Source organism: Spinacia oleracea, chromosome 4 (assembly GCF_020520425.1).
Source record: "Spinacia oleracea cultivar Varoflay chromosome 4, BTI_SOV_V1, whole genome shotgun sequence".
Classification (NCBI taxonomy): Eukaryota; Viridiplantae; Streptophyta; class Magnoliopsida; order Caryophyllales; family Amaranthaceae; genus Spinacia; species Spinacia oleracea.
Genome location: NC_079490.1, coordinates 57,517,260 through 57,589,348, shown reverse-complemented (window position 1 = coordinate 57,589,348; position 72,089 = coordinate 57,517,260). Strand labels below are relative to the sequence as shown.

Sequence of the window (72,089 nt, the reverse complement as noted above, 5' to 3'; positions counted from 1 at the left end):
GCCAAAACTTCAAAAATTTCCAAACAAATTCAAGTTCCAAACCATACAAATTCAACCCAGGTAAGCTGGAACTCGCTATCATGTAGGGTCAGTCTAAGTCATCATCAGCTGTGACGTCCACCACAGGCTCATTGTCCCTGTTTCGCCACCTAAGGCGCTCCAGATCCTGATCCAGCTCTGTTCCAGGGGTATTAGGATCCTGCTCCGAGATACCAAGAGTGTTAGGAGAGGGATGAACTCCCTGCTGAGGAGAAGGATGCTGATAAGGCGGCGGCATCGTCATGAACTGGTACGGCGCAAACATCTGAGCATGACGCATCCTCTCCATGTCCGCATAGTAAGCCCATGAATCTACACCCCAAGGCTGTGGACCACTCCCTCCGAAGTTTTAACCGGGAGGAGAAACAAAGGGCCTCGAACTGCTTGCACCTCCAAACGAATGCCTGGTAGGATCAACATGCACAAAAGAGGCAGCTCTCTGATCAGCATCCGAATGCCTCTGGCGAACGCCAGCACTGAACCCCTGTCTTAGGTCCAAGCTCGGTCCCTCCTGCCTCGAGAAAGTCTCTCCCTGGGGCTCCTCATCAACGAAACCTCTACGGCCTCGACGGCGCTCCTATACAAAATACAAATTTCAAGAATCAACATCCAAGTTCGAGTTTCCAGAATACAAATTTCAAAATCAAGAAATGCACCTCTCTGTCCCGGCCAGAAAGCTTCTGGGTCAGCTTGGCACAATACCTCTTCCAGGAATCAATCAAGAGCATCCAGCGACGCACTCTCACCCGAGTCGCCTGCATACAAAATTCAAGATCAATTCCTAAATACAAGATTACAATCAGTTTCAAGAAAATGCAACAGTACTTACAGCGGCATAATGCTCTGGTACAGCATCATACGATCTCCGGTGCGGAGGAGAAGCTACAGGAATGGCCACCTCCACCTGTTCCCCGTCCGAGTTCTCATAGCGGAGGATCCTATCAGCATGGGGAATGTCCTCAGGATCAACCTCCTCCTCCTACATACAATCATCCAATCATACAACAATACAAGAATACAATCACACAAGAATACAATAATACAAGATACAAAGTTCAAAAGCTCACCAGCAGTACGAAGCGTACTGGTGGAGCCATCCTCCTCAGGAAGTCGTCATAGCTACCCTTCCTTTGTACAAAATCCCTCCAAGAGCGGCAAACAGCATCGCCCCTAGCGTTCACATAGAGCTGGGTAAGATCTTAATCCGGCGCCAGCAATGACTCCGGTGGGTCCTTGGAGACAAACATGTTCCCCGAATGGTGCTGAAGGGACACTCGCTCCCCCAAATACCACATGTGGCGGTACACCCCTGGAAGCAAAACCCGCCGTCCAGACAAGAAATGGGCACGAGCGGCCGAGGCAGGTACAGGCGCGTTGGCAAAAGGACGCCACACCACCTGCAAAGTAGACAACTCAGGAAACTATACAAATACAAATACAAGAGAGCAAACAGTACAAAAAGATTACCTCATCAGCAAGTAGAACTCTCCAAGCTCTGCGGGAGGCCGCGAGGTGCACTCTCCTGCGCACCGCTCCTATTCAAGAGGCAACATACGGGTTAGCCACAACTCCAGTACGATCCGGCGCCAAAGTCGGAAAGTGGTCATATATCCAAATCTTTCAAAAAAGCAAGAAAAACGGCAGTCAAGTTCAGATACAAACATACAAGTACAAGGCACAAAGTACAAGGAGCTTCAATACCTCCAGCACACTCCACAGAGCAGCCATGCTCGGCTCGCTCTCCGGCGCAGTCCGGGAGGCCCACTTCATCTCGTACAAGAGGTGGCTATAGGCCAAACCACCCCAGTTGTAGCTCGAAACAGCCCTCAAATCCCGCAAAGCTGACAAGAAGCTAATGTGCACCCGACTGTTCCTGCTCGGGGCCACAACCCTACTCGCTAGAGCCAAAAGGAACAGCCTAACCCTCTGCTCTGCAGACACACCCGCACCACGGGTAGCATCTACAATCACCGTCATAGATGCATGGGTGTCGTCCTCTGACAAGTCAACAACAGGGCCGAGCAAGGCCCTGGCAGCGGCCGAGCGCCACGTCAGCTCCGAATCAAGGTCACATTCCTCTCAGAAAAAGGAAGACCCGTAATCATAGCAAACTCAAAAGGCCGGGGTGATGGTGATCTCCCCCATGCCACGTTCTCCTCGAAGTGCCTCCCATGGCACGCCAGAAGTCAACCAGACCCGTGTGTGACCAGATCTCCATGGCCTCCTCGTCAGCACGAATGGCTGCAAAAGCCTTCTGAAGCTCCGCCAAGGACCAGAAGCTGCGAAACGGTTCTCCATTAACCTGCAGATGAACGAATCATCAAAACCTATACAAGTACAAAATACAAATTCAAAGCACAGTACAAGACTCACCAAGCCAGCGCGAGGCCGCTGAGACAAGTGAAACTCCAGTCGAAACACCAGATCGGAAGGGCTCCAACCCGTACCAACAAAAGTGGGTGCTCTCCGGGGAATCATACCCCCATCCGGCACGTTTATCGCAGCCGCTTCACCATCCGAAGCATCCTCTCCAACAGCTCGAACCACCGAAGATTCGGCGAGCTTTCTCCGAGTGTGACGAGGCATACTCAATCAAGCAGAGTACAAAGTGTCAAAATTCTAAACTGGGGGCTATCCTATACTAGCCCATGCAAAAATCAAAATTCAAAAGGCTATCCTATACTAGCCGGTACAAAATCGATAATCCAAAAAATCCCCAGCGGCAGTACTAATCCAGCCTGGGACCTCTAGTTCAAAATTCAAGTTCTACACCAACGCCTAGGCTATCCACGCCGAAGCAGGTATACAAGTTCTACACCAACGCCTAGGCTATCCACGCTGAAGCAGGTATACAAGTTCTACACCAACGCCTAGGCTATCCACGCCAAAGCAGGTATACAAGTTCTACACCAACGCCTAGGCTATCCACGCCGAAGCAGGTATACCAGTTCTACACCAACACCTAGGCTATCAACGCCGAAGCAGGTATACAAGTTCTACGCCAACGCCTAGGCTATCCACGCCGAAGCAGGTATTCAAGTTCTAATCCAACGCGTAAGCTATCCACGCCGAAGCAGGTATAAAAGTTCAACACCAACGCCTAGGCTACCCATGCCAAAGACGGCATTTCCAAAACTCTACAAACAACATCTAGGCAGCCTAGCCTATGCACTCTTGAGACCCCGCAAGGTCATCAGTGAGACTACTATCTACAAACACCAGGTAAAACATTCAAAGAAGTTTTTTTCAAATTTTTTTTTCGAATCTACAAGTTCCAACAGTTCAAGTTCGAGTGGCTATCAAACAATTCTCAACAAAATTCAAGAAGCTTGAGCATACAAGCATCATTCCAAAGTACGAGAAAATCAAAACTACATGCAATCCTAGAGTTATTTCATAAGCAAAAACATGAAATAATTACATGGACAAGGCAAGAACAAGACCAAGGGAAGAGCTTAATCGACCTTTGAGAGAAAGAGCAAAAAATTTCAAGAGAATGTGCCTCAAAATGGCACGGCAAGGGGAGCTTTTATAGCTCCACCCCGCGCCAGACGCCGAGGCCCGCGCTAGGCGCAGCCTGCTGCATGCGCAGAATATGTCGCGCACGGTCTCTCGTGCTGATTGCATGTCCTTTACTGCTACGGTCTTCCGCACCAAGCATCAAGTGTCGCATCAGGGCGTCTTTCGAAAATGCGGGTATACAACCATATCTCCAAGTACAAACAGATGAATATTTCAAGAATACAAAGTCAAAAAAATACAACGACTCAGGCGTTCGACTCCCAACGGACCCAAGCTCCAGGAAAGTCAGCCGAAATTTCAAAATCTTAAGGGCCAGTAAAAAGCTCTTATCCCCAGCAAAGCACATCCCCAACAGATGAACTCCGGGTATTCAAAATTCAAAAATTCAAGATTCGAAAATTCAAAATGCAAGATTCAAAAATTCAAGATTCAAAATTTTCGATGCCAAGCTCCGTCCGAACCGTTGGCGGAAGAACAATACAAGTACAAACCGGAGTCGTCACAACCGAATAGAGGTAGACTCTATCCTTTTTTTCTATCGCCTGTTTTGTGCAGGTACTGGCATACAAAGAATGGTCTTGATTGCAGAACATCTTGATCATTCTCCGTCCCTTTCGAAATACTTTGACTTGCGCTTTCCTAACCGAACGCTCAGTCAAAGTGGGGGCTTCTGTAGACACCTAATTTGTGTCTCCCCTCTGGGATGATGACGATACCATTATCCTTACTAGGCGGTCGGAGAAACTCCGTACAGAAATCCCAATTGCTAAGAACATCTCCAAAATACAAGATCCAAAATCCAATCCCCGAGGCCGTTCCCCTTCCGGAACTCGGTACAAAATACAATTTTCAAAACCCAATCCAAGTAAAATCTCATCTAGTAGACCATACCATTGGTTTTACTAAGCCTTTTCCACTCAAAATCATATAAGGCAAGTCAAATTTGGGCGCCGACCCACAAAATCGAGCAAGCCGGGCCCCATCCCGTACAACCGGAATTCAAAACCCGAAACGGCTTGTTTTTTTACGCAAATTCAAGTCATAACCTCCAAGAAAGCACTATGTGCCAAGCATCGTACTATTCGTACGAAGGTACATGAATACAAGACAAATAAAGGACGGAGCCCGCGTCCTTCATTTTGGCAGCACGCATGCCACGTCACCAGCGCTGGTTTGGCGTGATGCGCTGGCAATGGCTGGCAGTTTCCAGCCATTTTTCCTATAAATACCCCCTAATTTTCAGCATTTGGGGAGGGAGCTTCAATATACAACGTCGTAATACAAAAATTACGCCTCAATTTCAAGTCCAAAAATCCTTCAGAAACACATACAAACTTCAAGTTCTAAGCAATTGGGAGCTCTAAAACGAATTCTTGCCTAAACCTAAATAGGTAATTCCGAATCCCACAATATTCAATCATGTTTCTTTGATTTTCCTATTTCAAAAATGATTAGCAAGTTGGCATTTTTACTACTAAAAATGTCACTTGCAACAATCATACATCTTTTCAAAATCCAAACTTTTCAAAATACAAAAATGCAAACATTCAAGATTCAAGGATGTTCAAAGTTGTTTGCAATCACTTCTTTGAACTAGAATCACTTTCAAGTATGGAGTAATCAAAGATGACACCTTTTTAGCTTCTAAAGGTTTAATGTTTTGAGATTCAAGACTCCATTTTTCAATATACAAGTTCAAGTTTTCAAATTTCAAGATCCCACAATGTTTAGGGTTGCTCATGACTACTTCCCTAAACTAGGATCCTTTCAAAATAAGAGTACATCAAAGATCTAACCTTTTCAACATTAAAAGGCCCGATCTTTGAGATTCAAGTATCTTAAGTTTCAATATTTCAAGTACAAGTTCAATATTTCAAGTTCAAGTTCAATCATTTCAAGTTCAATATTTCAATATTCAAACTTTCAAGTTCAAGTTCTATATGCAAAATTACGATACTTTGGGATGAGCAACTTCTCCCAAGTTGAGATTTATGGCTTTGAATTCGTGTCGGGCGCACTTATTTTTAAGGAGCCGCTTGGCGTTCGAATCTCATGTGCCAAAGTACAAATTTCGATATCGCAATTTCAATTACGCACCTTTCAATATTGTAATATCAATTATGCACCTTTCAATACCGTAATTTCAATATCGCACTTTCAATTCCGCAATTTCAATATCGCACTTTCAATTCCGCATTTCAATTTCGCATCTTTACTTGCCTAGTCCTTAATTCTAGGCAATGTGGACCTATTCCCTAGTCCGTTTCTAGGGGGTCTTGTATTTACTAATTCCGCACTTATTTACAATTGCGATGTTGCTTTATTTGTTTTATTGATTTCATCACCATACATGCTAAATACAAAAAAATGCAAGGTTACATCACGCTTAACAAAGATAATTTCTTGGACAAACCGATCTTAGGTTCCCTTAAATTACCTTTAAAGCAAAGTGACCACCATACAATTAGAGATTCTATTTGCTCTAAAATTCAAAAACACATAGTCAAATCTAGGGTATATTTTTGAATATGCTATGTCACGTACTCGAATAATTTCTAAAGCTCGCGGAATAAGCATCTCGTTCCCGTGCCCGGATCTCACCCATCCGTTTCGTGGATTCAAAGCCTTATCCAAAATAGAGTCACTTGCGGTCTTTCCAAACGAGACTTTGAATAATGTTTGTTGGCAACTCCTTCGAGGTACAAAAATACAATGGTTTTCTAAAAAAAACCGCCCCCTTGTAGGGAAAGAGCATACTTGCGATGCGACCAAAAAACACCCCCTACAGGGTAGCCCAAATAAGTGGTATGAGTTTGTTTTGGTTCGATTTGCTTGAGTTGAGTTCATTCATCGCGCTTCACTTTAGGTATGAGCATCAATTACAAAATTTGTTCCACACCTTACCCCTAGCCTACGTTACACCCTAAAAAGTCCTCATGACCCTTTTGAGTTGAGTCTATGTCGGTGGAGGGAGGATTTGGTCAAATTTATGGAATGAGATTTTCGTGCTAAGATGTCGAGTAACCTTCTCTTCTCCCTTGCAATTCTTGTTTTCCGGCGCCTTTGCGGCGTCTTGAGAAACTATTCTTAAGGGTGGATGGGATCTAGAGATTTGACGTGGTATGCTCGGTTGAAGGGGAATTGATAAGTGCTTTCCCTTAGTTCTCTTTGCTTGGCATTTGAATCTTTCACTCGACTTAGGACATTGGTTAGCATGCATTCGTCTATTTAGTTAGTAATATTAGCATTCTTTTGTGCTCGTTCCATAATAAACGCCCATTTCTTGAGTTTTGTAGTTTTATTTTTCGTTTTTCTTTCTTTTCTTTTCCTTTTCTTTTCTTTTCTTTTCTTTTCTTGGTTTGTTTTTTTCATTTTAGGTCTTGCCTTGATTCAAATTTTTGGAAGAGTTATGGGTGATTCTCTTTGGAAACCCTTGCAATATCCCACTCGCCCTCATGAGCGATTGTGGGGTTTAAAGAGCTTGTTGCATGCGCCTAAATGCAACCGTGATTCCTACGAAAGTTAGTTAGGATGTATATTCTTGTAGTTCTTGTTTTTGTAGTTTTTATAACTTGAATAATTGCTCATTCTTCCCTATTTAGTGCTTGGTTTGCTAGAGACAAGCAAACGCCTAGCTTGGGGGAGTTTGATGAGCCACATTTATGTCGCTCTTAGCTTAGGATTTCATGTTAGTTTATTATTCTTTTTCATAGTTCTTATAGATTTTCTTGTGATTTTTATAAGTGTCTTTCCATCTTGTGATCTATAGGTGATTATGGTGAAAAGTGATGGAAAACAAGTAGAATTGAGCAAAAACAGGGCTTGTGCGACCGAACAGATCTTTGTGCGCCCGTACAGAGGAGAGCCGATGACACTAAGGAAGATGGAGCTTTGTGCGACCAAACAACGCTTTTTGTTCGATCGCACAAAAGCCCCTTTTGTTAGGTTATGATACATATGACATTTACATAGATCATGCGGAAACAACCATTAACCCAGGAAACATATTATTTACACATAATCATTTAGCATAGTTTAGATGCATACTCTTTGTTGCGTGCCTTCCCTAGCTGCGCCCGAACCGAACAAGAACAAGTCTTTTAGGACTCCAAGTGTCGTCCCTCCGTAGAAAGTCCACAGCACGTCCGGATCCGCCTTAAGATTGACCAACTAGAATCGCCCTTAAGGTACTCAGAAAATTCGGCACTTTTGGGGCAAGATGGGTGTTTGAATTTTCTCTCAAAAAACTCACTTTTGAATACTTTGAAACTTGTATATAAATTATGACCCCTAGGCCTTTATTTATAGAGTTATGGAAAAGGAATCGTAATCCTAGTAGGATGCGAATTAATTGGAATTAGAATTCTACATGAATTCTACTTAATCAATTTATCCAATAGGAATAGACATTTAATCATACACTGACTCTTGCAGATTCAGGAATCTCGCATGAGCTCAAACTCACACACACACGGCAGCCACAAGGGCTGCCCACGCATGCGAGCAGCAGCCCACGCAGCGCGGCCCACGCATGCGTGGCCTTGTGCGCGCTGGGCTGTGGCGTGCGTGCTTGCTGGGCGATGGCCTGGCTTCGTGCTGGGCCTTCGTCCGGCAGGCCTCGTCCGATGCTAATTCGTACGATACGCTTCCGATTAAAATTCCATTTCCGGAATCTATTTCCGATACGAACAATATTCAATATTTCCGATTCCGGAATTAATTTCCGTTTCGAACAAATATTTAATATTTCCGTTTCCGGAATTATTTTCCGATTCCGGTAATATTTCCGATTCTGACAATATTTCCGTTTCCGGCAATATTTCCGATTCTGGTAATATTTCCATTTCCAACAATATTTTCCGATACGTACCATGTTTCCGTTTCCGGCAACATCTACGACTTGGATAATATTCATATTTCCGATACGATCCATATTTCCGTTTCCGGCAATATCATCGTTTCCGGAGTATTCATTTCTTGCCTGTGACGATCTTAGCTCCCACTGAAAACAAGATCCGTCGGTTCCGAATATTCATAGATGGAGTATTTAATGCCATTAAATACTTGATCCGTTTACGTACTATTTGTGTGACCCTACGGGTTCAGTCAAGAGTAAGCTGTGGATTAATATCATTAATTCCACTTGAACTGAAGCGGCCTCTAGCTAGGCATTCAGCTCACTTGATCTCACTGAATTATTAACTTGTTAATTAATACTGAACCGCATTTATTAGACTTAACATAGAATGCATACTTGGACCAAGGGCATTATTTCCTTCAGTCTCCCACTTGTCCTTAGGGACAAGTGTGCATTTCCTAATTCCTTTGTCGCTCGATGCTTGCTCTTGAACATAAGGTAAGAGTTGTCATCCTTATTATGTCCAGAGGTGTTCCTCGGTTTCAGAGTTCAACTGATCAAATAAACAGATAATCATAGCCTATGATTCATCCGAGCACGGCCATGCATTTCACAGTTTCTAGCTCTCCGAGTGGCCTTGTACAACTTTTAAGCATCTCATCCCGATTTATGGGAGGACAATCCCAATCTTGCGATCTTGAGATTAGACTTCGTTTGATAGGTGATTACCTGAGCGTTGCCTTTATAGCCTCCTTTTACGGTGCGACGGTTGGTCAACGTCAAAGCAACCAGTTCTCAAACAAGTAATCTCAAATCACTCAGGTATTGAGGATTTAGTGTCTAACAATTTAATGAAATTTACTTATGACAGACTTTCATCTCTTACAGTAAAGTTTCATAGGTCTTGTCCGATACTAGTCTTCCCAAAGTAAGTATCTATGCAAATGATTATGACATTGCCATGTCCACATAGTTCAAGAAACAGAACTACTAGTCATCTTGCATTCTAATCGTCTAACGTTTTCTATGCGTCCAATTTTATAGAAAACTCCGACTAGGGACCATTTTCAACCTTTGACATTCAAGTTCACTTGATAGACATTTCTTAGTCACAGGACTGGTCCTGACAGTCTATCTTGAATATATCGTCAAGTTGAAGGGACTCATCATTTAATAAACCACAAATTAAATGGAAAAATGAATTCCTTTCATTTATTGTGAATGATTAACCAATAATGTTTTACAAAGATTTAAACTCTAAAACTTTAAAACATTAAACAGAGACATCAAAGCCATTCTCCAATATGCTTGATTCCCATAGCTGCAGTGTGCGAGTTGTGCTTCGCTTGCGGCAGAGGTTTAGTTAATGGATCTGATATGTTGTCATCAGTTCCAATTTTGCTTATCTCGACTTCTTTTCTTTCAACGAACTCTCGTAGAAGGTGAAATCTACGAAGTACATGCTTGACTCTCTGGTGGTGTCTAGGCTCTTTTGCCTGTGCAATAGCTCCGTTATTATCACAATACAGGGCTATTGGTCCTTTAATGGAGGGGACTACACCAAGTTCTCCTATGAACTTCCTTAGCCATGTAGCTTCCTTTGCTGCTTCATGTGCAGCAATGTACTCCGCTTCAGTTGTAGAATCCGCAATGGTGCTTTGCTTAGCACTTTTCCAGCTTACTGCTCCTCCGTTGAGGCAGAAGACAAACCCAGACTGTGATCTGAAATCATCTTTGTCGGTTTGGAAACTTGCGTCCGTATAGCCTTTAACAATTAATTCATCATCTCCACCATAGACCAGGAAGTCATCTTTGTGCCTTTTCAGGTACTTCAGAATGGTCTTGGCAGCAGTCCAATGCGCCTCTCCTGGGTCTGACTGGTATCTGCTCGTAGCACTGAGTGCGTACGCAACATCCGGGCGTGTACATATCATAGCATACATTATTGAACCAATCAATGATGCATATGGAATCCCATTCATTCGTCTACGCTCATCAAGTGTTTTTGGGCACTGAGTCTTGCTTAGAGTCATTCCATGAGACATGGGTAGGTAGCCTCGCTTGGAGTCCGCCATCTTGAACCTATCAAGCACCTTATTGATATAAGTGCTTTGACTAAGTCCAATCATCCTTTTAGATCTATCTCTGTAAATCTTGATGCCCAATATGTACTGTGCTTCTCCTAGATCCTTCATCGAAAAACATTTCCCAAGCCAAATCTTGACAGAGTTCAACATAGGAATGTCATTTCCGATAAGCAATATGTCGTCGACATATAATATTAGGAAAGCAATTTTGCTCCCACTGACCTTCTTGTATACACAAGATTCGTCTGCGTTCTTGATGAAACCAAAGTCACTGACTGCTTCATCAAAACGTATATTCCAGCTCCTGGATGCCTGCTTCAATCCGTAGATTGATTTCTTTAGCTTGCATACCTTTTTAGCATTCTTTGGATCCTCAAAACCTTCAGGCTGTGTCATAAACACAGTTTCTGTTAAAACGCCGTTTAAGAAAGCAGTTTTGACATCCATCTGCCATATTTCGTAATCGTAATATGCAGCGATTGCTAACATTATTCGAATAGACTTTAGCATTGCAACCGGTGAAAAGGTTTCATCGTAATCCACACCGTGGACTTGCCTGTAACCTTTTGCAACCAATCTAGCTTTGAAAACTTCAAGTTTCCCATCCTTGTCCTTTTTCAGTTTGAAAACCCATTTGCTTCCAATGGCTTGGTAGCCATCTGGCAAATCGACCAAATCCCATACTTGGTTTTCAGACATGGAGTCTAATTCAGATTGCATGGCTTCTTGCCATTGCTTGGAGCTAGGGCTCGTCATAGCTTGCTTGTAAGTCGCAGGTTCATCACTTTCAAGTAATAGAACGTCATAGCTCTCGTTCGTCAAAATACCTAAGTACCTTTCCGGTTGAGATCTATATCTTTGCGATCTACGCGGGGTAACATTTCTAGATTGACCATGATTCTCACCAGATTCTTCTAAAGATCTCTGAGTTTCATCCTGAATGTCATCTTGAGCATTCTCTAGAGTTTGTTGTTCGACTCGAATTTCTTCGAGGTCTACTTTTCTCCCACTTGTCATTTTGGAAATGTGATCCTTCTCCAAAAAGACACCATCTCGAGCAACAAACACTTTGTTCTCAGATGTATTGTAGAAGTAATACCCCTTTGTTTCCTTTGGATAGCCCACAAGGATACATTTGTCAGATTTTGGATGAAGTTTGTCTGAAATTAATCGTTTGACGTATACTTCACATCCCCAAATCTTAAGAAAAGACACATTTGGAGGCTTTCCAAACCATAATTCGTATGGAGTCTTTTCGACAGCTTTAGACGGAGCTCTATTTATAGTGAGTGCAGCTGTATTTAGTGCATGTCCCCAAAATTCTAATGGAAGTTCGGCCTGACCCATCATTGACCTGACCATGTCTAGCAAGGTTCTGTTCCTCCGTTCTGACACACCGTTCCATTGTGGTGTTCTAGGAGGAGTCAATTCTGATAGAATTCCACATTCTTTCAGATGGTCATCAAATTCATAGCTCAGATATTCACCGCCTCTATCAGACCGCAGTGCCTTAATCTTCTTGCCTAATTGATTCTCTACTTCACTCTGAAATTCCTTGAATTTGTCAAAGGATTCAGACTTATGCTTCATTAGGTAGACATAACCATACCTACTGAAGTCATCAGTGAAAGTGATAAAGTAGCTGAAACCACCTCTAGCATTTGTACTCATTGGTCCACATACATCTGTATGGATTAAACCCAATAGTTCATTTGCTCTTTCTCCAACTTTAGAGAAAGGTTGCTTTGTCATTTTGCCAAGTAAACATGATTCGCATTTACCATAATCCTCTAAGTCAAATGGTTCTAGAATTCCTTCCCTTTGAAGTCTTTCTAAGCGTTTCAAGTTTATATGGCCTAATCGACAATGCCACAGATAGGTGAGATCTGAATCATCCTTTTTGGCCTTTTTGGTATTTATGTTATATACTTGTTTGTCGTGATCTAATAAATAAAGTCCATTGACTAATCTAGCAGATCCATAAAACATCTCTTTAAAATAAAACGAACAACTATTGTCTTTTATTATAAAGGAAAATCCCTTAGCATCTAAGCAAGAAACTGAAATGATGTTTTTAGTAAGACTTGGAACATGGAAACATTCTTCCAGTTCCAAAACTAGCCCGGAGGGCAACGACAAATAGTATGTTCCTACAGCTAATGCAGCAATCCGTGCTCCATTTCCCACTCGTAGGTCGACTTCACCCTTGCTTAACTTTCTACTTCTTCTTAGTCCCTGTGGATTGGAACATAAGTGTGAGCCACAACCTGTATCTAATACCCAAGAAGTTGAATTAGCAAGTATACAGTCTATAACGAAAATACCTGAAGATGGAACGACCGTTCCGTTCTTCTGATCTTCCTTTAGCTTCAAGCAATCTCTCTTCCAATGCCCCTTCTTCTTGCAGTAGAAGCATTCGGATTCAGAAGTGGGTTGACTGACCTTCCTCTTTGCAGATTTGGCGCCAGTTTGCTTAGTTGGGCTGGCCTTGTTGCCACCTTTCTTAGCATTCCTCTTCTTTCCAGATTTCTTGAACTTGCCCCCACGCACCATAAGCACATCCTGCTTATCACTTTTGAGCGTCTTTTCAGCGGTCTTCAGCATACCGTGAAGCTCAGTGAGCGTTTTGTCCAGACTATTCATACTGTAGTTCAGTTTGAACTGATCATACCCGCTATGAAGAGAATGGAGGATGGTGTCTATAGCCATTTCCTGAGAAAATTGCTGATCCAGCCGACTCATATTCTCAATGAGTCCAATCATTTTGAGAACATGTGGACTTACGGGCTCGCCTTTCTTAAGCTTGGTCTCAAGAATTTGCCTATGAGTCTCGAATCTTTCGACTCGAGCCAGATCTTGGAACATGTTCTTTAACTCACTGATGATTGTGAAAGCATCTGAGTTGATGAACGTTTTCTGCAGATCCGCACTCATAGTGGCGAGCATTAGACATTTCACATCCTTGTTGGCATCAATCCAACGATTGAGGGCTGCCTGAGTGATCCCGTCGCCTGGAGCTTCGGGCATCGCCTCATCTAGGACATACTCCTTTTCTTCCTGCATAAGAACTATTTGCAAGTTCCTTTGCCAGTCAAGGAAGTTTTTCCCGTTCAACTTCTCCTTTTCGAGAATTGATCGAATGTTGAATGAATTGTTGTTTGCCATATTAAAAACTACAATTGAAAAGAATAAACAAATAAATAACCATTCACAGTTTCTCTTAATAAACTTAAATTCTAGCATACATGCATAATTCAATGTTTATTAAGCATTTTATTCAAGTTATGTGTTCCGGCAGGTGTGAATAAAATGATTCCAAGATCCTAAAATCATTGAAGAACTAAGCACAGTTTGTCGACTTAATCCTAGAACATCTTAGGTAAGCAAAAGCCTTTTGCTAATAGTCTAGAAACTATTCTTGGTTGATAGGTACGTCTAAGAACTTATTAGGTAAACCTATCGAATTTTCCACGACATAAAAGGACTCCTTACTTATATCGTTGAGTTTCACCAAAACTAACATGTACTCACAATTATTTGTGTACCTTGCCCCTTTAGGACCAATAAGTAACACCTCGCTGAGCGAAAACTATTACTAGATTGATGTAAAGGATATCCAAGCAAGTGTATATTTTGGCATGGCACCTTTTAACTCAATTTTTTTAAGTTTGGAACTTAAGGCTCTTACTATGTTGGTTAGATTTTAAGTGAACTAAAATCCTTAATCATGCAACATAATCAAGCTTTTGATCTCATGCATTTTAAGACATATTTAAAGCAATAAATAACTTAAAACATGCATAAGATATTTGTGATCTAGTATGGCCCGACTTCATCTTGAAGCTTTGACTTCAAAGTCCGTCTTGAAAATCTCCGTGGGAGGCACCATTTTCTTCAAATAGGATAAGTTATAACTAATTACAACTATTTGATGGTACGCAGACCATATTTGAATTGAAAAACAACTTTGGTACTTTAGACCAATTACATTCAAATTAATGGTACGCAGACCATATTTTCTATCCTATTTGGGCCATACTAGTCACTTCATAACCTGCAAAACAGTACATATACAATATATACCATTCACCCATTCATTATCATGAATGGCCCACATAGCTGGTTAGTTAAACACATTATGCATCACGTAAACATTTGCAGCAATTAATCAAGGGCACCAATAATCTACCAATTATTCAGTCCTTATTAATTCTAATCGAGTTGTTTTAACCTTAAGGATTTGTAGACCTAATCAAGAGTTTATGACTAAAAGCACTCCCACTCAAACCAATAAATTCATATGCTTTACTAATTTTAAACATAAAATTGTATTTCTAGTCTAACCGGAAACATACAAATTTAATTAAAATTTAAAGCTCATATAAATTTATAATTGAATCCAAAAATTTAATTTTAATTTCAGTCACATTTAAATTAATTTATGATTTTAATTTTAGTAAAATAATTAGAATAAATGCCATTTATTATAATTATAATATTCAAAATTAAAATCCAAGAAATTAATTCAAATTATTAATTTTAAAATCAATTAAAAATTACGTGAACTGAAATTTTCAAATTAAACATTCAAAACGATCTAATCGTAACGCAAACACCCTACGCGTTGCACGCCCATGGGCTGTACGCACACAGCCATTGCTGGCCATGTGCGCGCAGCCCATGCGCTCGTTGCATAGCTGCTGCTGTCCCATACGCAAGCCTCCGCACAGCGCCCACCGCACGCGAGCTATCGCTCGCAGCGCGCGCGCGTTACCGCGCTCGCTGGTGCGCGAGATCGCTCGCTGGTGCGCGCGAGCCATCGCTCGCTGGGGCGCTGCATCGCTCGCTGGCGCGCGAGATCGCGCGCTGGCGCGCGAGATCGCTCGCTGGTGCGCGCGAGCCATCGCTCGCTGGGGCGCTGCATCGCTCGCTGGCGCGCGAGATCGCGCGCTGGCGCGCGAGATCGCTCGCTGGTGCGCGCGAGTGATGCTGGGCGCAGCGCTCGTGGCACGCGAGCTTGCGCTCGCTGCGCACGAGGCTGCGCGCTGTTGTGCGAGGCAGCGCGCGCTGTGGCGCAGCTCGCTTGCTGCCCACACGCGACTGCCTTGGCTCGCCCCTCGCCCATGCCCATACGTTCATTGCTCGTGGCACACGACACAAGGCAGGGCTGCTGCCTTGTGCTCGTGCACTACGGCCTTGCTCATTGCATTCGTGCCGCACGGGCGACGAGCTCCCTTGCTCGTCGTCGCATGCCCGCATTATACAACACCCCTTAAGGGTAACACGAAGCGTCCATTGCTTCGCGCGTGCAAGTTATTTGAACGAATCGCATAAAATTTAAAATTTATATTTAAAATTAATGACAAATTAATAAATAATATTAATTTCATAATTTTAGGGCGAAAAATCGAAAATTTATTATCCAATTGATTTTCGATTGATATGGATTCAAGTCTAGGTCATAAAAATTTAAAATTTATCGTAAATTTACAATTTTTATGGTGGTTTTTAATCATAGGTTTCTAATTAAATTACAATTAATTATGAAAATCAAATTAATTCTAAATTATTCTAATTTTCAACAAATTAATCATAATTACAAATTAGATTGCATAATTAACAAGACTAGGCATTCAAACTTGTTAAACATATGCAATAGGTCAATCAAAAATTCAAGATTTATCAACAAGAATCGCAAATATTTAATTTAACATCTTAAATTTACGAAATTTTGCATTCGAAAAACTAAAACCTTCGAAAAGTCATAGTTAGGCTTCGAATTTGAGAATTCTGGGTTCGGCAGAAAAATACTATTTTTGTCAAAATTTTAGAATGCCTTTTACATGCGGAATTGACACAAAAATCACTCAATTCGGATGAGTAATGAAGAAACTGCCGAAAAACTGCGTACGTATAATTAAATAAACGCAATTTGCAACTAATTAACAATTACGAAAATTAATCACCCCTTTTAATTCTTGCAAATTTGTAATATTTAACCATGTTCATGCAATTTAGATTATGAAAATAATAAGGGGCTCGTGATACCACTGTTAGGTTATGATACATATGACATTTACATAGATCATGCGGAAACAACCATTAACCCAGGAAACATATTATTTACACATAATCATTTAGCATAGTTTAGATGCATACTCTTTGTTGCGTGCCTTCCCTAGCTGCGCCCGAACCGAACAAGAACAAGTCTTTTAGGACTCCAAGTGTCGTCCCTCCGTAGAAAGTCCACAGCACGTCCGGATCCGCCTTAAGATTGACCAACTAGAATCGCCCTTAAGGTACTCAGAAAATTCGGCACTTTTGGGGCAAGATGGGTGTTTGAATTTTCTCTCAAAAAACTCACTTTTGAATACTTTGAAACTTGTATATAAATTATGACCCCTAGGCCTTTATTTATAGAGTTATGGAAAAGGAATCGTAATCCTAGTAGGATGCGAATTAATTGGAATTAGAATTCTACATGAATTCTACTTAATCAATTTATCCAATAGGAATAGACATTTAATCATACACTGACTCTTGCAGATTCAGGAATCTCGCATGAGCTCAAACTCACACACACACGGCAGCCACAAGGGCTGCCCACGCATGCGAGCAGCAGCCCACGCAGCGCGGCCCACGCATGCGTGGCCTTGTGCGCGCTGGGCTGTGGCGTGCGTGCTTGCTGGGCGATGGCCTGGCTTCGTGCTGGGCCTTCGTCCGGCAGGCCTCGTCCGATGCTAATTCGTACGATACGCTTCCGATTAAAATTCCATTTCCGGAATCTATTTCCGATACGAACAATATTCAATATTTCCGATTCCGGAATTAATTTCCGTTTCGAACAAATATTTAATATTTCCGTTTCCGGAATTATTTTCCGATTCCGGTAATATTTCCGATTCTGACAATATTTCCGTTTCCGGCAATATTTCCGATTCTGGTAATATTTCCATTTCCAACAATATTTTCCGATACGTACCATGTTTCCGTTTCCGGCAACATCTACGACTTGGATAATATTCATATTTCCGATACGATCCATATTTCCGTTTCCGGCAATATCATCGTTTCCGGAGTATTCATTTCTTGCCTGTGACGATCTTAGCTCCCACTGAAAACAAGATCCGTCGGTTCCGAATATTCATAGATGGAGTATTTAATGCCATTAAATACTTGATCCGTTTACGTACTATTTGTGTGACCCTACGGGTTCAGTCAAGAGTAAGCTGTGGATTAATATCATTAATTCCACTTGAACTGAAGCGGCCTCTAGCTAGGCATTCAGCTCACTTGATCTCACTGAATTATTAACTTGTTAATTAATACTGAACCGCATTTATTAGACTTAACATAGAATGCATACTTGGACCAAGGGCATTATTTCCTTCACCTTTGTGCGATGGGGTTCTGTTAAACGGTCGTACACAATTAGATTTTGGAGGCAAAATTCCCCAAATTTGGTAAACGACCGCACAGACTTTTGTTCGACCCCACAGGAATTCGTGCGCCCACACATGTTCAGCTGTTTGACCAAATCAAGTGTTCAAGGAAGTCATGGCCAAGAAAAGACCATTCGACCGAACATGATTTCTTGTTCGGTCGCACATGACGAAGGAATTGGTATTCTCTTCGTTTGCTCGCACAGGACATAATGGTTGCTCGAATGGGTTTTCTGTGTTCGGTCGCACAGAGGGTATGTGAGACCGAATGGCTGCGCGGGCTGCATATTTTTGAATTTCAGCTTCTATTTGGGGAAACTTATAAATAGAATTTTCATTTTTAATTTTAATATTCAGTTTTAGATTAACATTTTTTTAGAATTCCAAAATTAGATTTTCAGCATTTCTAGAGAGAGAAACTCTTCTACTTTGAAGCTTCAAGTTGTAATTTCTTCAACTCTTCTCTTAATTTCTTGCAATTCAATTCAATTCCTTAGTTCCTTGTTCTTTCTATTTTGCTTTTAATTGCTCTTAATTCTTGAATTCCTCTTTGCTTGGGTTTTAGTTGAACTGTTTCTTAATTCTTGAATTGATTTTGCAATTGAATGCTCTACTCTTTGATTCCTTCTTTCTAATCCTTCAATCTCATGTTTGCTTGCTTAGAATCCATGAACTTCCTAGTTTCTATCATGTGTAGTGAGTAGTCTTAGGTTAGGGAAAGGGGAGAATCTAGGGGTTTAATTAGGGGAAATTGATGATTGAATTGATGATTGATTGTTGTAATTAAACATGATTTGGTGATAGGATATCCATGCCTAATTGAGTGGTAGTTGCAAATGCTATTTGATTAGATTTAATTGGATTGCATAGGTTAGGTTTGGCAAGAAATTGTGAGCCTAACTTTTGTAAGTGAATAGTGGTGCCTATTATATGCAAGTTTGTTTAGTCTAGGATTAGGCGAAAGCTCTTCCGTAGATTAGACGCTTCGCGTTTCCCATCCGAGAGGTGGCGGGTTCGGCATTCGATGTTATTTGCCTATACACCAAGTCGTTGCATGATCATGATTACTTAAGTGCTTAGTTCGTTTCCCCCGATTTCCCTAGGCTATCCTCGACTCCCTAGCATTCCCCTTTATTGATTCAATTTCGTTTAATTGTTAGCTTAGTTTCCTAGTTATAATTCAAACAAACTCTTGTTCAAACTAGCTTAATATCTAAACTTGATGACCACCGTTTCTATGGGACGATCCCTATACTAGCCGCTATAGCAATATAGCCGGTTAGTTTAATGGTTTATAAATTTTGTTTGGTTTGGCGATTTTCTTATCAACGACGGAAAAAAGCCTTATCAGTTAGATTGACGCAATGGCTCTTTCCAGGCCAATTTTATAGTGAATTTCGCATGTAAACGGCGTTTTAAAATTTTGATTAAAGTCAAAGATTTGATGCCGAGCCCAGAATTCCCAAATTCGAAGCCTAACTATGACTTTTCAGAGGTTTTAGTTTTTCGAACGCAAAATTTGTAATTTTTAAGATGTTAAATTAAATATTTGTGTTTCTTGTTTATAAATCTTGAATTTTTTATTGACCTACTGTATATGTTTAACAAATTTAAATGCCTAAGCTTGTTAATTATACAACCTAATTTGTAATTGTAGTTAATTTGTTGAAATTCGAATAATTTAGAATTTGATTTGTTTTTCATAATTAATTGACAATTTAATTAGGAATCCATGATTAAAAACCACCATAATTTTTTTAAATTTAGTAAATTTTTAAATTTTATGACCTAGATTTGAATCCATGATAATTGGAAATTAATTTGAATAATAAATTTTTGATTTTTCGCCCTAAATTTATGAAATTAATATGATTTATTAATTTGTCTATAAATTTAAATTAAAAAGTTTTAATTTTTATATAATCCGCACATGAATCTTGCACGCACAAAGCAATGAATGCTACGTGTTACCCTTAAGGGGTGTTGTATAGTGCGGGCATGCGACGACGAGCAAGGGAGCTCGTCGCCCATGCGGTACGAATGCAGCGAGCAAGACGAGTGGCACGCGAGCACAAGGCAGTAGCCCTACGTTGCGTCGAGTACTGCGATGGGCATGGGCGGATGAGCGAAGGAGCAAGGCAAGCGAGCAAGGCAGGCGCGCGCGCGGGCAGCGAGTGATGGCTCGCGCACAACGAGCGCTGCCTCGCCAAGCAGCTGCTGCGCTACGAAGCCAGCGAGCAATGCTGCGCGCAAGCGTGGCTTGGCTTGCTGCGTTTGCTGTGCGGTCACTCGTGTGGGGCAATGCTGTCTCGTGGACTCGACGGGGCCTGGGCGCAAGTCCGTGGCCTCGTCTTGTCCAGATTCATGCGCTTTGCATTAATTCTAATTTTCAGTTGGAAAAAAGATTTTAATTAAATTTAAAATTCGTAATTTCATTTTTTCTCGGAATTTAATTTTGAATAATTTAATTATTATAAATTTTATTTATACTAATTATTTTACTAAAATTAAAACCTTGATTAAATTTAAATTAATTAATTTAATAAACTGAAAATAAATTAAAAGCTTCAAATAATTATTTATATGAGCTTTAAATTTTAATTAAATTTGTATGTTTCCGGTTAGACTAGAAATACATTTTTATGTTTAAAATTAGTAAAGCATATGAATTTATTGGTTTAAGTGGGAGCCCTTTTAGTCATAAAACTCTTGATTAGGTCTACAAATCCTTAAGGTTAAAACAACTTGATTAGAATTAATAAGGATTGAATAATTGGTAGATTATTGGAACCCTTGATTGATTGCTGCAAATATTTATGTGATGCATAATATGTTCTACTAACCAGCTATGTGGGCCATTCATTGATAAATGAATGGGTGAATGGTATATTGTAAATGTACTGTTTTGCAGGTTATGGAAAGTGACTTGTATGGCCCAAATAGGATAGAAAATATGGTATGCGTACCATTAATTTGAATGTAAAATTGGTCTAATGCACCAAAGTTTTAATTTAAATATGGTATGCGTACCATCAAATAGTTGTAATTAGTTTAAATTATAGCTTATCCTATTTGAAGAAAATGGCGCCTCCCACGGTGAAATTCAAGACGGATCGAGTTTCCAATCCATTTTCAAGACAGAGTTTGAAGTTGAAGCTTCAAGATGAAGTCGGGCCATACTAGATCACAATTAAATCTTCTGCATGCTTTAAGTTATTTATTGCTTTAAATATGTCTTAATTATGCATGAGATTATGGCTTGATTATGTTGCATAATTAAGGATTTTTAGTTCACTTAAAATCTAACCAACATAGTAAGAGCCTTAAGTTTCAAACTTTAAAAATTGAGTTAAAAGGTGCCATGCCAAAATAAAACTTATTTGGGTAACCTTAACATTAATCTTAGTAATAGTTTTCCGCGTAAGCGAGGTGTTAGTTATTGATCCTAAAGGGGTAAGGTACACAAATAATTGTGAGTACATATTAGTTTTGGTAAAACTCAACAATATAAGTAAGGAATCCTTTTATGTCGTGGCAAATGAGATAGGTTTACCTAATAAGTTCTTAGACGTACCTATCAACCAAGAGTAGTTTCTAGACTATTAGCAAAGGCATTGCTTACCTAAAATATTTTAGAATTGAGTCTAAATACATAATGTGCTTAATTCTTCAATGATTTAAGGATATTGGAATCATTTTATTCACACCTGCCGGAACACATAACTTGAATAAAATGCTTAATAAATGATAAATTATGCATGTATGCTAGAATTTAAGTTTATTAAGAGAACTGTGAATGGTTATTTATTTGTTTATTCTTTTTTCAATTGTAGTTGTAACTATGGCAAACAACAATTCATTCAACATCCGATCAATTCTAGAAAAGGAGAAGTTGAACGGGAAAAACTTCCTTTACTGACAAAGGAACTTGCAAATAGTTCTTATGTAGGAAGAAAAGGAGTATGTCCTGGAAGAGGCGATGCCCGAAGCCGCAGGCGACGGGGTCACTCAGGCAGCCCTCAATCGTTGGATTGATGCCAACAAGGATGTAAAATTTCTAATTCTTGCAACCATGAGTGCAGATCTACAGAAAACGTTCATCAACTCAGATGCTTTCACGATCATCAGTGAGTTAAAGAACATGTTCCAAGATCTGGCTCGAGTCAAAAGATTCGATACTCATAGGCAAATTCTTGAGACCAAGCTTAAGAAAGGCAAGCCCGTAAGTCCACATGTTCTCAAAATGATTGGACTCATTGAGAATATGAGTCTTGGGATCCAGATCACCATGTTTTCCTCTTTGGAAACAACGAGGTATGTCCCCTCCCCGAAGAGTTCAGTGCTATATTGGGGTGGCCCTTTATGATGGAGCCATGCATGCCTAGTGTTGAAGAATACTTTTTCTTGGCCTTTGACAGGTATTTGGGCTTGAAGCCCCCACTTTTGAGTGATGTTGTATATGGCCTAGGGGTGAATTTGTCCCTTCTTGTCACTTACTTTGCTAGGCTTGATGTCCCCAAGGTTTTCCGCTTGAGGGCCTTGAGTTTTTGTATCTTTGCTCGCTTCCTCTTTTCGAATCAGGGGTTTGGCAAAGGCGATACCTCCCAAATAGAGATTGTGGATCAATTTGCTAGTGGCAGGGACCGAATGTCGCTCGTGATTGGCGAAACATTGATGGGCCTTGATATGCTGAAGTCGGACCTCTCTTCTTTGGCATCGGGAAGTCCGGTATTACTCCAAGTAAGGATCTGAAGCTTTCTTGTATATTGAAATTGTACTTGCATTTTGAATGTTGAATTTTGAATTACTTTTCTTGTACTTTCACCAAGGTCTGGCTTATGGAGAGACTCATGCTCGTGGCACCACCGGAGAACATGGAAAACTATAATAGGAAAGGGTTCACTGTGCGGCCCATGGTGTATGGCCGGCTTTCGTTGGATGAGTGGCGTTGTGCACTCTCGGGGGTTGAATCTTGTATCAGGTGGGTAGTTCCTTGGTGGGGAATTGCTGCTATGAGACATGCACCTGGATCTACTGCTTTGAGGGTGCCTAGCCTCACAATGTTAGTCTTATGTTCTCCTGCTCGAGTGATGAGACAATATGGCTTGAAACAAGAAATCCCGGATTGTGCTGAGGAGCATCTGAAACCTGTTGCACTGAATGTTAATCGACTTGAAGTTTGGAGGCGGTATTGGGTTGCCAAACCATTCTTGAATATTCAATTCCCACCAGAGCCTGCTACTCTGTCAACGGGGTTTATTGTATAGATGAAAGGCCCAAGCCAAAGGGATATTGCTCTCTCCGGACCAGCGAGAGTACGAGGTTCTAGAGCTAGATGCCCTGCATCAATTGATTATGAAGAAGGTGATGGCAGTGTGGCCCGTCCGGTGCTTGACCGTTCTGGGTCCAAAGGAGGTTCGTTATCCTCCCGTTTTAGAAGACTAGCAAGTTCCTTCTCCCGCTGCTTGGGCAAGGGGAAGATTGATGAATGATTGCGGGAAAGAGCAAGAGGATAGTACTCAAGGTGCTAAGAATCAAGAGCATAGTCGCGCGACTCCAGATCTTTCTAGGCTTAATGTGTTTGAAGTTGTACTAGCAAGAAGTGTGTTTAAGAGTGTATTCGTAAGGTGTGTTTAGGAATTCTGTTTGGTGGAAGTGAAAAGGCTTTGAACTTTGCTTCACTTGATACCAACCTTGTACCTTGAATTAGATTTGAAGGCTTTGGGGCCAAATAAAAGTTATTGTGTTAAATTCCGCTTGAACATGCTTTGCTTTTAAATTTGCACATTTGGAATAAAGACAACAACAACTGAATTTTGAATTTTGATTTGATTTTTAGGATGCCCTTAATTGAGGAAATTTTGAATTTTTTTTTGTATCAAAGTGGTCGGGCCTCGGAATGAGGTTGCCTACGTGTCCTGTTAAGGAATCAGGCCGTACGTAATTCTAACTTACAAAACTTTTTGAATCTTGACTTCGAATCTTGAATCTATAACTTAGACATAGAACTTTTTGAGCTGATCGAGGTTCGTCAAGGAACTGGGTTTGAATTTTCCCCTTGGGTCCTTGACTCTCTTGCGAAGGGCCTTCAGGACAAGCTCGCCTTCGCTGATGTTTCGGGTTCTGTCCCTCATGTTGAATGTCTGGCCCCTCGGCGCTGATAGACTTGTACATTGTGAGCGGCTTGAAGCCGACGCTCCTCGAGCATGATTAGCTCGTCATAGCTTGTTTGTACCCATGGAGCCTCTGGGATTTTGCTTTCGAGGACTATCCTTAGAGAAGGTATCTCTAGCTCAATAGGTTATACTGTTTCCATTCCATAGACCAATGAAAATTGGGTTGCGCCCGTTGAAGTCCGGATTGAAGTTCGATACCCCCACAATGCAAAGTGCAGTTTCTGGGGCCAGACTTTGTAATTGGTTGTCATTTTCATGATGATGGCTTTGACATTCTTGTTGGCTGCTTCGACTGCCCCTTTAGTTTGCAGGCGATAAGGCGAAGAACGGTGATGCTAAATTTTGTACTCGGTGAATAGGTCTTCACACTCTCCTTGGAAATGGGTTCCCTGGTTACTAATGAACTCGTGAGGAACTCCATATCTGCATATGATGTTTTCTTGTATGAACTGGGCCGCTTGCTTCGAACCCAACACTTTGAATGACCTGGCTTCGACCCACTTAGTGAAATAGTTGATTGCGACCAGTATGAATTCATGACCCCCGGTGCCTGTTGGAGTGACTTTACCGATGACGTCGATACCCCAAGCCGAGAATGGCCATGGTGATGATTGAGAATATAGCAATGATGGGGGAATGTGATTCAGATTCGCACACTTTTGGCAGGTAGGACATTTCTTGACAAAGAAGTAACAATCTCGTTCGAGGGTGGTCCAGTAATATCGAGCCCTGATGACTTTGAGGGCCAACATCTTCCCATTCATATGGGTACCACAGACTCCAGCATGTAAGGTTTCCATGAATCTTTGTGCTTCGCACTTGTCGACACATCGGAGATCGGGGCCGGTAGGGGACCTCTTGTATAGAACGCGCCTTCTATGACAAAATTGGCTGATTGTAGGAGTAAAGGTTTTTGACTTTTGCTTGAAAAATGCGGGGGATACTCAGAATTTTGCAGACACCTTTGAATGTCTGTAAACCAGGGATCATCTCTGTCAGGCTCGACGTCGTCAATAGCATAGACATATGCTGCTTCTTGACGCGTTTCAATTGTAAGTGGCATTTTCGCCATGCCATTTGGAATGTTGATCATTGATGCCAGTTTTTCCAGTGCGTTGGCGAATTGATTCTCCTATCTTGGGAGGTATGTGTAGCAAAGCTCTTCTACTTGCTCAGACAGCTTCTCAAGATAGGATTGGTATGGGACCAAGGTTTCTCACCTTACTTTCCACTTGTCGGAAATTTTATTGATGATTAGGGAAGAATCCCCGTACACTCGAAGTTTCTGGACACCCAATGCTAAGGCAGCTTCCAGGCGTATAATGCATGCTTCATATTCTGCCGCATTGTTTGTGACGTTGAATTGCAATTTTGCTGACATAGGAATGTGTGTGCCGTCTGGGGCTACTAGAATCACTCCAACACCACATCCATTCTGATTTGAGGCACCGTCAAAGTGCAGCGACCAACTGTCATCGCTTGTCATTAGAATTTTCTCATCGGGTAAGTCATAATCCTCATCTTTTGCCTCGATGAGACAGTCGGCTAGGAAGTCTGAGATTGCCGAACCCTTGATAGACTTTTGTGGAATGTACTTGAGATCGAATTCCGCTAACATGACCAACCATTGGAAAACCGTCCGTTGAGAGCTGGTTTTTCAAATTGTTACTTGAGAGGATCCGCTTTGCTGATTACATACACTGTATGGGAGAGCATGTAGTGCCGTAGTTATAGGGGAATACACTTAAATATACATAACATGTGCGGAACATCCCCAAAGCCAGGAAACATGTATAAAGCACAGATTAAGCATACTTACATTTGAAGTGTGTTTTCCCGAGTATAGTATCAATGAACACGAACAAAGAACTCCAATTGTCGTTCCTCTATTTGGTTCACCAACACGTTCAGATCCGTCTTGAATATTGTAGCTTAAACAATGTACAAGAGAGTTTTCTTTTCGGGATGAACAGTTTTTGGGTAGAGAGAAAAACTGAACAACAAAATTTTGAATTAGGTTTAGGTTACTGGAAAAATTGATTGTGTTGTGTGGAAAATAATATAACCTAATGTTATATTAAGTGTAACCGGCCAAGACCAAAGGCCTTGACCGGCCACACACCACACACGCACGCACATCCCATGCGCACAACACAAACCGCAAGCCGAAGCCCACAGCGCAGCCGAGCAGCATGGGTCGTGGGCCTTTGCTTTGCTCGCTGCTGTGTTGCTGCACCTTTGTGGGCGCTGCTGTGGCCAAGAGGGCTGGCCTGCTGATATGTTCATATTTTATAGTGTTTTTACCCCCGTCCCTTAGTTCTTTTTGATCTCAAATGAGCTCTTCGGAGCGATTTTTAGTACTAATGTGCTCCTTGTAGTGTACTTGTAGTTTCAGGTTCATCATTGTAGGAATTAGCATATTTTTGTGCATTTCCTATTCATTTGAATAAATACAAGAGATTATGTACTTTCGAGAGCACAAACATTGAGTTGGAAGAGTTTTCGAGCAAAGCGAATAGTGGAAGAAGTAGAAAATCGACGCTCGTCTACTCTTTTGATCATAACTTAAGTTCTAAAACTCCAAATAAAGTTATTTCAATTGGGTTGGATTCTAGACTTCAAAATCTTTCCAACGTATGGTCACTCGCCTAATTCCGACGAATAACGAAAGAGATATGGCATTTTAAAGATAGAGGATTGTGCAGTTTGTACGCACGCCCGACTGGCAATGGCTGCCCGGCGGGAGAAAGGCTGCCCGGCGGGCGTGTGTCGATGAAAATGAAATTTCGTAAATCCGCCGGGCGGGCAGACCTGCTCCCGGCGGGTGGGTTACGAGCTGCTCGCCCGGCGGGCGGATGTCTACCCGACCGGGCGACGACAACCCCTCCCTTAGTTTATTTCCGATTATTATTGGGCTTTATGGGAAAGACTATAAATATAGCCCTTAGTTATTTTAGTTGGACATATTATTTTCTAGTACCTTAGTTTATTGCTTAGTTTTTATTCTCTCTCTAAACTTTTGTTAATTACTTTTATTATCCAATTCAAGTTTCAAACTTTAAATTTTATCCTTTGTTCTTCAATTTCGTTTTTCTTATTTCTTTCCTTCGTTATTCAATTTGAATTATGTTTTCATTAATCATGTTTGTTTTGTTTAAACTAAACTTAAATATGTGTGAGTAGTTTATATTCTAGGGCTTTGGGAATCCATGAATTAATATGAAGGGATGATTGAATGTTATTGATTGTCGGTATTGTGGTTAATTCCTATTGATTGGTTTCATTTACTATGCGATTAGATTAGCCCAGGTTTAATTGTATTAGTCTAGCAATATCAGGTTAACATTCGAGAGATGCAATTTGATATTTAGGCTTGTTTCAATAGATAGAATTGGGATTAATACGTAGCGAGAGCCCATTAATTCTAAGTCTATGATTAGTATCGATTCAAAAGAGCATGCTAGTATAATTAACTGCTTTATTGATTGTTATAGATTGTTTATCATCCTGGATTGTCGTTCATTGGTGAACCTATGCCCTAGACCTTTTAATATCTGAATTCTTCCGCTTTATTATCGTCATAGTTTAATATCCAAACCAACTATAATCTTGTTCCCAGTAGTCTAGACATTTACTTTAATAGTAGAAAGAACATTGTTTCCCTGTGGATACGATCCCTACTTCCCTTGCTATTTAGCTAGTGATTTTAGGTTTATCTTTGACTAGGTGATACGACTTTAGCCTGTCAAATTTTGGCGTTGTTGCCGGGGAAACGGTTTTATTTTCTGCTATTAATTTTTTGGTTTAGATTATTTTCTTGGGGCTCGGAGAACTTCAAGTTCTTTGAGACCACGTATATATATTTTTTTTTTAGTTTCCATTTGAATAAAAAAAATGGATTTTTATTCTTTTCCAGTTTCTCTTTGTGAATCTTATGCAGGTACTTGCAGTACTTACAAAGAAGAGGTAGATGCTTTGTAGAGAGCTCTATATGGCGAAGAGCTTGTCCACCATGAATGTCAAAACCCAGAGAGATCTATTTCATTGATCATTGAGGTTGAAGAATCAGTAGTCCACAAAAACAGCTTCCATAAGGAGAGTATGCCTACTTTCACTTTTCCTTCTTTTTCCTATTCTTCTTTTAATATTTTTTTTCCTTTTTATTCTTCTTCCTTTAGGCATCCCACAGGTTACTGGCATAGAGTTCGTTTGGACTTTATGAAAATTTTGTTGTTGATTATCGTGCACGTCCTGTTATAACACGAAAGATGTGTGAGTGCGCATGATAAGCTTTTGCGCTCGTTGGTTAGTTATTACTAACCAAGGTCGGGCAGGAGGCATAGAAGAGTTGGACCCGGAGGGGTTCAACGACGATCGAGACCCTCGATCTCCACTCCTTCAAGCACTGAGGACATTGCTGAGTTTGGCTTGGGGGAGGTATGTGTTATTTCTTTCTAGAGTAGTTTATCGCTTTTGAAAAAAAAAAAAAAAATACGTTCCGATGAATACAAAAATCATGCTTCCCTGTGCCCCTTGATAGAAAACTGTTTTGATTCTTGGTTTTTTATGACGAGCATTGTTGATTTGTTAACCATGATTTCAGATTTGACTATTTTGATGCCTTAACATGAGTTAACTTTGACTAACTATTTGTGGACTTGGTGCTTGGCTAGTTGACTTGGTTAGGAATGTGTGATAGCTTCCTGGTGTGTCGTTGATTTTGTGTATTGGTTTGCAACTATTAGTAATGTTTTATGACTCATATACATGCACATTAAGGAGGACGAAGGCATTTTTTCTATTTAGGTAGCTTTCAGATGAAATTAGATACATTTGTTCCCTTCTTTTTTACCCATGTTGTTGCTTGTGCCCTTTATTCGGTGACTAGCCATATTACAAGCCCATGAAATCCCCATTGGTTACTAGTTTCAAGCCTAGCTTGGGGGAGCTAATACTAAGTGAGGTGAGTGAGTTGTAGTGTGCTACATTTTGAGCACAAACTGAGTATTGAAAAAAGGGAGTTCTTCTTATCATGTTTGTTGTTTGAAAAAAAATAAAAAATAATGAAGAGTGAAAGAGATGAAAAGGATAGAAGAAGTGAAGGTTTCCAAAAAGAAAAAAGAAAAAAAAAGAGAAAGAAAAAAAAATGAAAAGAAAAGGAAAAGAAATTTAGCAAGAAAAAGAGAAAAAAAAATCATTATTTTCAGAAAAATTTCAAAGCATGGTGTCATTCAAGTATTTCAATTCCTTATCATTATGAGTGATTGGTTTTATAGATGAAAAAGGCAAGAAAGTATGGTGTAGTTCATTTTATTGTTCATCATGTGTTGAGTAGGAGAGTTGTGATCATCACTTGTGGTTGATCATGGGTTTTTCTAGGATTTATGCTCCCCAAAGCCAAGACTTTAAGCTGATGTTTTACTCAAATTTACCATACCCTTACCTAAGCCTAACATTACAAGCTTTAAAGACCTTCCGACCTTTGTGCATAGAGTCGTATTAATATGAAAGTAGTTGTTTATCAATGCAAGTTATGACATGACACATTTCGAGTCGACTACTAGGCAGAGTGCATGTTCTTTTAGACACACGAGTGTTGTGAGTTTGGGAGGGCACTGTTCACATATATGTTGGGAGGAGAGAGAACGGGTACATCTTTTACCCGCCACATAAATGAGTGAAGAGTGCGTGAGCACTAGTCTTGAATTTCATTGTGCACTTGTGGTTCTCTTTCCGTGACTATTGTTAGGGAAGATTTGTGGTTGGATGGATTTGATTGGTTGACATTGATGCATGCTTGTTAAATTTTACCTTGAATTGTATCCATTGTTTTGAAATGTACTTGGGGGTGAAGTTGGTTTTTGCATTCACCGATGATTTCTTTATTTAGGGACAAGAAAAGATCTAGCTTGGGGGAGTTTGATATGTTCATATTTTATAGTGTTTTTACCCCCGTCCCTTAGTACTTTTTGATCTCAAATGATCTCTTCGGAGCGATTTTTAATACTAATGTGCTCCTTGTAGTGTGTTTGTAGTTTCAGGTTCATCATTGTAGGAATTAGCATATTTTTGTGCATTTCCTATTCATTTGAATCAATACAAGATATTATGTACTTTCGAGAGCACAAACATCGAGTTGGAAGAGTTTTCGAGCAAAGCGAATAGTGGAAGAACTAGAAAACCGATGCTCGTCTACTCTTTTGATCATAATGTAAGTTCAACAACACCAAATGAAGTGATTCTAATTGGGTTGGATTCTAGACTTCAATAGCTTTCCAACTAGTGGTCACTCGCCTAATTCCGACGAATAACAAATGAGATATGGCGTTTTAAAGATAGAGGATCGTGCAGTTTGTACGCGCGCCCGACTGGCAATGGCTGCCCGGCGGGCGAAAGGCTGCCCGGTGGGCGCGTGTCGATGAAAATAAAATTTCGTAAATCCTCCTGGCGGGTAGACCTGCGCCCGGCGGGCGGGTAACGATCTGCTCGCCCGGCGGGCGGATGTCTTCCCGACCGGGCCACGACAACCCCTGCGCGTTTTCCCGTAGTTTATTTCCGATTTTTGTTGGGCTTTATGGGCAAGACTATAAATTAACCCTTAGTTTTTTTAGTTGGACATCTTATTTTCTATTACCTTAGTTTATTGCTTAGTTTTTATTCTCTCTCTAAACTTTTGTTAATTACTTTTATTATTCAATTCAAGTTTCAAACTTTAAATTTTATCCTTTGTTCTTCAATTTGGTTTTTCTTATTTCTTTCCTTCGTTATTCAATTTTAATTATGTTTTCATTAATCATGTTTGCTTTGTTTAAACTAAACTTAAATATGTGTGAGTAGTTTATATTCTAGGGCTTTGGGAATCCATGAATTAATATGAAGGGATGATTGAATGTTATTGATTGGTTTAATTTACTGTACGGTTAGATTTGCGGAGGTTTAATTGTGTTAGTCTAGCAATATCAGGTTAAGATTCGAGAGATGAAATTTGATATTTAGGCTTGTTTCATTAGGTAGAATTGGGATTAATACGTACCGAGAGCCCGTTAATTCTAAGTCTATGATTAGTATCGATTCGAAAGAGCATGCTAGTCTAACTAACTGCTTTATTGATTGTTATAGATTGTTTATCATCCTGGATTGTCGTTCATTGGTGAACCTATGCCCTAGACCTTTTAATATTTGAATTCTTCCGCTTTATTATCGTCGTAGTTTAATATCCAAACCAACTATAAACTTGTTCCCAGTAGTCTAGACATTTACTTTAATAGTAGAAAGAACATTGTTTCCCTGTGGATACGATCCCTACTTCCCTTTCTATTTAGGTAGTGATTTTAGGTTTATCTTTGACTAGGAGATACGACTTTAGCCTGTCACCTGGTTGCTGCGTTGCGAGCTCGATGGCTCGTTGGGCCTTGCGCGCATGCGCGCTTGGCTCGACGGGCCGGCAGCCTCGATGCGGCTCGTATTCACGACGAACGCCTTACGGCTATTATTATCGTATCCTACATGACGAATCACCGTCATACAATACGATTATTCATTTCGCCTAGCTTACGAATATACGCGATACGATATATGATTCCGATACAAGGTCGTATCGTATAATACGTTTTTCCAAACTAATTCCCGAAAAGCTATTAAATGAATTTCCGATTAATTTTTTCCGGTGATCTGTTACATGTCATTGGTATGACCTTATAGGTTCAGTCAAGAGTAAGTTGTGACCCTAATATAGATTAGAACTCACTGATCGGAAGCATTACTCCAGCTAGCTGTTCCGATCACTTAATCTTACTGAATTAATTGTTCGCAATTAATCTGAACCTTGGTATTAGACTTAATGCACCTTGGATGAAGGACATATTTCCTTCAGTCTCCCACTTGTCATTCAGACAAGTGTGCATTCACATTCCTTTGTCGCTTAGTGTTACTTGCTGAACATAAGGTAAGATCCAACCAATCCTTATTAAGTCCAGAAGTGTTTCTTATATTACAGAGCTCAACTGTTAAACTTTCACAGAAGGTTAAGCCTTAACCATTCTGAGCACGGCCATGCATTTTCACAGTATCTTACTCTCCGAGAGGTCTTGTTACACAACAACACCATATCCTATCAAAGATAGGAGGACAATCCATTCTTGCAATCTATGAACACTCACTTTGATTCATAGTACGCCAAATAACTGCTTTTATAGCCTCCTTTTACGGTGCGACGTTTAGCTAGTATCAAAGCGAACTAATTCTCAAACGAGCAGATATAATCGCTCATGTTCTGATGAACGGTTTCTAATCACCATTAATGAGAACTACCTATGACATGACTTTAATCTCTTAAAGTGTTCTCATGGTCAATCCGATACAAGATCCAATAAGTATCTATGCAAAAGATTCTGACATCCAGTCAATCTAGTTCAAGAAACCGAAATACAAATCTACTTGCAATCTAATCTTCATTAGTCATTGGTCGTCCACCTTTCAATGACCTGGATTAGGGATCCTTTGTGACTTCAATATTCAAGTTCACTTATGGGTGTTTCTTTGTCGAAGAATCCACCTTGACATCCCATTTGAATGTTTTGAATCACATGGACTTATCATTTAATACTAAACCAAATTAAATGAATATGAAATAATAAATTTCATAAATATGAAATGGTTAAACCAATTGTTTTAAAGACAGATCTAAGAGATGTTCTAAAACAAATATTAGAAAATCAAAGCCATTCTCCAATATGCTTGATTCCCATGGTTGCTACATGTGCGTTGTGCTTCGCTCGTGGCAAAGGTTTAGTCAATGGGTCTGCGACGATGTCGTCAGTTCCAACCTTGGAAATCTCGATTTCTTTCCTTTCAACGATTTCTCGAAGTATATGATATCGTCGCAGTACGTGCTAGGACTTCTGGTGGCTCCTAGGCACCTTTGCCTGGGTAATGGCTCCGCTATTGTCGCAATACAAAGCCATTGATCCTTTAATTGAGGGGACAACCCCAAGTTCTTCGATGAAATTCCGAATCCAAACAGCTTCCTTTGCTGCTTCTTAGGCAGCAATGTACTCGGCTTCAGTTGTAGAATCCGCAATAGTGCTTTACTTAGCACTTTTCCAGCTTACTGCTTCGCCATTAAGGCAGAACACAAAACCATACTGTGATAGCTTGCGTCCGTATAGCCCTTTAAAATCAACTCATCTGTACCACCATAGACTAGAAACTGATCCTTAGTCCTTTTCAGGTACTTTAGGATATTCTTGGCAGCAGTCCAATGCGCCTCACCTTGTTCTGACTGGTACCTGCTCGTTGCACTAAGTGCGAACGAAACATCCGACCTTGTACAAATCATAGCATACATGATGGATCCAATAGCCGAAGCGTATGGAATTCCACTCATCTTTCTATGCTCATCAGATGTTTTGGGAAACTGAGTCTTGCTTAGATATGTGCCATGTGACATGGATAGATGGCCTCTCTTGGCTTCCATCATATTGAACCTAGCTAGCACTTTGTCAATGTAAGTGCTCTGGCTTAGTCCAATCATCCTCTTAGATCTATCCCTATAGATCTTGATGCCCAATATGTATTGTGCCTCTCCTAAGTCTTTCATTGAGAAACACTTTCCAAGCCAAGTCTATACAGATCCCACCATAGGAATGTCGTTTCTAATAAACAGTATGTCGTCTACGTACAAGACTAGGAATGCAATTTTACTCCCATAGGAGATAGACATAGGGAAATTAAAATTAGGGGATGGACGAAGTTTGACACACATTCATGATGCAATGACTTGACAACTAGGGGAAAAGCAACGAATGACGCGCTCGCCACCTCTCGGATAGAACGCGCTTAGCTCTCTAATCTAGGAAGAGCTCTCGTATAATCCTAAGACTAAACAACTAGCAATTGAAACCAACTCTTCACATGCAACATAGAGATTCACAAGCTCTTGCCAAATCAAAATGAAGCACTCCAATATAACCTAATTGAACTAGCATTTGCAACTACTAATTCATTAGTCATGGAATTCTTAGCATCAAATAAGAATTTAATCACATCAATAATCATGAATCATCCTTCAATTTCCCCCAGTTCAATCCCTAGTTTCCCCCCTATCCCTAACTAGAAACAACGCACCACTCATAGTTGAATTGAAAGATTGAATTAAGAGAATCAAAAGCTAAAAATTCAATTGAGAATCAAGAGAAAATAAGAATCAACCAAAACTATCATCAAATCAATTGAAGAATCAAAAACTCAAGAGGAATAGCAAAGCATTAAAGATTGAATTGAAATTGCAATAAAGAATTCAAGCGTTGAAAGAGAATTACAAGTTGAATCTTCCTCCAATGAAGTTTCTCTTTCCTAATCCAAAGCTTGAAAAACTAAGAACTCTCTCTCTAATATTCGTGAAATCTAATTAGGAAATTCTAAAATTGAATTGTTAATGAAATAAAATATAAAAAGCTATTTATAAATTTCCCCAAATAGAAGCTCAAAATTCAAATAAACCCAGCCCGCGTCGACGTTCGGTCGCACAAAGCCTCTATGCGATCGAACGGAGAAAACTCGTGTGGGCACACATAATTTTTGTGCGAGCAAACAGAGCGAAGATCAATCTCCTTCGTCATGTTCGACCGCACGAAATTTCTGTGCGATCGAACAGACCTCACTTAGGAAAATTTCTCAAAATCTTCAGTGTGGTCGCACAACAACTTTGTGTGGGCGCACAAATCCTTGTGCGGGCGAGTGATATTTTGTGCGATCGAACGCCAAAACTGGGGACATTCTATCTAGAAATTCCATTTTGTGCGCTCGTTGAACAGAACACGACCGCACTAGAGCTCCTTTGTGTGATCGAAAAAGAAAGCCGTTCGACCGCACAACTCTGCTTCTTCCTTGAGTCCACCTTTTCTTCACTGTTCGGCCCACAGGACCATGTTCGGTCACACAACTCTGTTTTTGCTCCAATCTACATGGTTTTCCACCATTTTCCACAAGATTCACCTATAATGCACAAGATGGAAAGAAAACATAAAAATGCTACGAAAACCTATATAAACTACAAAAAATCATAATAAAACTAATACGAAAACCTATGCTAGGAGCGACATAAATGCCGCTCTTGAAACTCCCCCAAGCTAGGCGTTTGCTAGTCTCTAGCAAACTAAGCACGAAATAGGGAAGAATGAGCATATTATTCAGATTTTAAAAACTACAAAAACGAGAACTACAAGAATATACACCCTAACTCACTTTCTTAGGAATCAAGGTTGCATTTAAGCGCATGCAACAAGCTCTTTAAACCTCACAATCGCTCATGAGGGCGAGTGGGATCTCGCAAGGGTTTCCAAAGAGAACCACCCATAAATCTTCCAAAAACACAATCAAGGAAAGACCTAAAAGGAAAACAAACCAAGAAAAAGGGAAGAAAAGAAAAAGAAAAGAAAAGAAAAGAAAGGAAAAGAATAGAAAAGAAAGTAAAGTAAAACTACAAAATCAAAGAAAGGGGCCTTTATTATTGAACGAGCACAAAAGAATGCTAATATTACTAACCAATAAACGAATGCATGCTAACCAATGTCCTAAGTCGAGTGAAAGATTCAATTGTTAATCAAATAGAACTAAGGATGTCTACTTATCTATCCCCCTTCAACCGATCTTACCGCGTCAACTCTCTAGATCCCATTCACCCTCAAGGATAGCTTCTCGTGACGCCGCGAAGGCGCCGGAAAAGACAAGAATTGCAAGAGAGGAGAGAAGGTTACTCGACATCTTAGCATGACAATCCCATTCCATAAATTTGACCAAATCCTCCCTCCACTGACAATGACTCAACTCAAAAGGGTCAAGAGGGCTTTTATGGTGTAACGTATAGGCTAGGGGTTAGGGTGTGGAACAAATTTGTAAATTGGTGCTCAATCCTAAAGTGAAGCGCAAAATGAACTTTACCCAAGCAAATAGAACCAAAACAAACTCATACCACTTATTTGGGGCACCCCCAAGCTTATTCAACAACAAAACTAAACTAAAACTATTTTTGAACGTTTATGATTTGATTTTCTCCTTTTTTTGTGTTTCAATTGAAACTTTTCTCATTGCCTTGTTTTTCTCTATTTTTGGCTTTTTCAAAACTTTCCTTTCACTTTTTGCCTTTTTATTCACTATATACATCACATTTCCAAAACTTGACATTCTAATCAACAACAATCATTCCTCATTATTGCATAATCATTCAAAACCATCAAGCACAATAACACAAAGCTTTACTAACACTTCTAAGGGTGAAAATAAAACAGAGGCTATTAGGCTTGTAATGAGCTTATAAGAAATGAAGGGGCAAGGCTCAAATGGCTAGCAAGGGGGCAAGTGCAAACAAAAATAAATGAGAAAAATAGAAAATAAAGTCCTAAACTAAAAAGTAAATAGTCACCGAAAGAAATGCCTCTATCGTCCCCTAAAGTAGTTCGGTCGCGGTCTCGAGAAGGAAAAAGTCAAACTCGGGATATAAGAAAGTCAAGCCAAGGATCCATGCCACCCAATATATGTATACATGTGTTTGGGTTAAAATGAACATGATCCTCACAAATGGAAGTAAATACTACCCTCTTCGGTTTCAATTCACTAGAGAGATCGACACCGTCTTACCACAAACCAAGGGTTCAAGACTCATGCTACCCAAAGCTCTTACCGACTTTCTTAACACCTAAATCCTAGAATCGAACCAAGACATTGAAAACCGTGTGTAGACACCTACTTTTGTCCCCATTCCCGAAAGGGAAGGTTCGATGATGAGAACATAAATCTCCACTTGACAACGCATCTCCTATAAAATAACGAATCTCAATCCCCTTTTCATTTCACCCGAAACCTGCTATTGATAGAAACTTGCCATTTATGGAAACCTGCTAAAAACAGTAACTGCCGTAATGGGTAGTTGTTAAAAGTGGCAAGTCATAGAAGATAGAAACTTGTCAGAATTAGGTGTTGCACTCCAACATAAATCCTAAATGAGATAGATATTGCGAGAGAATCTTGTTCCTAATACGATTGGAAAATAAGAGTTACGTATTAATTAAAATCCTAACAAGCCTAGAGTTCCTAACGGGCCCAGATGTATTCCATCATAAAATTAATACGCACTAAAAGACTCGATTAAGTCTCATACACACCGGATTCTAAGAGTCCGAATCTGACAAAGAAACGGCCCAAACCCTATTTTCAACGCCTGGCTCTGGGCGCCGAAATCTTCGGCGCCCAGCCCTGGGCGCTGAAATTACCTGGGACGTGTATCCTGTCCCGTAATTTGAGATTCGTTAAATAAAGGAGAAATAGCAAAGTCAAAGTGGTTAGTTTTCTGAGAACCGTGACGCACCTCTCAAGGGTGCGTCGTAATGTGTCCCTTTTCCATGGTTTAATTGCTTTCCTCGCCCTTTTTATGAACTGTTAAACTAATTAAATCTGATTGTTCTATCACGCCTAATAAAGATAACATTTTTGGGAAATTGGATTATCATGCTAGGTACCTCAATACAATCTAAATCAGATAATCGTGCTCGATCTAGTGCTATATGTTGCATATTGGATTAGTTTAATAGTTAACGCATGTCCCTTCAATTATTTATGCTGAGCTAGTAAGGATATCCTGCCTCTGGAGTTATCGAAGAGCGAGTACTCCTCTCGGTAGTTACAGTCCCCCGAGCCCTCAATCTCTACCTTGCGGGTGTATGTTGAGAGATCCCCACACCAGGGATCACAAGGGAACCTACGGCCGTCGTGGTCAAACATAATTGCACTCCCTTTATGTCACGATAACCAGGTTTTGTCAGTTTTTCTCATTGTCGTTAAAAACTGAATGGCGACTCCTATATTACTAGTCAATTGGGTGTAAACTCACAGGAAATCCAATTACACTTGATTTGACAAAAAAAAAGCGTCACACCCACGAGGGACGAGGTCACGCATTAGCCTCGTGCTTTTTCGACCCCCTCACAGTGGCGACTCCACTGGGGATAGTGAAGGAAATACTCGTTCTTGTAGGTAATCAAAATAGCCGAAGGGTGAAACGATCCTACCCCGCGTTTATTTCCCCATCAAGTTGGGACGACCTGAAAATCAACATATTAATGTGAACGGGCAGAACCGCATAACGAATCTTGGCTCCCTCAGGGAGTTAGGACTAAGGATACCCATCGCCAACCGGGGGGTGCATACGCTTCGAATGTTGTCCACTCGACAATTTCGCTAGTAGTACACCTGTCCCAAACCCAATCGCTCGCCCATTAGGTCCCTCTCATCGGTGCATGCCCCCTTGGCTTACATCGTGATTGGCCTCTTGGGTGAAATTCGTCTGTTGAAGACACTACCTCGACCGGGGCATGTGTCGGATCTGCGATAGAAGCGGTACCAAGCCAGGCGCAAATACTACCCATAGAAGCCTATCATAAAATTACATGACATGTTATTATTGCCTCATGATGTAATGTTAGTTATGTGTAGCGAAATATGTGATTGTGTGTGACAAATAATGCTAAGAAAACCAACGACCTTAAAAATTTCCCAAACATTCATAAACCGATTGGCCAAAGAGTTATACCAAAATACGTGTTCCGCAACCCCGAACGATAGCCACAAAAAAAAGCGACGCTCGGGATGGCCCGTAACGAATCTCACAACGCTACACAACGCGTAAAGGACGTTATTAGGCAAGCACGCAAAATTAAGTCGCATATACAAAAAATATACGCGAACAGAATACGAGTACCAGTCAGGGACGCATTTTCAGCGCCCCTGGCTGGCCGCCAAATATTCTCACGCCCACCGCTGGGCACTGAACTTGCTGCCTGGCCTTTTGGTCAGGCATAGCAGCCTCGGTGCCCGCGCATAAAAAATACGTGGCAACAAAAAACTTTTCGTAAAAATAGCTGCAAGGGCGTACGAAAAGGCACTCAATTCTAAGAGCGACTTATAAAATAAACAACTCTTTGTGTCGTCATTAGGCCTCCTATGACGACAATGTTCGGCACCAAAACCCAGCATGCTAATTAAATGACCTTGAATGTCACATGGGCAAAGTATTCAAAAAATGATGTTCAAATAGAGTCTTCAATGAAAAATAATGTTCGAATAAAAATAAATCCGAGTCTAGACTAGGCTATGCCAAAGTACAATCTAAATCCTAAGTCTTAGTTGTCTTATCCATAGAATCGGTCCTAATGCTTGGTGTAGTTCTACAAGTTAAAAGGTTAAACCATATTAAGTCTCCCTTCCTAACATTTAAATCAATAAGCACCCATTGTAATTGTCATCCCTTGCTAAGAATCTACGGCCTCAATACTCTCTCTCACCAATAAAAAGAATATATTATAGTATTTGCAAAATGGAAACAGTCACATTCTGAAAATCATTCCCCCATAGTCGCACAACCCCCAAAGTGAACCTAAGGTGTCAATACCATTAGCAAAAATTAATGGCCTCAAGGCTTATGATCACATTGGGTCACGACTATCATAGTCCTCTCGAGCCACTCGCTCCTTGAAATACTCCTAAGTACGGACTAAAAGATTTTCCATGAATGCAACATGACGAACCATGAAAATACCCAAATCGGCATGCCATAAGGCTACCATCGGGGTAAAGCAATACACACTAAGAGGGAAGCCGCACTAATGATTCTAGTCTTGCAAAAATAAAAATTCGATCTCCCCAACTAACTACCTTGCCAACATTTAGCAAAATGGCGCATGACAAATGAACACCCAAGGGTTAAAATCTAAAATGTCAACCAACGAAAGTTATGGTCCAATTAGCCTAAGTCTAAAAGTTGCTTGGTCAAGTATTATAGGCTTACGCCATGTCTTATTTTGACTCTAGGCCACCTCCTTGTATTCATACACGGGTTATAATCAAAAAAATTAATGAAAGTTCGAGTCTAAATCACAACTTCCAGTTTAATCCCGGAAACTGGAATCTGAAAAGAAGCAAAAAAATTATTTTCGATGTAATTCTTTCGTTAAATTTCAATAAGGTAAAAATAACATTTTGAATCTACGCTATTTGCACATTTTAAGAAACGACTAAATACGCTTGCAAAGTAAGACAATTTAAAGGTCCACCCTAGGCCTACTAAAATTAAAGGTCCACCCTAGACCTACTAAAATTAAAGGTCCACAAATAGGCCTACCAAACGAGGCTCACTCAGTCTCGCCTCGTGATTCAAAGACCACAACCATCCACCTTTTAGCCCAAATAAAAAGGGGGGAGAAGTCCCAAGCAAAAAAGAGAAAAAAGAGAAAAAGAAAAGGGAGAGCGAAAAGAGCGCGCCATGGAATACTTATCCCGTACCTCCCAAAGTGCAACATTCACCCAAGTAAACGAAGGAAAAGAATTGAGTCAACCAATCCAAATCATGCCACAAAAACTACATAAAATTCTACGATGTCTACCCTTTCCAATCCTTATGTTCTTAGACGCCTTCCCTCTGGGGCCCCTGTTCAGCTCATTTAACCCATCCATGTTCTCATTGCCATAACCTAAGAAACCATTACCTCGACTCTTGTTCTTGAACTTATTGTCAACTGCAAACCACGTACGGCCATTGACACGTGCGTCATACCCATTATTTACAAAACCTGCTCTTACACCACCATTAGTATAATGGCCATATAATTTATTTGGATACATCCTTGAGCCGTCCCCATACTACTCATTGGCCTTGGTTGATGTAAACTCATGACACTAGCACGAGGCTGCAAATTGTGAGTCCTAACAGATGTAATCCTCATGCTTGACTAAATACCTATACAAATTACCCTATCTCATTCGACCCACCTTTCAAACCGTCTTGAGTCACGAGTAAAAAAGGAAGACAAATGAAAGGTACAAAAATAAAAATAATAAAATAAAAAAGCAAACTTTGCAAAGCGCCTTTAAAAATTCGTTTAAAAAGGAAAACAAGCATTTAGCGCACCAAAAAAGATTCGCCCAGAAATCATTTTCAGCTCCGCTGAAATCTTTAACGCCCCAGCCTGGGCGCTGAATCTCTCTGCTCGCCAAATTTTGTCCAGAAGTGCTCGTCATTTTATCCGCACATGCACGGAAAAATAACGAACACTTGGAGGGATACAACACGTATTCAGATATACGTACCAAAAAACACATGAAAATATTTTTGTGCAAATACATGTACTTAAAAAATAAAACAAAATTTTGGCTTACGGCAAAGCGGCAGATTAAAATAATAATAAACTTCACTTATTTCGCCCTATTTCAAACATTACGATTCCACTCGAATGTATTTGTTTAAAATCAGCATTCTAAGAAACCATTTTCTAGGCTAAGAACTACGCAAGACCTGATTCCAAATTAAATCTATACGTAGGCAATCCATGATTCGGTCCAACCAATTTGCAAAAATGTTAGAGCCTATAGAATAACAAGAATAAGAAATAGAGTCCCTTATTGAAATTTAATTACTTGCAACCCAAGTCGAAAGAAAAATTTAAGTCAAAGGAAGAATCTAAGTCATCAAGATGCCAAAACGAGCACACATCGAAATATAATAAGGACACGTACCTGTTAGGGGGGAAAATACCCTCTTGGTAACGTGGGCGTGCGTGGCAAGAATTTTGTGCGTGGATGCCAACAAGGCGTGAGGTGGCACTACTCGAACGGTCTTCCCAACTGCTGGGCTTAGAACGGACGTTACAACCGTTGATGAAGCCGGACTTCATTACGGATTTATTATCTAATTATGGGCAATTATTCCATAAACGTTACACTCATGTTGTAAATGCCTATAAAATGGCTTAGTCATGTTTGTTTTATATACGCAATTCTCAAGCAATAAACTTACAATTACCTTATGCTTTTACAACTTATTCTCACCATATTCAATTATCTAGCTCGATCGATTGTTAGCACCATCATCAAGACAAGTTCGTCCCTAAGTCGAATTTGTCCAAAACAATTTGGCGCCCACCGTGGGGCTGACAATCAAAAGCAGCTCGATAATACCATTCCAATCACCATGGCCGGAAATGCTAGCTCATCCGACGACATCACTCGTCGCTTCGAAGCCATGGAGCAGCGCATCAGCATCCTCCAAAGGGAAAACGAAGCGCTGCAATCCCAAGTCAGGTCTACCGCCTCCATCGCCGCCGGATCCAGGTTCCAATACCGACGCGACACCTCCGGGCTGAGCCGCCGCTTGGATCTTGATGCTGCCCCGGATCACCCCCTCCATGTACCCTTTGGCGAACCTGGAGGTCCTGTTCTCCAGCAGATCCGCGATTTCGATCCACTACCGAATCATCCCCGCTCTAACCCGAGTTGGTTTCCCCCACCTCCAACTCAACCATTTTCCGCAGGAACATCGACGACACCCGTCACCACGACGGCTGCTCGGGTCATCCCATCTCAAGTCGGCACGGCGACATCCGCCATGATGCCAATCCCTACCTCCGCTCAAGCATCTCGACCGTTACCTCCCCCAATGGTGACCATGTCAATGCCTCTACCCGTTTCACTCCCAACACAAGGATTGGCGCCGGTAGCTCAGATGCAACGGGACCAGATCCTCTCCTAGCAAGTCGTCCAACCTGTTGTCAACGTAGTCGCTTCGGCACCAGGAGCACCCCCCCAGTTGATGACAGCTCCTCCAGCCAGCCAGGCGCCACAAGCAGCGTTGCCAAGCGCACTAATGCGAACTGACTCTTCTCGAAACTATTCTCCATACACTCCTCTTAACAGGTCAGTCGCTCCGGTTAGTCAGGGCTTTGTAACGCCTTTCCCTTATGTTGCAGGTACCCACGCGACTCAAGGAACGCCCCAATATATGCAACAAGTGGTACCGCAGTTTACTCCCCACCAACCTCATGGCGTATACCCCCAAAATACCTATTATCAGCACCTCCACGCCAGTCTTCCCGAAACCTTCAGCCCACTCGTCCCGGTGCTCAACAGCATCTGCGAGAACACCAATTACCAACTCCAACAAATATGACCATGATAAACAAAATTCCAGGAGTACCAACACCAATCAAAGAAGCCAGCCTAGACAGTTATGCCGACTCGCCGTATGCTGATCCCATTGATGCAATAGACATCCCTAAACGGTTCAGTCCACCCAATATGCCAATGTATGACGGTACGTCCGATCCAAGAGAACATATTCTGATCTATAAGCAACGGATGATGACCATTCCAGTTCCCAAACAAATGAGAGAAGCCAGCCTCTGCAAAGGGTTCGGTTCGACGCTAGTTGGGCCCGCCTTGAAATGGTTAACTAGCCTACCAAATGGATGCATCACCTCTTTTGCTCATCTCGACAATATATTCAATCAACAATTCGCCAGCAGCAGGTGCCTAGAGAAGCAAACAAGTGACTTGTACCGAGTAATTCAACGCCCTGACGAACCTCTGAAGGACTACATAGCCCGTTTCATTAGGGAGAAGGTGACCGTCCCTGAATGTGATGTCCCAACAGCTATCGAAGCATTCAGACAAGGGTTATATGGCGAAACCGACCTATGGAGGGATCTAATCAAATATCCCTGCAAGACGTTCGAAGATGCTCAAGCTAAAGCAATGGCCCAAGTGAGGTTGGAAGAAACTCTTCATTCTCAGAAAGGGGGGAACGACTACTCGAAGACGGAAAGACGATTGCCCTACCCCAAGAGAAGCAATGATCGTCCTGCTCCTTATTCCCGACCTCAGCACGTAGCAGTGGTGGAGGATGATGACGACTCCGACTAGAAGAACAGCCCGGATCTACCTCCAAAAATTAACGAATATTCTTTTTGTGTTGACACTGTAGGTCTAATGAACCATCTTTCAAAGATAGGGAAAGCAGTGCAATGGCCGCCAAAGTCTAGCAAACCCGAGTCGAAGAAGGATCCCTCGAAATGGTGCGACTTCCATGCTGACATCGGCCACACAACCAACGATTGCGTCGCACTGAGGAGAGAAGTGGGTTATCTGTTAAAGAATGAACATCTAAAGGACGTCATGTCAGACAAAGCTCGTGGATTCGTCAACAAAGACAATTCTAATTCTCCATCTAGACCTCCTCCACCTCCTCCTCATATTAAAATTGTGAATTTTATTGCTGGAGGTTCTGACATTTGTGGTTTAACTTATTCTGTAGCGAAGATGCACGCTCGAGAGAACGAGATAGATAGACCGGCCCGAGCCGTAGCCGCCAAGTATCTAACCCCTATATCCTTTGATGAATCTGATGCAGGGGACATCTCGGATAAACATCACGATGGCCTAGTGATCTCCATTCCTGTTGGGAATTGCATGATCAAACGCGTCCTTGTCGGCAACGGCAGCTCAACTAATGTGATGATGCTTGATGCCCTCAAAGAGATGGGGCTTAACCCGGATACAGACGTCATTAAAAAATCCACCGTGTTGATAGGGTTCAGCGGCGAAGCGAAGACTACCTTCGGAGAAGTCACCTTACCTGTTTACGCTCAAGGGATCAACCAACAGGTAAAATTTTTTGTTATTGATTTCCCTTCATCTTACAACATTATCTTGGGCAGGCCATGGATCCACGACATGAAGGTCATCCCTTCCACGTATCACCAAACCATCAAGTTCCCAACTCGATGGGGAGTTCAGGAAATCAAGGGAGATCAACAAGAGTCCAAAGAGTGCTACAAACCGGCCCTGAAGCCTTCGGCCACTAACAAATCCTCTTTATAGCAATTATAGTCCAGTTCCGAACCGGTAAGCTACAATGAGCCCAAGTCCGAACAACTCGATGAGGTCATCCTGGATCCCGCCAAGCCAGACCAGGTTGTTTTTATTGGATGCGATGTTCCTGACGACATCAGGTCGGAACTTGTTGCATTTCTCAAAGCCAACGCAGATTGTTTCGCATGGTCCCATGAAGATATGCCCGGTATCAGCCCAGACGTCATCACTCACAGACTCAGTGTCGACCCCAATCATAAGCCCGTCAAACAGAAGCGACGAAAGTTCGCTCTAGAACGCAACCAAATTATCAATGATGAAGTTCAGCAACTGCTAGATACAGGAAAGATCAGGGAAGTGAAGTATCCGGACTGGCTAGCCAATGTCGTCGTAGTAAGAAAGAAGAACGGGAAGTGGCGAGTCTGCATAGATTTCACCGACATCAACAAAGCATGCCCTAAAGATTCTTTTCCTCTACCCCACATCGACGCCATGGTTGATGCTACTGCAGGACATGAGATGCTCTCATTCATGGACGCGTTCATTGGATAGAACCAAATTTTGATGCACCCAGAAGATCAAGACAAAACCGCCTTCATCACGGAGCGGGGCACTTATTGTTACAAGGTCATGCCATTCGGCTTAAGGAATGCCGGCGCCACCTACCAACGCTTAGTCAACAAAATGTTCAGAAACCAGCTAGGCGACACAATGGAAGTCTACATCGATGACATGCTCGTAAAATCCAAAAAAGCCTCGGATCATATCACACATCTCCGACAAGCTTTCGACGTTTTGCGAGAATACAACATGAAGCTCAACCCCACCAAGTGCTCATTTGGAGTCTCTTCTGGAAACTTCTTAGGCTACATGGTTACGCAAAGAGGGATCGAAGCAAGTCTTGATCAGATCCGAGCAATCATCAACCTACAATCACCTCGGAACCAGAAAGACGTGCAAAAGTTAGCAGGCAGAGTGGCCGCCCTCAACCGCTTCATCTCCAGGTCGTCCGACAAATGCAAATTGTTCTACGATATTCTCAGGGAGAATGAGAAGTTCAGCTGGACTGACCGCCACGAAGCCGCTTTACAACAACTCAAGTGATACCTGTCGAACCCTCCCCTGCTATCCAAACCAAAAGATCGACAATGAAGAATTACAGGTGTACCTTGCTGTCACGGAGTCGACCATCAGTGCAGTATTAGTACGAGAGGAAGACGGGAAACAGCTACCTGTTTATTACATCAGTAAGTCTCTACTTAGCGCCGAAACAAGGTACTCTCATCTCGAAATACTTGTCCTTGCACTAGTTATTGCTTCCGTTAAATTACGTCCTTATTTTGAATGCCATCCTGTTATTGTTAGAACTAACTATCCCATGAAGTCAATCATAGGAAACCCGAGTTATCTGGCAGGATGTCCAAATGGGCGATTCAATTAGGTTGTTACGACATCAGGTATGAACCTCGCACAGCCATCAAGTCACAAGCTCTAGCAGATTTTGTGGCCGACTTCAGCCCGAGCCTCCAACTCGAAGTCGATCGCGAAGTAAACATACTAACCGACACCGGATCCTCCTCAGCATGGACCCTACACACCGACGGCTCCTCAAATATACGGGGAACAGGCCTCGGCATCGTGCTGAAGTCACCACAAGGGGACACCATAGTGCAATCTGTCTGTTGCGAGTTCAAAGCTACCAACAACGAGGCAGAATATGAAGCTTTGATCCTAGGATTATCACTAGCGCTCGACATGAACATCCGCCGACTTGAGGTACGTTGTGAGTCTTTGTTAATTATCAGTCAGGTTAATGGTTCGTATGCAGCAAAGGATTCGAATATGCAGGCTTACTTGGAAATAGCAAAAAGGCTTGTGAACAAGTTTGACTCATGCACTTTACAACAAGTACCAAGAGATCAAAACACCCAGGCCGACACCTTAGCCAATCTCGGCTCCAACATCAAACCTACACTCACCTCCATCCCCGTAGTCCACTTAATGTATCCAGCCATCACCAAAGATAACCTGCCCATCACCGAACAGCCCCAACCCACTCAAACGCCCTCATGGCGCGACCCATACATACACTGGCTCAAACACAATACCATCCCACCTGGAGTTACCCACGAAAAGTCCTTCCGCATGAAAGCCTCCAAATTCATCCTCATCCACGGAGTATTGTTCAGAAAATTAGTTGCAGGACCGTACCTGAGGTGCCTAGATCATGAAGAGATCGAGTCGACACTGCGCAACATACATGATGGCGAGTGTGGAAACCACGCCGGTGGAAGAAGCTTAGCCCACAAAACCCTTACCATGGGATATTTCTGGCCCACCATGAAGAAGGACGCAATCACCTTTGCTAAGAAGTGCGACTCCTGCCAGCGGTTCGCATCCATCTCTCACCAACCTTGTGAAGTACTCCACCCCATCTTGTCCCCTTGGCCCTTCATGAAATGGGGGATGGACATAGTAGGGCCATTACCACAAGCGTCGGGACAGCGCGTCTTCATGCTGGCAATGACTGACTACTTCTCCAAATGGATCGAAGCAGAAGCTTTCAAGCGAGTTCGAGATACTGAAGTCATCTCGTTCATCAAACGCAACGTCCTCAGTCGGTTCGGTATCCCTTCCGAGATCGTCTGCGACAGTGGTTCTCAGTTTATCAGTAACAAAACCAAGGAATTCTGCAGCAGATATAACATCACCCTACACACTTCAACACCGAGATATCCTCAAGCAAACGGCCAAGCCGAATCCAGTAACAAAATCATCATCAACAACCTCAAGAAACATCTCGACGACGCCAAAGGAAGATGGGCAGACGAGTTACCTATGATCCTCTAGGCCGACAGGACGACACCCAAGACAACGACCAATCACACTCCTTTCTCCTTAGTCTTCGGTTGCGAAGCAGTCATTCCTCCCGAAGTCGAGCTCCCCACAACAAGAAGTAACTTCATGGCTCCAGGGATGAACGACTCTGTCTTGGCTTACGACATCGATACCGCTGACGAACTCAGAGAAGCAGCATTGGTTAGGATCGCATCCTACCAGCAAACAGTAGCAAACAGCTACAATAAGAATGTAAGGGTTCGAGTATTTCAACAGGGAGATTGGGTTCTACGCAAGGTCTTCCCAAACAAAAAGGATCCTCGACACGGTAAGCTGGCCCCGACATGGGAAGGTCCCTACCGGATCGTAAGACGAACAGGTCATGGAGCGTACGAGTTGGTTGACAAAGATGACACACCCATCCCAAGAAGTTGGAATGCAACACACCTAAAACTTTACCACTTCTAAACACTCGAATGTTTTTTGCTTTCTAGTTTCTTTTTAAAACGCAACAGGTACTCTAGCAGTCGTCACCATTATGTCGACACCCCCGAGATAGGGTGCGCACGGCATATTGTGAAGTTAAGAACATCTCGGGCTGTATGCACTTATAGGCAACCAGAAGTTAAGTTCTTCCCCTCTATCTTTTTCCTTTCCTTTTTACATAATATTACCATTACTGACTTAGGCATCGGAGGGCCGTTGACACCGCCAACGGCCAATCCTCACGCCACCATCTCGTTTTGCAGACAACATCATGACGACATCATAAGTATACGCTTGGGAGGAACAGCAAACATAAGGATTCGACTCGACCTCGTCCAGTATTCTTCCTTGAACTCCCTCTTTTTCTTTTTTTCCTTGTCGTAATTTCCTTTCATTTTCATGTCGCTCCATACTGACTTAAGCATCGGAAGGCCGTTGGCTCCACCAACGGCCAATCCTCACGCTCTGCTATGTTGACAGTATGATGCCCACATGGTGAAGGTACAACAAGGAGAAAATGAAAGGAAGCGAAAATGTGCATACAGCATACAGGAGAACATAATTGAAATTGCGTACGCGTGTTCAGAGGCGCAAAGTGATGAGAAATAAACGTTTGTTTTATTCAAACATGATTGTATACATTACATGTTACGAAGCTTACATTTACAATTTACATCTTACGAGTTGGGCCATACAAAATGCCTGGAAAACAACTGTACAAATTACAAAACACAATTTAGGCCATTACAAAAACGCCTGGTACTCTACAATGTACAATACACATGCAATGTAATACAGTTATGCATTTTCTACAGTTTACATCTTGCAGATTCTTCTCTGACAGGATGGAGGCGTCGCCAAAGTCGATCTTGAGGTATGTGCCCAACCTGCAAAAACAAAACGCCAAAAGAAAAAAAAAACATTTTTTTCCAAACACAAACAAGCAAACACAAGATTGGAAACCCACACAAATATTTACATGACTTGTCCCCTTGGACAAGCCCCAAAAGCATCCAAAACGACTGCCGCCTTCAAGGCGAAACACAGCCACAAAATATCTTTCCGACCTTCCCAAAGGTCGAGCACACAACACATTGTTTAAAAACAAAAGAAACCATTGTTTGACAAACACAACATTCAAATAATTAATTTTTAAGGAGGGGGGACAGAACTACTCCTGATGGTCTTCTGGGCCTGCATTCTCCCCTTGTTCGCCATCGCCTGGTGCCGCCATCATCTCGACATCGGGGCTTGTTGCAGTTGCACCCTCCTCGACGTCCTCTTCATCGCTAACGGCACCAGGGGATATAGTCCTCGGGGAATGCAGTGTTAAACTGAGCAATGTCCTCGTCAGGAGTCCAGTTCACATGTTTGCCCGCCTTAAACTCCTCCATCATCTCGGCCTTCATTTTCCAAGTGTAGTAACCAGCACACTCGTAAATCCTCGCCTTGACTTTGGAGAGAGACGTCTTCAGCTCGTCAACTTGGACAACCAGCGTCTCCTTCTCAGCATTCAGCTGCGCGACCTCAGCAGCCCCCTTCTCTTGACTCACCTACTGCGCCTCAGCCCTCGTCGTCGCCTACTTGGCCACATCGCCAAGGCGACCAGCCTCCTGCTTTGCCTTCTTCATGTCGTTTTTCAATTTTACTATTTGATCTCCTAACATTTTGACATGATGACGTGTGGCTAAAGCAGATTGCAAGGACTGTTTGAACGGAAAAGAAATAATTCAAGAGTCACTACACTGACGAGGCGAAGATGGCATGCAGGGAACGAAATTACAATAAAATAACAAAGGGAGCAGAGACATACCCTCCAGGCATCCGAGACGCTCTCAACAGTTGCAGCAACTGGGGACAGGGTCTCTTGACGCTCCCGGCTTGACGGCATCCACAGACGATCAACCTCGGGCCAGAGCTGAACCCTTGGCGCGTCTGTCGACCCATAGTCGTCGGGGAACTCCACTGCAAACTTCCTCTTCCGAGGCGTAGGTGGCAGTTTCTTCTCAGCAGGCATGAGCAAGCTGGTCTCCCCTGTCACCGTGGTGTCCGTTGAAGTCTTTGGGGGCTTTGGAGGTGACAACATGGTGATGGGTTTGGCTCGGGACATATTCCCTAGCGACTCGAGCCGCTTCTTCAGCAGTGCATCTGCAGAGGGGGCCTTACCAGAACGAGTTGAGGGGCCAGTTCCTGTTAAACAATATTTATTGACGACTTAGTCTCGTCACAACAATTGTAATTTGAAAAAGGGCAACGAACCCGAAGTTGTAAACTAATCCTAACCCATGTTTACCTGTTGATGTCGACATGCTCACAGGTTCAGAGATCTCTTCTTCTTGAGGCTCTTCGCGCTCGAACTTGGTGCCGATAAAGGCTTTGTCCTTTAGAGGAATTCCCAGCAGCACAGCAGTCTTCTCTATGGCTTCAGCACCGACACCAACTGTGTCGAAGGATGCACCTACAAAAACAAAAAAGTGAGACAAAGTCAAATCAACAAGCCCAAAAACACCAAAAAACAAACAAATACCTCTAGCCATCCACTCCCCCGTCAGAAAGTCGGAGTCGGACCCTAAACTAGCCAACTCCACAAAAAAGAACCGACCCATCCACCCGCGGTCGTTCGACTTGTCCGCACCAAGAAGGGCCTTCCTGTCATCCTTGACATGCAGCAAGTACCTACCAGCCCCATAATTCTAGACCTTGTAGGTGTACACAAGGTCCTCAACCCGGAACTCCATGTCCAGTTGGCCCGCCAAATGGTCAACCAGGCGCATTACCCTCCAGACCTGTGGCATCAGTTGCGCCGGCAACACCGCCAGCGCCCTCAGAACTCCTCTCACCAGAGGCGAGAAAGGATAAGTGTATCCAATTTTGAAGGGGTACTCGTAGAAGCACACCCAACCATCCGATACCCAGTCGGCCCGTTCATCGGGCTACGGCAACCGAATTACCGCCGACGGGGGAAAGCCACACTCCTCCCTAAGTGCCTCTACATCCTTATTTCCCCAAGTGGCCGGTCGTGCATTCTTCTTGTCCAGTATATGGGTAGGGGCGAAAATTGGGCCCTCAACCAGATCGCACTCTACCACCACCTTCTTGTTCTTCACGCGAGTGGATTTCATTCCGATTCGCTGCGACATGAGGAAAATCGGAGAAGAAGAGGAAAAGTAAAGAAGAAGAATTGAGCAGTTACCCGAGGAAAGGAGAGAGAAAGGGCGTCGGTCGTTTTTTTCTAGGAAAGAGTGGAGAGAGATTGCAGAAGTGATTTCGAATGGTTGGAAGTGCAGCCTTATTTATTGGCGCAGGTGGACGGTTGGTTTCCCCAAGGCAAAGATCATCATGACTCTAACGCCATCAGCGTTGGGGAGGTTAAGAGGCGGTTTCCCTTTTCCTATTTCGTGAAACCCATTTTTCCTTTTTGAACTTCCCGGAATAAAATTCAAAATGGGTTTGGGGACAATTGTTAGGGGGGAAAATACCCTCTTGGTGACGTGGGCGTGCGTGGCAAGAATTGTGTGCGTGGATGCCAACAAGGCGTGAGGTGGCACTACTCGAACGGTCTTCCCAACTGCTGGGCTCAGAACGGACGTTACAACCGTTGATGAAGCCGGACTTCATTACGGATTTATTATCTAATTATGGGCAATTATTCCATAAACGTTACACTCATGTTGTAAATGCCTATAAAATGGCTTAGTCATGTTTGTTTTATATACGCAATTCTCAAGCAATAAACTTACAATTACCTTATGCTTTTACAACTTATTCTCACCATATTCAATTATCTAGCTCGATCGATTGTTAGCACCATCATCAAGACAAGTTCGTCCCTAAGTCGAATTTGTCCAAAACAGTACCCTTGCCAGAAGGAGCACTCACACTCTTAGGAAGTTAGCCAAGACTCAAAAGATCGCTTTGCCTCAATTGAATGGGGGCTAGCGCAAGCGTCCATGACCTCTAAAGTACTCGACTTGACCCTCCCTAAAGCGAACTAACTCACTTAAAGACCTTCTTTCACCACTAGACATAGTCATTCGCTTAAAGACCTTCTTTCACCACTAGACACAGTCATAATCGCCAACAAGTAGTAAAGGCAGTAAGCTTACAATAAAGAGGATTGTTCTACGGCATCGCCCCATCGTTCCTTCGAACTCAGGGCACCCGTTCATGGTAATTCAAATGCTTGCTAACCCCCTTTGAAAAAAATCAGACATTGTCAATAGGACTTGGCACTTAACCAAGGCTCACCCTACTCAAACATATGACACGGGCATCTAAGATCGAAATATGAAAGCATCATTAATGAGAAGACATAATAGCAACTGGGAGCTAAAAATTGAAATGAAAGAGATAGGGAAAGAACTAAGTATACCTTGACCATTTATACAGACATACACCAAGTAAATCTAAGTCAATTTGAAAACGGTTTATATTTCCGCAATTCTGGAAAACATGGCCCTAAAAGCCTAAAGCATGTGCCACACGGGCACAAGTAATATCTTGACGCCTGCACCCTGGCTCCCAGCAAATCCTTAGACAGCATCCTGAAAATCGTAACAGTATTTTGATTCACTAATGTAATCCTGTACGAACCCTTCTATAAGTCAACTTACTTAGGACACCTCGGATTGTACACAGTAGGACTCGGATTTCAAATAATTTTCAAAGACTTCTTCGAATATAATAAAGAGTCGTTGGTTTAATCTAAGTATGCGTTTATCTCGACGTTGCAAGTGAGTCAAAAAGATTTCTAAAAATGATTATGGGTAATGAAAGGCACCTAGCTTTTGGTCAAGGCACACTTCAACATGTGACTACCTTGACCATGGCAATGTCGCACAATACGACATTTACAAGAGAAGTAGCAAATCACTACTCGAACGTGCCTCGCACTGAACGAGTCTGGTTCAAACTATTCATGATCCATGTCACCATGAATGCATAAAAACGTATGACAAGCATTATAGCACCAAGCCAATCCCGTAGCTACAATTGGGGGCTTGAGAAAAACACTCTAAAAATACTCGAAATGACGATTTTATCGCAAATTCTCGACGCTAATGCTATACATACATCATAGGGGCACAATCCTAAGGTTTGACCATGTAAAACCAACCTTAGAATGGCTACAACCCCTCCCAAATTCTAAGCACTACTTAGAATATATAGAGTCACCCCACTATCAAGGGTAACTGAAAATCGCGAGTCACCAAAACTCCAATCAAACTATTGCACATAACGCTCGCCCTACAAGCGTCCGTTACACAGTTTACGTCGTTCCAAAGCAAAAGCGAAAGAAAAATCAAGGATAAGAAAATAAAAAGAAAGAAACATCTATGAATCCACGCATCAAAGGAAGTAATAAGCCGTGCACACCCACGCAGAAGGTACTACACTTGTTCGAGCACCTGAACGAGGCGTGATGAAGTACTCCAATGCAAAAAATAATAATGATATCCCAACACCTGGAGGAATGTTCTAAGACACGCCGTTAGGCCACACAAGCCTACGTCGCACCATAAGTTCAACCGTCCCACGATACAAGTCTAAAAAAAGAGTAAGGCATATTGCACTAAAGAGCATGTGTAAAAGAGGCGAAGACTACTTATCGCCCAAATTCGAAATGCAAGCCACAAGACTTCTACATTAAGGATTAAAGGTAGCAAAACATTACCTACCACGGAAGGGATAGCTCGCACCTACACGAGCGGAACCCCAAGGCATCTTTCTCGAAAGAACCTACAAAAATCGTACGCCAAAAGGAAGCATCCCGACATGCATACTTGGGGGCACCAAGCTAAGAAACAACCATAGCAAAATAAAAAAAGAGGTCTTAAAGCAAATGTTTGAACGATAAAAAAGGGCACGATGCTTGAGCCCACCTCATGAATGGGCCTGAACCCTATCAAGCTTCTAAGCAAACTATTCAACATCAGTCATAGCTCAAAAAAAAATTGATTCAAGCGAACTGACTAATGGACCGCACGCAACGGCCATTCTATGAACGCTCGTTCGCACATACATTCTAAGTATCGAACATTCACGAACACGTTCAAAAAAAAAATATACGTTCAAAATAACAACAAGAGCGATCAAAGCCTTACGCCTAAAGGTATGTTCCTCGGGCCATATAGACTCGCCCGACTATTGCAATAACTGTACGCCTTAAGAGCGACAAACACCGTAGTCCACCCATCGGCTACGGCTTCTCGAGAAATCATCACGAGAGAGTCCTGCCTGGGACACACTTTCAATGCCCAGGACCAGGCGCCAGATATTCGGACGCCCAACCCTGGGCGCTGAAAATCAGCTCAACTCATTGCGATCTCCAAAATTCTACGTTCCAAAAAAAAGGGGAAAAAAACAAAAGAGAAGAGAATAAGTAGAATTTCCAAGTGAAGAAAACGAACGAACAAGAGGCCAACTGTGTCATCGAGAAACCTCGCCAGAAATCATTTTCAGCTCCCAGAGCTGGGCGCCGAAATCTTTAACGCCCAGGCATGGGCGCCGAAAATGATCACAGACCCAGAAAAGGCTATGACTTCTATAGGGCCCTGCCGTATCCATTCGACTTGAAAATTGCCGATTTCTTTACTAAAAGTCGCACCTCACGGCTTTGTTCAGAGTAGCACACCACTACAATGATCGCTCGCACTTACGAGCACAATCCCAAACATAATCAAGGACATCACAAAATGCGTATCCCTAAGGAACCTCTTTGACAAGAAATGACCATCAAGCACGAACGCTTGGGGGCTCGAAAGAAAATATATATTTCAAAAGAGAGTATGCAAAATTAAAACAATATTCCCAGACTACGCTGTACGAAGTCCCGTGCTTGGATAATCTCAAAGAAAGAAAAAACGGATTTCGACCTCATAGCAAAAGGTCGCCGTTGATACTTGTACATGGTCCTTTGATCAAAGACCCAGGTAGTGGCAAAATTGAGCCGTAAAGACTAGCTCAAAACCATGAAAGATGATGACCACGAGACAATGGTCCGTGTAAGCACGTTGTCAACCCACATTCAGGTTGCAACTAAATCCGAGCATCCCTCGAAAGAAAATAAATTCTTCAAAAAAACAAAAACAGGCTCGCCCACCTTTAGCGGGCGGGGTCTGCGTCACTAACCGCGCAGGTCCTTAGTTTTTGAAAAATAAAATCTTCAAATTCAAAATAGGCTCGCCATCTTTAGCCGCGGGGTCTACGTCACAAACCGCGTAGGTCCTTATTTTCAAAAAAAAGCAAACAAACTTCAAAATAGATTCGTCCACTTCTTTCGGACGGGGCGTCCACCCTTAGCGGACAGGCTCGCCATCTTTAGCCGGCGGGGTCTGCGCTACTAACCGCGCAGGTCCTTAGTCGCTGCAGCGATAACTTTTTCTAGTTTTCCCTTTTTCCAAAAATTAAAGGATCGGTTTTCCCTTTTTCCAAAAATTAAAGGATCGGTTTTCCCTTTTTCCAAAAATTAAAGGATTGGTTTCCCGTTTTTTCCAAAAAAGAACGATGTGATTGGTTTTCCCTTTTTCCAAAAATTAAAGGATCGGTTTTCCCTTTTTCCAAAAATTAAAGGATCGGTTTTCCCTTTTTCCAAAAATTAAAGGATCGGTTTTCCCTTTTTCCAAAAATTAAAGGATTGGTTTCCCGTTTTTTCCAAAAAAGAGCGATGTGATTGGTTTTCCCTTTTTCCAAAAATTAAAGGATTGGTTTTCCGTTTTTCCAAAAAAGAATGATGTGATTGGTTTCCCCTTTTTCCAACAATTAAAGGATCGGTTTTCCCTTTTTCCAAAAATTAAAGGATCGGTTTTCCCTTTTTCCAAAAATTAAAGGATTGGTTTTCCGTTTTTCCAAAAAAGAACGATGTGCTGGATTTTCCTTCGTTTTACGTCCCATAAAAACAAGGGGGTTTTCTCGTTTAGCTAGCCCTGAAAATGAGAATCTTTAAAAACATTTTTACCTCGTGGTTGGGCTGTTAGGTTATGATACATATGACATTTACATAGATCATGCGGAAAAACCATTAACCCAGGAAACATATTATTTACACATAATCATATAGCATAATTAGATGCATACTCTTTGTTGCGTGCCTTCCCTAGCTGCGCCCGAACCGAACAAGAACAAGTCTTTTAGGACTCCAAGTGTCGTCCCTCCGTAGAAAGTCCACAGCACGTCCGGATCCGCCTTAAGATTGACCAACTAGAATCGCCCTTAAGGTACTCAGAAAATTCGGCACTTTTGAGCAAGATGTGTGTTTGATTTTCTCTCAAAAACTCACTTTTGAATACTTGAAAACTTGTGTGTAAATTATGACCCCTAGGCCTTTATTTATAGAGTTATGGAAAAGGAATCGTAATCCTAGTAGGATGCGAATTAATTGGAATTAGAATTCTACACGAATTCTACTTAATCAATTTATCCAATAGGAATAGACATTTAATCATACACTGACTCTTGCAGATTCAGGAATCTCGCATGAGCTCAAACTCACACACACACGGCAGCCACAAGGGCTGCCCATGCGCGTGCGAGCAGCAGCCCGCGCAGCACGGCCCACGCATGCGCGGCCTTGTGCGCGCTGGGCTGTGGCGTGCGTGCTTGCTGGGCGATGGCCTGGCTTCGTGCTGGGCCTTCGTCCGGCAGGCCTCGTCCGATGCTAATTCGTACGATACGCTTCCGATTAAATTTCCATTTCCGGAATCTATTTCCGATACGAACAATATTTAATATTTCCGATTCCGGAATTAATTTCCGTTTCGAACAAATATTTAATATTTCCGTTTCCGGAATTATTTTCCGATTCCGGTAATATTTCCGATTCTGACAATATTTCCGTTTCCGGCAATATTTCCAATTCGGGTAATATTTCCATTTCCAATAATATTTTCCGATACGTACCATGTTTCCGTTTCCGGCAACATCTACGACTTGGATAATATTCATATTTCCGATACGATCCATATTTCCGTTTCCGGCAATATCATCGTTTCCGGAGTATTCATTTCTTGCCTGTGACGATCTTAGCTCCCACTGAAACCAAGATCCGTCGGTTCCGAATATTCATAGATGGAGTATTTAATGCCATTAAATACTTGATCCGTTTACGTACTATTTGTGTGACCCTACGGGTTCAGTCAAGAGTAAGCTGTGGATTAATATCATTAATTCCACTTGAACTGAAGCGGCCTCTAGCTAGGCATTCAGCTCACTTGATCTCACTGAATTATTAACTTGTTAATTAATACTGAACCGCATTTATTAGACTTAACATTGAATGCATACTTGGACCAAGGGCATTATTTCCTTCAGTCTCCCACTTGTCCTTAGAGACAAGTGTGCATTTCCTAATTCCTTTGTCGCTCGATGCTTGCTCTTGAACATAAGGTAAGAGTTGTCATCCTTATTATGTCCAGAGGTGTTCCTCGGTTTCAGAGTTCAACTGATCAAATAAACAGACAATCATAGCCTATGATTCATCCGAGCACGGCCATGCATTTCACAGTTTCTAGCTCTCCGAGTGGCCTTGTACAACTTTTAAGCATCTCATCCCGATTTATGGGAGGACAATCCCAATCTTGCGATCTTGAGATTAGACTTCGTTTGATAGGTGATTACCTGAGCGTTGCCTTTATAGCCTCCTTTTACGGTGCGACGGTTGGTCAACGTCAAAGCAACCAGTTCTCAAACAAGTAATCTCAAATCACTCAGGTATTGAGGATTTAGTGTCTAATAATTTAATGAAATTTACTTATGACAGACTTTCATCTCTTACAGTAAAGTTTCATAGGTCTTGTCCGATACTAGTCTTCCCAAAGTAAGTATCTATGCAAATGATTATGACATTGCCATGTCCACATAGTTCAAGAAACAGAACTACTAGTCATCTTGCATTCTAATCGTCTAACGTTTTCTATGCGTCCAATTTTATAGAAAACTCCGATTAGGGACCATTTTCAACCTTTGACATTCAAGTTCACTTGATAGACATTTCTTAGTCACAGGACTGGTCCTGACAGTCCATCTTGAATATATCGTCAAATTTGAAGGGACTCATCATTTAATACTAAACCAAGATTAAATGGAATATGAAAATACATTTCATATATGATAAATGTTCAACCCCAATGTTTTACAAGCATGGGCCTCAAACCCATCTTCTAAAACAGTTCATGGAATTCAAAGCTATGCTTGATTTCCAGTGCTACAATGTGAGTGTTGCTTCTCACTTGTTGCATAGGTTTAGTTATCATGCTTTGCCAATCTTTAATATCCTTTTCATCGAATGTTCTTCGAGATATGATAATAAGATCTTTTCGAGTTTGTTTATTATGTGATCTAGTCTTTCTTACTTCGATGGTGGTTTTACTCATTTTGCAATGAAGAACCATCAAGTTAGCAGACGTTTTTCTTGCTTTAAGAGTGGTTCTACGCATTTTTCAATGAAGAATCATCAAGCCAGCAGATAGGTGATCTACCCAAGTTCAGTGAAGAACTTTAAACAACCCTGTTTTATTGCTTCTTAGGCAATAATTACTTTTACTTCAACTGTATAGGTTGCTAGTGATGCTTTGTTTGGATTTACCTATCCAAGCAGTTCATAGATATGTGGAAGACTCTCCAACTATATCTTAGAACATAGAAATTATTATTTTAATTTCCCACGCAACAACTCATGGTCTCCAACCCATGTTGCCATTTCAAAACACGACGCTCTATAGCTCGTCCTTATCAATGGTTAACTCCAAAGGGTCTTGCTTGATCCTTTGCCAGTGTTTATGCGTGTAGCATCAATATTTAGCATATCTTTATTTCCTTGAATCAAGAACTATTCCTATGTACCTTTTCAAGTACCATAAGTATTCTTGATCTCAATCTAGTTGATCTTTACTTAGATCAATAGAGATTGGTATATGTTCGTCATGGCTAAAGTCATACGATACGTTTTTGGCGATCCTCATATTATATCATACATGATAAATTCTTTTGCAGAATAATTCCCAATTGAATTCTATTCATGTAACTTTAGCTTATCTAGTTTCAGTAGATACTAAATTCGGCTAAATTCTTTGACATATAATATAGGTTAAGAATCTCATTTAGACTCTTTGATGTTTAACTTAGTAAATGCTTATACATAGTTCAAACATCCTTTACTTAGATTTATTCACATGGGTCGAATATCTCCAATGGAGACTTTCGTGTTTGATTTAGTAAATGCCATTACTTAATCCAAAACAATATCATAAGATCTTTGTAAATAGATCTTAATACCCAGTATGTACTAAGTTTCGCCATGGTCCATTATTGATGAATAATTTCAAATCTAAGTCATTAGCATTTGAATGTTATATTACAATAGAGAGATATGTGTGTGATACACATAGGACCAATTAAGTTTTATGTACTCCCACTAAACTTCTTATATATCTATAAGAATCATGTACATTTTATGAAACTAAAATACTTATTAGCTTCACTAAAATACAGTTCTAATTCCCAATTGCTTGCTTAAATCTGGACTTAGATTTCATAAGCTAGCTTTCTCTTTCAAGCATTTATTTGGATCCACAAATCCTATGACATACCATGTACATATTGTATTCCATCATTTGATTGAGGAATACGTTTTGTCATCCAATTGCCATATGTACCAATATGCAATCATTGCTTGAATTATAGACTTAAGCATTACGATTTTGCATGAGGTTTCAACACAATCCATGCCATGAATTTGCTTGTAACCTTTAGCAACTAATCTAGCTTTGTGTGTGAACACAATTTCATGTTTGATGGTTTTTATCCTTAAAACAAACTTGCAACCAATAGGTGTGAAACTATTCTTGCAAATCAACAAAATTTCAATTTTGTCATCAAAACATTGAGTATGTTTTATGGCCTCTAACCATTTAAAACATTTGAGTCTATATATGGCCTCTAACCATTTTAGGGAATCTGGGTTTCGTCATAGCTTTCTTACAAGTCACAAACTCATTAATCTACATGATAATAGTTTGACTGCAAGTTGTAGGTTTCTTCACTATCGAATAGAAGAATCTCATAGTTTCATTGACCAGAACTCTATGTTTCCTTACTATCTAATAGAAGAATCTCATAGTTCCAGTGACTTGAACTCTATGCCTACTTGGGTATAGAACATCAAACAATAGAATATCAACAGGCACTTTGAGAGTCCTTTGAATATTCTATTCTCCTTGAAGCACTTGTAAAGTCTTCTAAGAGATGTCTATTCTTTAAAATCTACTTCTAAAGTCCTTTCAGAATAAGTTCGGATTTTCTGAAGCACTTCGAAAAGCCTCCGGAATGTCCGTTTATGTTTGTTGTTCGCCTCGAAAACTTTCGAGGTCTATTTTCTCCCACTTGTCATTTTGGAAACGAATCTCCAAAAGGACATTATTTCGAGCAAACAAACATTATGTTCTCAAAAATTCGTGGTAGAAACAATACCCTTGTGTCTCATTTGAATAAATCACAATGAAACATATATCTAGACTTGGGCCTTAGTTTGTTGAATAACAAACACTAAACTCCCACTGAGTTTAGCAACTCTTTAGATATATATAATTGAAAAGATATCCTGAAATTACTTTTCAATAGCTTTGACGAATTTGGTTTAGTTTGGTGGTAGTTGAGCATTTTGTTTTAGAAATTATAGGAAAAGTCTTTATGATTCATCATTGATCGAATCAAGTACTAATTGACTTCGATCATTCCAACGTAGATATGCCATATCTTATGGAGCTAGATTGTGAAATTACAACACACAATCATTGATGATCATATTTGGTCTCAAGTAATCATCAACATGATCTAACCTAGATCTTTATGATTTCTTGCCAAGTGGATTTTATACTTCTGAATCTTTGAACTAGCCAAACAGATTCAACTTATATCACATTTGAGTAAATATACCTATATTCACTCGAATCCTTGTGAAATAATAAAGTCATAAAATCTTTCTTTAGCTTTGAACTCTATTGTCTAGGCGTTCTAACAATAGTTCATATTCTTTGTTACTTTCAACAAGTAAGACTAGCTTGTCTTAAGTTGATCTAGAAATCAACCAACTTTCAAAAAGTTCATCAAAATAGAGCTTATGAATGTTAACTTGTTGATATGGTCTAAGCAACAATGCCAAAGATTAATGGAACTCAGATCAAGAGTTTGATTTGAACCTAGTAAAGTTCTTTAAAGAGTTGTTTGTTTTAATCAAGCATATTGACTCAACCTGTAATTGACCATTTCATTCAAATAAACAACCAAACAAGCATTGTTTTTGTTCTTCTGAATGTGAGTCTTTCTGTGTTTGAAGCAGAAATTTAGGTATGCTGATTATGGAACAAAATAGCCATTAAGTTCCAGCCTTTGAAAGGACTTAAAACTAACTAGATGACCCTACAACTAATGTAGCATTTCCATGCTTCATTTCCCACTTGTAGGTCATTAGTGTAGCCTAGCTTCCATTATTTGAGTTATTACCGAAGTAAGAACTTCAAGCGGTATATGATACCAAGGAAGTTTGATTGCTAGGTCACTTCTCTTTAAACATAAATTTATAGGTAGAAAACGGAATCGTAAATTCCTTTCATTTGTTCCTCGTTTTCCTATTTCTTGTACCCTTTCTTATAGTCTTAAGAATTGAATTCTTTAGTGTTGACTTTTATACTTTGTTAGACATGTCCAATGTCACCAACAAGGTTCTTTACCATTTTAATTTATGTTGAATATTCTGTTTCAACTTAGATGATCTTACCAGAAGCTTCTAAAGTTCTCTAAGCATCGATCTATTCGAATGTCTAGGAACTAGACTCATTCGAGAATTAAATGGAAAAAGGATTTTAGGTTGTTAACCATTGGTAAAGCTGAGCGTTTAAACTCAATGCTTTATGATCTCAAAACTACATTGTATTTTGAATTCACAAGCACCAATCGGTTTGCCATTCGACTTTGATACTCGAAAACAACCATAAAAGTCGATATAAGAAACGTACATTTTAAACTGCTCACTTTCTCTCATTTCCGTGAATCGTTCTTGGATTCACTACCAATCGAGGAAATTTACTGTTACCTTTCTAAAAGGATTTATTGCAGTGCAAGATATTTAATTATAAACAATAATTAAAACATACATTGAAGCATGCAAAGTCTAAACATTTATCATGAATAATAACTTGAAATTAAAGCAACCATGCAATTCAAACAAGTTATTAGCATTTTATTCGAATTATGTGTTCCGGCAGGTGTGAATAAAATGATTCCAAGACCCTAAAACCATTGAAGAATTAAGCACAGTTTGTCGACTCAATTCTAAAACATTTTAGGTAAGCAAAAGCCTTTTGCTAATAGTCTAGAAACTATTCTTGGTTGATAGGTACGTCTAAGAACTTATTAGGTAAACCTATCGAATTTGCCACGACATAAAAGGACTCCTTACTTATATCGTTGAGTTTCACCAAAACTAACATGTACTCACAATTATTTGTGTACCTTGCCCCTTTAGGACCAATAAGTAACACCTCGCTGAGCGAAAACTATTACTAGATTGATGTAAAGGATATCCAAGCAAGTGTATATTTTGGCATGGCACCTTTTAACTCAATTTTTAAGTTTGGAACTTAAGGCTCTTACTATGTTGGTTAGATTTTAAGTGAACTAAAATCCTTAATCATGCAACATAATCAAGCTTTTGATCTCATGCATTTTAAGACATATTTAAAAGCAATAAATAACTTAAAACATGCATAAGATATTTGTGATCTAGTATGGCCCGACTTCATCTTGAAGCTTTAACTTCAAAGTCCGTCTTGAAAATCTCCGTGGGAGGCATCATTTTCTTCAAATAGGATAAGCTATAACTAATTACAACTATTTGATGGTTCGCAGACCATATTTGAATTGAAAAACAACTTTGGTATTTAAACCAATTACATTCAAATTAATGGTACGCAGACCATATTTTCTATCCTATTTGGGCCATACTAGTCACTTCATAACCTGCAAAACAGTACATATACTATATATACCATTCACCCATTCATTATCATGAATGGCCCACTTAGCTGGTTAGTTAAACACATTATGCATCACGTAAACATTTGCAGCAATTAATCAAGGGCACCAATAATCTACCAATTATTCAGTCCTTATTAATTCTAATCGAGTTGTTTTAACCTTAAGGATTTGTAGACCTAATCAAGAGTTTATGACTAAAAAGTGCTCCCACTCAAACCAATAAATTCATATGCTTTACTAATTTTAAACATAAAATTGTATTTCTAGTCTAACCGGAAACATACAAATTTAATTAAAATTTAAAGCTCATATAAATTTATAATTGAATCCAAAATTTAATTTAATTTCAGTCGCATTTAAATTAATTCATGATTTTAATTTTAGTAAAATAATTAGAATAAATTCCATTTATTATAATTATAATATTCAAAATTAAAATCCAAGAAATTAATTCAAATTATTAATTTTAAAATTAATTAAAATTACGTGAACTGAAATTTTCAAATTAAACATTCAAAACGATCTAATCGAAACGCAAACACCCTACGCGTTGCACGCCCATGGGCCGTACGCACACAGCCATTGCTGGCCATGTGCGCGCAGCCCATGCGCTCGTTGCATAGCTGCTGCTGTCCCATACGCAAGCCTCCGCACAGCGCCCACCGCACGCGAGCTATCGCTCGCAGCGCGCGCGCGTTACCGCGCTCGCTGGTGCGCGAGATCGCTCGCTGGTGCGCGCGAGCCATCGCTCGCTGGGGCGCTGCATCGCTCGCTGGTGCGCGCGAGCCATTGCTCGCTGGCGCGCGAGATCGCTCGCTGCGCGCGCGCGAGCCATCGCTCGCTGGTGCGCGCGAGCCATCGCTCGCTGGCGCGCGATCGCTCGCTGGTGCGCGCGAGTGATGCTGTGCGCAGCGCTCGTGGCACGCGAGCTTGCGCTCGCTGCGCACGAGGCTGCGCGCTGTTATGCGAGGCAGCGCGCGCTGTGGCGCAGCTCGCTTGCTGCCCACACGCGACTGCCTTGGCTCGCCCCTCGCCCATGCCCATCCGTTCATTGCTCGTGGCACACGACACAAGGCAGGGCTGCTGCCTTGTGCTCGTGCACTACGCCCTTGCTCATTGCATTCGTGCCGCACGGGCGACGAGCTCCCTTGCTCGTCGTCGCATGCCCGCATTATACAACACCCCTTAAGGGTAACACGAAGCGTCCATTGCTTCGTGCGTGCAAGTTATTTGAACGAATCGCATAAAAATTTAAAATTTATATTTAAAATTAATGACAAATTAATAAATATTATTAATTTCATAATTTTAGGGCGAAAAAATCGAAAATTTATTATCCAATTGATTTCCGATTGTTATGGATTCAAGTCTAGGTCATAAAAATTTAAAATTTGTCATAAATTTACAATTTTTATGGTGGTTTTTAATCATAGGTTTCTAATTAAATTACAATTAATTATGAAAATCAAATTAATTCTAAATTATTCTAATTTTCAACAAATTAATCATAATTACAAATTAGATTGCATAATTAACAAGACTAGGCATTCAAACTTGTTAAACATATGCAGTAGGTCAATCAAAAATTCAAGATTTATCAACAAGAATCGCAAATATTTAATTTAACATCTTAAATTTACGAAATTTTGCATTCGAAAAACTAAAACCTTCGAAAAGTCATAGTTAGGCTTCGAATTTGAGAATTCTGGGTTCGGCAGAAAAATACTATTTTTGTCAAAATTTTAGAATGCCTTTTACATGCGGAATTGACACAAAAATCACTCAATTCGGATGAGTAATGAAGAAACTGCCGAAAAACTGCGTACATATAATTAAATAAACGCAATTTGCAATTAATTAACAATTACGAAAATTAATCACCCCTTTTAATTCTTGCAAATTTGTAATATTTAACCATGTTCATGCAATTTAGATTATGAAAATAATAAGGGGCTCGTGATACCACTGTTAGGTTATGATACATATGACATTTACATAGATCATGCGGAAAAACCATTAACCCAGGAAACATATTATTTACACATAATCATATAGCATAATTAGATGCATACTCTTTGTTGCGTGCCTTCCCTAGCTGCGCCCGAACCGAACAAGAACAAGTCTTTTAGGACTCCAAGTGTCGTCCCTCCGTAGAAAGTCCACAGCACGTCCGGATCCGCCTTAAGATTGACCAACTAGAATCGCCCTTAAGGTACTCAGAAAATTCGGCACTTTTGAGCAAGATGTGTGTTTGATTTTCTCTCAAAAACTCACTTTTGAATACTTGAAAACTTGTGTGTAAATTATGACCCCTAGGCCTTTATTTATAGAGTTATGGAAAAGGAATCGTAATCCTAGTAGGATGCGAATTAATTGGAATTAGAATTCTACACGAATTCTACTTAATCAATTTATCCAATAGGAATAGACATTTAATCATACACTGACTCTTGCAGATTCAGGAATCTCGCATGAGCTCAAACTCACACACACACGGCAGCCACAAGGGCTGCCCATGCGCGTGCGAGCAGCAGCCCGCGCAGCACGGCCCACGCATGCGCGGCCTTGTGCGCGCTGGGCTGTGGCGTGCGTGCTTGCTGGGCGATGGCCTGGCTTCGTGCTGGGCCTTCGTCCGGCAGGCCTCGTCCGATGCTAATTCGTACGATACGCTTCCGATTAAATTTCCATTTCCGGAATCTATTTCCGATACGAACAATATTTAATATTTCCGATTCCGGAATTAATTTCCGTTTCGAACAAATATTTAATATTTCCGTTTCCGGAATTATTTTCCGATTCCGGTAATATTTCCGATTCTGACAATATTTCCGTTTCCGGCAATATTTCCAATTCGGGTAATATTTCCATTTCCAATAATATTTTCCGATACGTACCATGTTTCCGTTTCCGGCAACATCTACGACTTGGATAATATTCATATTTCCGATACGATCCATATTTCCGTTTCCGGCAATATCATCGTTTCCGGAGTATTCATTTCTTGCCTGTGACGATCTTAGCTCCCACTGAAACCAAGATCCGTCGGTTCCGAATATTCATAGATGGAGTATTTAATGCCATTAAATACTTGATCCGTTTACGTACTATTTGTGTGACCCTACGGGTTCAGTCAAGAGTAAGCTGTGGATTAATATCATTAATTCCACTTGAACTGAAGCGGCCTCTAGCTAGGCATTCAGCTCACTTGATCTCACTGAATTATTAACTTGTTAATTAATACTGAACCGCATTTATTAGACTTAACATTGAATGCATACTTGGACCAAGGGCATTATTTCCTTCATGGGCATGGCCAGGCCCAATTACACTTTATAGCTTTGATTTCGAAAACATCTGTAGCTACTCCCATTGACAAAGTGAGGGGGTTTCTACGCCTCTTTAAATACTTCCAATGACAAAGTGAGGGAGTTTCTATACTCTCCGTTGACAAATCCCAATGACACGTGAGGGATATGTCGACACTTCAAGTGATGACCCTTAAGTCAAATGTTATCACTCGGGGGCTCGTGAGACCCTCGCAAAAACAGGTCACCATGACTTGTGTGACGCACTCCGTCTAATACTTTGACCATCGTCTTACTCCAAGACTCAGTCAAAGTGGGGGCTAACTGTAGACACCTACTTTTGTCCCCATTCCCGAAAGGGAAGGTTCGATGATGAGAACATAAATCTCCACTTGACAACGCATCTCCTATAAAATAACGAATCTCAATCCCCTTTTCATTTCACCCGAAACCTGCTATTTATAGAAACCTGCCATTTATGGAAACCTGCTAAAAACAGTAACTGCCGTAATGGGTAGTTGTTAAAAGTGGCAAGTCATAGAAGATAGAAACCTGTCAGAATTAGGTGTTGCACTCCAACATAAATCCTAAATGAGATAGAAATTGCGAGAGAATCCTGTTCCTAATACGATTCGAAAATAAGAGTTACGTATTAATTAAAATCCTAACGAGCCTAGAGTTCCTAACGGGCCCAGATGCATTCCATCATAAAATTAATACGCACTAAAAGACTCGATTAAGTCGCATACACTCCGGGTTCTAAGAGTCCGAATCTGACAAAGAAACAGCCCAGACCCTATTTTCAACGCCTGGCTCTGGGCGCCGAAATCTTCGGCGCCCAGCCCTGGGCGCTGAAATTACCTGGGACGTGTTCTTTCCTAATTCTTCGTGGATTAGAGTTCTACAATTCTATCTTTCCACGAACTCTTTTCTATAAATATAGCCCCAAGTTCGATGTGAAAAGGACACAACACACAATTATTATTCTGAGTATTGACTCTAAACCCCTAAGCCTAAGCCTCACGCTGCGAAATTAATCACGCGTGCTGTCGCAATCGATCCAAAAATCAAACAGAACGTATCCTGTCCCGTAATTTGAGATTCGTTAAATAAAAGGAGAAATAGCAAAGTCAAAGTGGTTAGTTTTTTGAGAACCGTGACGCACCTCTCAAGGGTGCGTCGTAATGTGTCCCTTTTCCATTGTTTAATTGCTTTCCTCGCCCTTTTTATGAAATGTTAAACTAATTAAATCTGATTGTTCTATCACGCCTAATAAAGATAACATTTTTGGGAAATTGGATTATCATGCTAGGTCCCTCAATACAATCTAAATCAGATAATCGCGCTCGATCTAGTGCTATATGTTGCATATTGTTAAAATCAACTCAAATTAGTTTAATAGTTAACGCATGTCCCTTCAATTATTTATGCTGAGCTAGTAAGGATATCCTGCCTCTGGAGTTATCGAAGAGCGAGTACTCCTGTCGGTAGTTACAGTCCCCCGAACCCTCAATCTCTACCTTGCGGGTGTATGTTGAGAGATCCCCACACCAGGGATCACAAGGGAACCTACGGCCGTCGTGGTCAAACATAATTGCACTCCCTTTATGTCACGATAACCGGGTTTTGTCAGTTTTTCTCATTGTCGTTAAAAACTGAATGGCGACTCCTATATTACTAGTCAAATGGGTGTAAAGTCACAGGAAATCCAATTACACTTGATTTGACAAAAAAGAAGCGTCACACCCACGAGGGACGAGGTCACGCATTAGCCTCGTGCTTTTTCGACCCCCTCACACCGTGCACACATCTACCAATTAGGAATAAAAGAATTCTAACCTATAAGTTCCATTTTTATTATTCCCAAATCAAGAATAATGCCTAAAAGCTAGAAAAACTTGCCTTAACAAAAAGGAGAGGAAAACAAAGAAAAAGGAAAGAAAAAGGAAGAAAAGAAAAGGAATGAAAATACGGAAAACAAAAGAAAACAAAAAAAAACTACAATCAAAGAAGCTAAAGAAACTAGGCACTAAAGTATATACATTGCACACAAATGCAATAATTCATTGGCATGAACAATCACAAAGTAACCACACAATAAAATCTCCCCCCAAGCTTGAATTAGGCCATGTCCTCAAGGCCTAAAATAAAACTAGGAGGGGAACAACTAACCATGCAACCAAATGCCCCACAAGAAATATGCCCGTCCCAAAGAATGCATGTGAGATAGAAAGATATTACCGGAGATGCCGTGGGAGCAAGTCCCGCAAAGAACCTGAAAATAAAACAAACTCACCAAAAGATCAACGAGCAAGGAAATGGTGGAAAATGTGAACCCACACCAATAAAACACACAAAAATATGCACAAAACCTGCGGGGTGCCTCCCGGAAGCGCTTCTTGAACGTCACTAGCTTGACGGTCCCCCCCCCCCCCCAATTCATGGGGGGTCCTTTAGGTCAATGATAGAAAACTAACTAAGAGAGTCACCCATATATAGTGCTTGAGCCTATGACCAATAACCTTGAAGGGGCCGGAATCATCTCCCCGAATCTCAATTGCACCATGTGGGAACACTCTCACAACATCAAATGGGCCGCTCCACCGGGACTTGAGCTTACCCGAGAATAACTTCAAACAAGAATTATAGAGGAGGACTTTCTCTCCCTCCATGAACTTTTTTTTCTGAATACGGGCGTCCTGATATTGCTTAGAACGAGCTTTGTAGATACTTGCCGAATCATATGCATTCATTCTTAGCTCTTCAAGCTCATGTAAGTCAAGTAAACGTCGCTCACCCGCACAAGAATGTTCAAAATTCAATGTTTTAATGGCCCACATAGCCCGATGCTCCAATTCAACCGGGAAATGGCAATTTTTACCATACACAAGCTTGTACGGAGTCATCCCAATGGGGGTCTTGAAAGCCGTCCTATAAGCCCATAGAGCATCATCGAGTTTGATTGCCCAATCCTTTCGGTTCTTGGTAACCGTCTTCTCAAGGATGGACTTGATTTCTCGGTTAGTCACTTCAACTTAGCCACTTGTTTGGGGAAGGTACCCCAAACCTATCTTGTGATGCACACCATATTTCTTCAAAAGTGCCTTGAACTTCCCATGAGCAAAGTGGGATCCTCCATCACTTATAACCGCCCTAGGGACACCGTAACGGGGGAAAACAATCTTCTTGAAAAGGGAAATCACCAGATTATGATCATTGGTGGGTGAGGCGATTACTTCCGTCCATTTGGACACATAATCAACGGCCACTAAGATGTACAAATTGCTGTAGGAAGAAGGAAAGGGGCCCATGAAGTCAATGTCCCAAACATTAAACACTTCAAGCTCAAGAATGAAAGATTGTGGCATCTCTTGCCTCTTAGACAATTCCCCGTTCGTTGACAATGATCACAAGATTTGACAAAGGCCCAAGCATCCCGGGAGAGGGTGGGCCACCACAACATACTTTGAAGGACCTTGGAGGCGGTTTTATCACCTCCCATATGCCCACCACAAGGGGAAGAGTGGCACATACGGAGAACATTAGCAAATTCCTCATTCGGAACACATTTCCTCAATAGTCCATCCGGGCACCTCCTCAACAAGACGGGATCATCACAAACATAGCGCCGAGCATCATACTTCAACTTCTGGCGTTGTTGGGTGGAAAGATCTTCGGGGATAACCCCACAAGCTAAGTAATTCACAATATCAACGAACCAAGGAATAAGGGAGTTCTCTACCATGTACAAGGTATCATCGCGCAAAGCATCCTCAATCGGCACATCATCCTTAGCCCCATCCCCAAGTTCTAGCCTAGAGAGATGATCGGCTACCACATTCTCGGCTCCTTTTTTTATCACGAATCTCAATATCGAACTCATGGAGGAGGAGTACCCAACGAATAAGTCTAGGCTTAGCCTCCTTCTTTGCCATGAGATATCGGATTGCCTCATGGTCCGTGTACACAATAGTCTTCGAACCCACCAAATAGGTCCGGAATTTCTCAAAGGCATGTACAATGGCAAGAAACTCCTTTTCGGTGGTAGTGTAGATGGATTGGGCTTGGTTGAGATTTTTGGACATGTAATATATCACATTGAGCTTCTTATCCTTCCTTTGCCCTAGGACCCCACCAACCGATTAGTCGCTAGCATCACACATCAATTGAAAAGGAAGGGACCAATCGGGGGCTTGCACAATAGGAGTAAAAACTAGGGAGTTCTTGAGTGTGTTGAAAGCTTTGAGGCAAGCGGCATCGAATTGAAAATCACACTCCTTTTGAAGGAGATTAGTAAGGGGCCTAGCAATCAACGAGAAATCCTTAAAGAATCTCCTATAAAAACCGGCATGCCCAAGAAAGGAGCGGATCCCCTTAACATTGACCGGAGGAGGGAGCTTCTCTATAACCTCAATTTTTGCCCTATCCACTTCAATACCAAGGTGTGAGAACTTATGCCCTAGAACAATCCCTTCTTGAACCATAAAGTGACACTTTTCCAAATTAAGCACCAATTGAACCTTTTCACATCTCTCAAGACACTTTTCAAGGTTGACGAGGCACTCATCATAGGTGGCCCCACCCACCGAAAAGTCGTACATGAAAACCTCCATTTCCTCCTCGAGCATGTCACCAAAAATGCTCATCATGCATCTTTGGAACGTCCCGGGGGCATTGCAAAGCCCGAATGACATCCTCCTATAGGCAAATATCCCATATGGACAAGTAAATCTAGTTTTCTCTTGGTCTTCCGGGTTTATGGGGTTTTGAAAGAACCCGGAATAGCCATCAAGAAAGCTAAAATACTTGTGTTTGGTTAGTCGTTCAAGTATTTGATCGATAAAGGGCAAGGGGAAGTGATCTTTCTTGGTGGAGAGATTGAGTTCACGATAATCAATGCACATACGCCACCCGGTCACTGTCCGGGTAGAAATAAGCTCGCCTTGTGCATTTTTTACTACCGTCATCCCACCTTTCTCGGGGACAACATGGACCGGGGACACCCGTCTACTATTGTAAATAGGATAGATGATCCCGGCCGCCAATTAGAGCTTGACAATTTCATTCTTAACCACCTCACCCATTGGTGGATTAAGTTTGCGTTGTCTTTCCCGATGTGGGATGGCATTGTCCTCAAGATCAATGTGGTGCATGCAAAGTGTCGGGCTTATGCCTTTGAAATCATCTATGGTATACCCCAAAGCACTTTGATGCCTCCTCAAAACTTGAACGAGCTTAAGGACTTGCTCATCATCAAGACTAGCATTAAAATGACGGGGTAGGAAGAGTTGTGACCTAGGAAAACATACCTCAAGCTCGAAGGTAGAGCCTTGAGCTCAACCTTAGGAGCTTCCTTACCATCACGTTGTTTAAGATCATCAAGGACGTCCTCCCGGTCAAGCAAAACGCAACAATATTATTCCTCACCAAGTGGGGTGGTGTTCAATTTCTCCTTGTATTGTGCCGCTTCCACACCTATATTTCCTATACCTACCCTATTCAAAAGAGCAAGCTCAAGAGGATCATTAGAAATGAGCAAGTGCTCATGCATATCATGAACGAGGGGGTCTAGGGAGTCAACAAAGAAGCAATCCTCACTAAGTGAGCTAGGATAG

The 72,089-nt window shown here is 41.3% G+C and overlaps 1 protein-coding gene across 1 annotated transcript; it reads left to right on the top strand.

The window, feature by feature from the left end:
- Window positions 1-43,933: 43,933 nt before the first annotated feature.
- Window positions 43,934-44,808, top strand: LOC130471558 (uncharacterized). Its single transcript, XM_056841752.1, has 3 exons — window positions 43,934-44,225; window positions 44,355-44,608; window positions 44,662-44,808. The coding sequence occupies exons 1-3, from the start codon at window positions 43,934-43,936 to the stop codon at window positions 44,806-44,808; spliced, it is 693 nt and encodes a 230-aa protein (XP_056697730.1).
- Window positions 44,809-72,089: the final 27,281 nt, after the last annotated feature.

Excerpts from the sequence above, each read along its gene's own strand:
- LOC130471558 (XM_056841752.1), top strand. The coding sequence starts at position 43,934 with ATGAACCATCTTTCAAAGATAGGGAAAGCAGTGCAATGGCCGCCAAAG. Across the intron at positions 44,226-44,354 it reads TGTGAATTTTATTGCTGGAG|GGGACATCTCGGATAAACAT; the intron begins GTTCTGACATTT and ends AATCTGATGCAG. Across the intron at positions 44,609-44,661 it reads CTCAAGGGATCAACCAACAG|GCCATGGATCCACGACATGA; the intron begins GTAAAATTTTTT and ends TATCTTGGGCAG.